This window comes from Lepeophtheirus salmonis, chromosome 4 (genome assembly GCF_016086655.4).
Source record: "Lepeophtheirus salmonis chromosome 4, UVic_Lsal_1.4, whole genome shotgun sequence".
NCBI classification, from domain to species: Eukaryota; Metazoa; Arthropoda; class Copepoda; order Siphonostomatoida; family Caligidae; genus Lepeophtheirus; species Lepeophtheirus salmonis.
Window position 1 is genome coordinate 30,629,101 of NC_052134.2, and position 72,089 is coordinate 30,701,189.

The 72,089-nt window shown below is 30.3% G+C and overlaps 11 protein-coding genes across 11 annotated transcripts; 10 read left to right on the forward strand and 1 right to left on the reverse strand.

The window, feature by feature from the left end:
- Nucleotides 1-7,020: 7,020 nt before the first annotated feature.
- On the forward strand, nucleotides 7,021-7,718 carry LOC121116247 (uncharacterized). Its single transcript, XM_040710493.2, has one exon. The coding sequence runs from the start codon at nucleotides 7,085-7,087 to the stop codon at nucleotides 7,571-7,573; it is 489 nt and encodes a 162-aa protein (XP_040566427.1). The 5' UTR covers nucleotides 7,021-7,084; the 3' UTR covers nucleotides 7,574-7,718.
- A 2,211-nt stretch (nucleotides 7,719-9,929) lies between these two features.
- LOC121116665 (uncharacterized) lies at nucleotides 9,930-10,876 on the forward strand. Its single transcript, XM_040710932.2, has one exon. It carries the CDS (start codon nucleotides 9,993-9,995, stop codon nucleotides 10,779-10,781), a length of 789 nt encoding a protein of 262 aa, XP_040566866.1. The 5' UTR covers nucleotides 9,930-9,992; the 3' UTR covers nucleotides 10,782-10,876.
- A 4,059-nt stretch (nucleotides 10,877-14,935) lies between these two features.
- LOC121116666 (cuticle protein 19.8) lies at nucleotides 14,936-15,544 on the reverse strand. Its single transcript, XM_040710933.2, has one exon. The coding sequence runs from the start codon at nucleotides 15,479-15,481 to the stop codon at nucleotides 15,047-15,049; it is 435 nt and encodes a 144-aa protein (XP_040566867.1). The 5' UTR covers nucleotides 15,482-15,544; the 3' UTR covers nucleotides 14,936-15,046.
- Nucleotides 15,545-19,310: 3,766 nt separating this feature from the next.
- On the forward strand, nucleotides 19,311-19,935 carry LOC121116667 (cuticle protein 19.8-like). The gene has a single exon (XM_040710934.2). It carries the CDS (start codon nucleotides 19,383-19,385, stop codon nucleotides 19,863-19,865), a length of 483 nt encoding a protein of 160 aa, XP_040566868.1. The 5' UTR covers nucleotides 19,311-19,382; the 3' UTR covers nucleotides 19,866-19,935.
- Nucleotides 19,936-22,335: 2,400 nt separating this feature from the next.
- Nucleotides 22,336-22,930, forward strand: LOC121116668 (cuticle protein 19.8-like). The gene has a single exon (XM_040710936.2). It carries the CDS (start codon nucleotides 22,384-22,386, stop codon nucleotides 22,816-22,818), a length of 435 nt encoding a protein of 144 aa, XP_040566870.1. The 5' UTR covers nucleotides 22,336-22,383; the 3' UTR covers nucleotides 22,819-22,930.
- A 2,355-nt stretch (nucleotides 22,931-25,285) lies between these two features.
- Nucleotides 25,286-25,880, forward strand: LOC121116669 (cuticle protein 19.8-like). Its single transcript, XM_040710937.2, has one exon. The coding sequence runs from the start codon at nucleotides 25,334-25,336 to the stop codon at nucleotides 25,766-25,768; it is 435 nt and encodes a 144-aa protein (XP_040566871.1). The 5' UTR covers nucleotides 25,286-25,333; the 3' UTR covers nucleotides 25,769-25,880.
- Nucleotides 25,881-28,235: 2,355 nt separating this feature from the next.
- LOC121116684 (cuticle protein 19.8-like) lies at nucleotides 28,236-28,759 on the forward strand. The gene has a single exon (XM_040710971.2). The coding sequence runs from the start codon at nucleotides 28,284-28,286 to the stop codon at nucleotides 28,716-28,718; it is 435 nt and encodes a 144-aa protein (XP_040566905.1). The 5' UTR covers nucleotides 28,236-28,283; the 3' UTR covers nucleotides 28,719-28,759.
- A 2,427-nt stretch (nucleotides 28,760-31,186) lies between these two features.
- LOC121116670 (cuticle protein 19.8-like) lies at nucleotides 31,187-31,765 on the forward strand. The gene has a single exon (XM_040710938.2). It carries the CDS (start codon nucleotides 31,235-31,237, stop codon nucleotides 31,667-31,669), a length of 435 nt encoding a protein of 144 aa, XP_040566872.1. The 5' UTR covers nucleotides 31,187-31,234; the 3' UTR covers nucleotides 31,670-31,765.
- A 5,120-nt stretch (nucleotides 31,766-36,885) lies between these two features.
- LOC121116240 (cuticle protein 19.8) lies at nucleotides 36,886-37,490 on the forward strand. Its single transcript, XM_040710488.2, has one exon. The coding sequence runs from the start codon at nucleotides 36,945-36,947 to the stop codon at nucleotides 37,377-37,379; it is 435 nt and encodes a 144-aa protein (XP_040566422.1). The 5' UTR covers nucleotides 36,886-36,944; the 3' UTR covers nucleotides 37,380-37,490.
- Nucleotides 37,491-40,898: 3,408 nt separating this feature from the next.
- LOC121116671 (uncharacterized) lies at nucleotides 40,899-41,527 on the forward strand. Its single transcript, XM_040710939.2, has one exon. It carries the CDS (start codon nucleotides 40,998-41,000, stop codon nucleotides 41,442-41,444), a length of 447 nt encoding a protein of 148 aa, XP_040566873.1. The 5' UTR covers nucleotides 40,899-40,997; the 3' UTR covers nucleotides 41,445-41,527.
- Nucleotides 41,528-49,811: 8,284 nt separating this feature from the next.
- LOC121116672 (adult-specific cuticular protein ACP-20-like) lies at nucleotides 49,812-50,492 on the forward strand. Its single transcript, XM_040710940.2, has one exon. The coding sequence runs from the start codon at nucleotides 49,881-49,883 to the stop codon at nucleotides 50,307-50,309; it is 429 nt and encodes a 142-aa protein (XP_040566874.1). The 5' UTR covers nucleotides 49,812-49,880; the 3' UTR covers nucleotides 50,310-50,492.
- Nucleotides 50,493-72,089: the final 21,597 nt, after the last annotated feature.

A 72,089-nucleotide genomic window follows, 5' to 3' on the forward strand; every position in this document is an offset into this window, starting at 1 on the left:
GGATTTTAGTTAATATTTTCCATTAAATTTTACCTTGAAAAATCATGTACATCTAACTAATTTTCTTCTACATTGTTATTTGTTAAAACTTTATGGGTAATTGAGCACAAAATTGTCTAGTTATAATTCACGTCGTTACCTTTATTGTATCGTGCAACCTTTTCCAGCAAAAGTAATCGAAAAAAGCATAAAATGTATAGGTAGTCAGCCAATTCTTTTCAACTATTTAATTACTAATTAATAATTGTCGGGAATAGTTCACAACTTAGTAAGAACTAATTCTAGTTCAATAAATCAATGTTTATATAACTGATTTGTTAAAAACAAGAATAAAAATTTACATTTGACAAAAAAATACTATTGAACTTTTATATTAATTATATGAGCCTATAATTCACAATGTAGGTTATGTAGATACGTGGGACATCAACGCAAAATCAAGCCAAAAAGTTTTAATTAAAAACTGGGTCGGGATTACATTTGTATTATTCGACGATTCATTGTTCATTTCTCTCAACAAAGTACTCTAGTTAATGCTGTAGAGATTGCAAATTAAGTTGGAAAAACTCATTGTCACAATAAGAACAAAAATAATTGTAATTAAAAGTTTCGAAAGAATTGATTAATGAAAAAAATTAGTCAAGTTGTTAATAATTTGATACAGGTTACCATTTTTTACAGTCCAACTGTACAAAATTAAGAAGTTAATTTAAGAAATTAAAATCAAACTTAACCACCTTTTTAAAAGCTTTCATCATTATTTCTGTTACCGGATGGTGCATTGGAATATGAACACTTACTAATTCAATAATTAATGAAGGCTGAGTAATTGCAATTCATAAATACCTCGATATATTATAGCATACACAATTAGTTACAAAAGAAGACAAACTTGAGATTTCTAGCTAATGTACAAGTCGAGAAAATGACACTTGAACGTGATCGATGAATTTCCATTTGCTATCTCCAAGCAGTTGGGCGTCTGTAGGAACACCGTCTACGCTGTCAGCAATTCCCGAACGTTAGAGAGGACAAAGGGCTCTGTCAAAAAAGCCAAACTGGACCAGGAGGTGTTAAAGAAAAAAGCTCAGGCCAATCCCCTAAAGTCCATGTGGGCCCATGCAAGAGATTTCGGCTTTTTACACCAGACTGTCCAGAGAGATATAAAAAAAGTGGGTGTAAAGAGTCTTGTTAGGATAGAGAGACCACTTTTCGCACTAGCAATTAACAACTCTTTTGAAATCTTTTTTTAACACTCCCTCCCCCTACACCCCTGATGCCTAACCCCTTTACTACATTTTTGGTGGTATGTAAAAGAGAAGGACTTCAGTGGCTACCATCGATACACCAAGCCTCTCAAAGCCACTGTGAGTCAGCACTGGGGCATTATGATAGAGGACTACATCTGCAGAATCTTCCCTCCTTGGAAGCCGTCTTTGCCACTAAGGACGGGCACATTAATGATTACGAGATCTCAAACTCATATCTATTTATAATATAAATTCTGTTGAAATTCTATTGTTAATTAATAAATTGTGGAAGTTTAAAATTCAATGTAAATTCATAACAAATGAGATCCTTCAAAATCTACTAAATCAGGCAAAATCCAAATGTATATTTTTTGAAATCTACCATGCAATAATTTTCTATAATATAAGCTACGATATTTTTTATAAGTTATAATGATAAATGGACTTAGGAGCAATTTCTTTGGCCAAAATATGCAAAAAAAAAGGCCTTAAAATTTTGAAAAATGAACACCAATCATATTAAAGTTAAGCGATTTATATTAAAGAAAAATACAGTTCATCAAGATATTTTAAATTAATTAGTTTTATTTTTTATTTTGCTATATTATATCGACAAAACAAGATTTCCTACCCTTAGTTGTTGTATTCAAACATTGTTGGTAGTTTTAAAATTATCTAAAGACCGTTTAACGTCTATATTAGTAGTTGTAGCAAATTTGAAGTTTTTAATATTTTCAGCATCTCATGATCATGACCACTGATTATATGTCCAATATATTGCAAAAAAGGAACATTAGTAAAATAAGTTATTTTTGGCCGAATATTTTTTTTACTGAAATTCTTTTAATCTTTTTTTTCATCTTCAGAAAGTATAATCAGACAATCATAAATGAGTCTTCTTTCCATTTCAAGGTATGTAAATGTTTCCAGTAAAATGGAAAATTAGCTTTGATGAAAGAGAAATGGCTTCCTAAGGCTGCATTTTCAAGCACTTGCTGGCAATTTTCATTCGTAAGGCATTTTTTTATTTAATTCACTTAAAATTTTGTTTGTGTCTTCAAAATAGATTGTGTACAAGATGGTAGCAGTGGCCCCAAGTTAAATTGTACAATATCCAATAAGAATATGGAATTATTCGGTGGAAAAATATTTTTCTTTTGTAACAAGATTCAAATGGGATTATTGAACAGCATTTTTTTGCCAAATTTCTCCTTCCTCTAATTAGTTGTTGTCAGAATCTGGCTCCCTCACCTATCCGATCATATAATGTCAAACCTGACTGCATCATAAACATATTTTACCCTCCAAAATGAGAGTGAATTTTTATTATTGTTTTCTATAATTAAAGATGGTTTTTGCAACTAAATTTTCCATAAATAAATATCATCAAAGCTGTTATGCAAGATCAGTTTCGGATAATACGCTGAAAGATTAATTCCATTAACGTAAGCTTTAATTTGAAGTGTAAAACAGTTTTTGTACAATTGCTAGGTGAACATCTAAAATATATTAGTGTTTATACTGATAAGAAATGAAATATGATTTATTTTGCAATCAAAATGAGTTATGGAAAAAAAGTTCCGGAAACCATAAACAATGCAAAAATTGTCAAAGTGATCATATTTTGATTTAAGCTTTGATGAATTTTTCTATTCTTCATTGCAGCATTTAATGAGTTTCTTTTAAAAAATGTATTGAAACGTAACCACACAAAACAATTATTATCCATTAAGACCAGACCATTATTATAAATGAAAAAAAAGCCAACAAGCCGGCAAACAGCTCTTGGCGATAAAGGTCGTGTCTATGCTGTACTATGCTGGCATGATGGCATCTCGGAGCTTATCCACAATTTTGATAAGAGATGCACAGACTTTCTTCTTTAAAACACCGCAAACTGCAAAGTCTAGGTGGTCCGGAATGAGGCCAAATGGAGGCAGGACAGAATTCCGTAATGTTGCTGGATAAGTTTTAGTTCTTCTTGGCTGTAGGGTAGGGGGTTCTCCTTAATGGAGTTCTTAATGTTGTGAGCAATCCAGATTAAGATGTACACACGTATGGAAATGAGCGTAGAGGAGGTCGCACACATGTGGCCTTTTTTGTCGGTGCTCAGATATTTTTACACTTAGAGACATGGTATACAAACACAACTTGTCTACTTTTATTTTAGCTGTGTTTAGTTGTGTAATTAAATCACGTAATTAAAGAAAGCCGGGATACAATTGTACTTACATGCTATTCCATATTATGGGCCCCCAGGCGCATTCTAAAAATGGATTAAACTTCCGTTGTTTATATGGGGTTTCTACCACCACAAAGACTGAAATATTATTGTAAAATCTTGTTTGTATCTTATTTTTCCTCCATCTTAAACTGGGAGATAGAAAGGGAATAGAAGACACCTTATTTTGTATAAAACCTGTCTTGTTTGATAATCACTTATTAATTTATAAATAATGTATCTTTTACAGGAGGGGTTCTCAACTGTTTTTGGGTATTAATTCAAATGAAATGATGACGTAGGCCAAACTAAAGAAAATTAGATTTAATTTCAAATTGGAAATTCAATCATATAAACATAATAAAAATCATTCAAGTTTGAATATTTGGAATGTTTGTAAGCCATTTTTTTCCCCAAACTGCAGCTGTCCTCATTATCTGATGTAAGTGCTCATGACTGAGTTTAGTATTACATTTGCTTTTTTGTGCGGCCATACTGGTGCTCCATGTATCCATTCATCTCAGAGAAAACAGACTCGGACAACCATGTTCATCCGAACATTCTATAAGACATAAGGTCCCAAATGTTTTAGAAGATCAAATCCTGGTGCCAATCAAATTCAGAAAAACTTTGTAGAACATGATGACTAGAACACGTTCGGATTTTAGGTCAAACAACTCGAGTTTCACAGTCAATCAATCTTTGAATTTAAACAAAAATAACAAACCTGCCATTCATACAATATTGGGCAGGGATGAGAATGGGTACTTAACTAGTTAAAATATACCATCAGAGTTTTCGAAATTTTGTTATCTTTGATTTAATTATCCGATCAAGTCTTTGATAGAATCAATTAGATAAAAAAGAGTTCCTGATTAAAGGTTTTTATTGCTTCGATAGTTCTTTTAAGTTAGAAATGGAAATTGAATTTTAACTTTTTTTTATTAATAGAAGAGAGGAGGGGGATAAACATACATAATTATTTTAAAATGTCCCCTTGGCAAATGATTAACATTTTTAATTCGATCATATTGAAATCAAAAGTTGTTGTTTGTTTCTTTAAAATAACCCCCACACATTTAAATTAAACAAATCCATAAAAGACCATCTCCTATTTTACTTGATTGGATGTATTTAATAGATATGAATTTTTTTTTTGTAGCTTTTATAATATTGAAATGTAGATAGCGTGTGCGACGAAAAATCTTTACATTTCGTTTTTTCTAAATAAATCAAGGTTTCTTTTTAATGCAGTAAAATTATTCGGGTCAAATACTATAAATAAAAAAAAAAATTAGATCTACTTAAGTATCTTAGAAGCCGAGAAAATACCATATGAACGTAACTAACGAATTTCGGTCAGGACACTTTTGGACACTGGCAGAAAATGATGGGCGAGAAGTTGTTACCATGGGTCCAGACCAATTACACGGACATGAACGTGGTGTTCCAGCAGGATTGTGCGCCTGCACACACGTACAAAAAGACCCGGAAATGGTTGGAGAACAACTTGGCTTTCTGGCCAAAGTAAATATGGCCCCTACTCACTAGATGGAAACACATTGGACTTCACACTTTTTGTGTGCATGTTGAGTCCAAGGTCTCCATCGTTTGTCACACAAATATCAACAACCTCAAAGACACTGTCAATCAGCACTGGGATGCCATGTCTAAGGACTACATCGGCAATGGGTGTAAAGCCTTCTGTGCCGCCTGGAAGTCATCATTGCTGCCTAGGGGGCTACATCGATGATTAAGGTAACCAAGACATCATATTAGTTATTTTTATTTTATTATTGGCATACCCTATTCAATTGGTTGCTGAAACAAATCTTAATAAAGTTTTAGATTCAAAGTGTATAGATTTTTTCGCCACTCTTGGTATATATAAGAGCTAAGGGTATGGCTGAGCAGGGGTGCCTTCCCCCATTCATACATTGAGAAATTATTACGTCATAATTCGTGTAATGGAATTTTCCCGCTTTCTTTTCACACCCTTCTTTTCACTCCTCCGACGCCCTGTCGGAACGGGTGTATTACTCTCTCCTAGGATATAAATATTGGAGAGAGATAACGCGGCCCCTTCTATTTGGCAAAAATCATTAAAACGATATTAGCTCCTATATCCTGTAGATGCTACAATAATAACCTACCTCCACCCAGTCGGTATTCTTTGAAAAAATATCGTTTTAATTATATTCATATATGGAAAATTTCTGCAGAATATTTTTCTAAAATCCAATATTCAGAGCTTGTGCATAGATTGGATAGTCCATTGAGTAAGTATCATTGTCAATCCCATAGTCCTTTCTTTGATTTGCAAGAAAAGTATGCATATGAGGATGAATGATGTCTATAAATTTCTGACCTTCATCAAATCTGCTATATCCCACCTCTTTCACTGAGCTGAGGACTTCATCTGATTAAGTTTTATTCACAACATCAAAAAGATTCTTAGACACTACTGAATATTATGGGATGGTGAAGGATGAATATAAACTAATGGTTGGATATTCTAATCAAGCTGTCCTAGACAGACAAACACCACACGGACTACCTTGAAGTAGGAGAGCTTTAACACTTTTCTAAAGTGGTGGTTGTTTATTTGAGAGTTATTTCTCAGAAAATCTGTGAGATGACTATTGTTATACTAAATAATTACGGCGGCACTGGAAAGACAACCAAATTCGGTATCTTTAAGTCAAATAACAAATTGGTTAAGGATAATTATGAATTACTTATATCAGCTTTAGGGTTTAGGTACATACTTAGGATCCACCAATTTGCCATACATTTCAAGAGTATGCCCTGACACAATTGAATTCTTGCTATCCATGCCCATATATACCATAAAAGTCGGCAGTATCTACTAAATTTGTATGTTAACCTCCCGGATCCGCATGACTTTATTGACTGTACTCCTGAAGCTATGTGTAATGGGGCTTCCAAAACAGATATTACCAAACAATGTTTTAAACTGTATATTTATTGCAAGAGCTTTGAAAATCTTTGGAATAACAATATTTTACTTTTTAGATTTTTGTACCAATTATCCCCTCTCATAGTTTTGGTTGAGCTACATAATTGTAACCAACTGCAGATCACAGATTTCCTAAGGAAATGCCAAAATATAATATATTAATACATGTACCTGTATGGATATACTTTGTTATTATACTTGGCCTATTTTCATGATGGATCCATTTTTTATAAAATAAAAATGCTTCTTAAAGGAATGATAAAGTATTATTTTTTGAGTGTGTATTAGATATGAATTTAATTTGATTTTTTTTTTTTTTTTTTTTTTTTGTAGTGTAGATGAACGGATATGTGTGTATGGATGTCCTTGATTTATTCATAAATAACCTTAGACCATGATAAAAGAAAATTCAATCACCCAAACTTCCCCATTGTACAAACTTGTCCCCACCCAATATCTACATACGCTGCAGTCAGAAGTAGAACAACATTATATTCAATAACGCGTACAAGCTTCAGACAATCTCCAGAAGTCAAAACTATTCTAATAATTATTTTGAGTATATATTTGTAAGCATTTGCAGTAAATTACATCAGTTTCATTGTATCCAATCACCCCATAAAACACACAATAATGATCCAACAAATCCTCCTATTTGCTCTCTTGAGTGTGGTATATGGGGATGAACCCACTACCACCTATCAAGCCACATCTGCGCCAACCTACAATTCATCTCCTTCATATACTCAACCAATTTCTTATCAAGAGTCTCCCAGACCATATAATTACGAATATGCTGTGAATGATGAATACTCTGGTGTAAACTACTCTGCTCAAGAGAACTCTGATGGCAAAGTAGTATCTGGATCATACACTGTTGCGCTTCCCGATGGCCGCATTCAAACAGTTACATACACTGTTGATGAATACTCTGGATATGTTGCTGATGTTCAATACCAAGGAACTCCAACTTATCCTGACTATGAGCCGAAGTCAGCTCCAGCCTACAAACTTGCCCCTGATTATAACCCTGCTCCAGTATATGAACAAGAGTCATCGTATAGAGTAGCAGAGCCTTCACCATCCTATCAGTCAACCGCTCCAGTTGCCTATGAGGCTTAGATTTTGAAGGGGCATATAATTCCATTTATAATTATTTATTTTTAGAGTGTATAACATTTTTTGTAAAAATATTACACATATAATATATTACTGATTACTGAACAAATAATAAAGATTCAACGATTTATTGCAAAAGGAAAAATAACTCCCAAAATAATAGGAATTTATTGAATTTATGATTGATGGTTACTATTAGTCCAGAAAATTAACATTAAAAAAATTGTCATCTAAGTGTTTTTAGTTCGATCCCTTAGAGCCGAATAAATATATTAGGTAGTCCTATAATATGAGTTTTGTGACTTGTGGCTAATAACCAATATTCTACGAAATATTATGAAATTTTTGAACCCATAAAAAAGTTCACAAATGATTTTAAACATAATTATTTATTTAGCGCAAACAATTAATGAAGTCGCTCAATGGACGACGTGATAGGGAGAAATTATTCTCTTAAGTTCAATGTTCGTAGGTTCGATACTCGATAGCTCTAAGAAAAGGATTCATACATTTTATATCTGGACATAAAATACAATTCCTAGACAATATGGAGTAATTATGATAATGTAATATTAACTTATACTTAATCAGTGTAACTCAATCTGACTAAGTAAATGAGTATTTGAAAAAATAAAAAAATAATACAGATAAATCCGATTTGTCAAAAAAAAAAAATAATAATTTTCTAATTTGTACGCTAAAAAAATTATAAGATTATAACTAAAATACAAAAAATAACGACAGGTTACTGTACTTAAATAAAAAATTTGTTTGGTTTTTGCTAATTTTTTCAGCTCGTTAAGGCCACTCAATGAAATTTTGCCCTTCAGTGCGAATGGTTTTATGTCTTCCAATTTGACCCGGTCCTCATTTTTTTTATCCAACATACACTTATCTTCTAAAAGCAGCTTCAATTCTACAAAAAAATATTGATGGTTTCAGTAGCAATAACCTGAAGCACTTTTATTTTTGCAATAATGATCCTCATAGCTCAATTACAATTAACTGACAAAAAATACGACATAAATACACTTCTTTTTTTTCAATTTAGGAGTGCCAATAAAATCAATATAGTTAGAATATATATATATAAATTTATTCAACTTAAAATCTGATTTCTTGGTGTTGTTCCTGGACTTTATAATTACATCATAAAGTACTTTACAAAATTTGTATTGGAACCAGTACTTACTGCGTTCGAATATTCGAGTATTTAATTGATTGTGTCCCATGTGAGCAAGGTATGGATTTCTTATTTCTAAATTTTTTTTTCACAGATTTTTAATTTTTTTAATTGTAATCAATTAGTCGATTAAATATTTATACCAACAAGAATAAATAGTAAATATAGGATACAATTTATTTATGTGGGGAAAAGCAGTAGTTTCTAAGATGATAAACTTTTTAGTGACGTAATATAATATATCAAATGGTTCTGTGGAGTCATAATATATGAGGCATTGAGGCTCGCTAATTTGGGTATTATTAACCATAGTCTTGCGGATGTTTCTGATATTTTCTTAAGGCTTCCAAATATTTAATTTGTAGTGTGTGCAACCAAAGCTGCTGCAAATATGAATTTCGTATGAATTTGAAAAAAAAATGCAAAGTAAGAGTTAAAGTTGATAGGAGTGTTTTTCTGAAAATGAACAAAATCGAGTATCGAGCTGAAATTAAATATTTGTGGTCCAAAAGGGCTAATTCAACTTGTCACATCTATCTAGCATCTGTTGATAGTTACTCAACCAAGTTTCAGCCATTTTGGACAGTAAATATTTAATGACAGCTCGATATTCAATTTTGTCAATTTTCATAAAAACACTATCAACTCACTCAAATGTAGTAGATTAAAAAATAAAGGTGATTTTGAATAAACGTCTCATATACCCCAGTTACACGTATTCATGAAAAAATTTAGGTTTCTCACTATCTAAATATAAATTTAGATACAATCATGCATTATCCATTATCTAGGGTGCACCCTGTAAAATAGTTGTAGATGATATTTTACAATGTAATCCATAAAAAAGTTCCTTGATTTGTGATTTCATTAGAACTCTATGACTTTGCTACATCGAAAATTTAATCAAATAAGTTCTAATGATGATTACTATTAAAATATCATAACTTTGCTTTTAATATCCATACAATGATACGATGATCTTCAGGATAAACTTAACTACATGTTATGTACACCTAAAAATATTAAAATATGAATAAAAGAAAACGATCGACAACACCCTTAAACAGGTACGCATACGCGCTCAATTGTGTATACGCAATGCGTAAAAACTGTGTCCCCTGGTCAATATATGTACTATACATAGTACTTCATCGTTTGTGTATAAAACCCAGGAGTCACATAACCAGAGCATCATTCCAGCAACTACTGCTTACTTATCAACACTAAAACAACAATAAAATGTTTAGATCCATCCTTACTTGTGTACTTATTGCCTCCGTTTGCGGAGACAACCCTGCTCCAGCTTACCAACCTTCCCCTGCTCCAGCATACCAACCTTCCCCTGCTCCAGCATATAAATCCGCACCAGCTCCAGCATACCAACCTGCTCCTGCTCCAGCATATAAGGCTGCACCTGCCCCAGCATACCAACCTACTCCTGCTCCAGCTTATAAAGCTGCATCTTCTCCCGCATATCAATCAGCTACCTATGATGAATCCCCAAAACCTTATAACTACCAATACGCTGTAAGTGATGACTATGCGGGAGTTAGCTTTTCTGCTCAAGAAAACTCTGATGCTAAAGTTATCTCTGGATCCTACACTGTTGCTCTTCCCGATGGTCGTATCCAAACTGTCAGCTATACCGTTGATGGATACTCTGGCTATGTAGCTGATGTAAGATACGAAGGAACTGCCTCGTATCCCAAATATGAGCCTAAGTCTACTCAAACTTACAACCCTGCTCCTGCCTACAAGTCTGCCCCTGCTCCCGCCTACAAGTCTGCCCCTGCTCCAGCTTACGAGTCAGCTCCAGCTCCCACCTACAAGTCTGCCCCAGCTCCAGCCTACCAGTCAGCTCCAGCCTACAAGTCAGCTCCAGCTCCTGCCTATAAGCCAGCACCAGCTCCTGCCTATAAGCCAGCTCCTGCTCCAGCTTACAGTCCTGCCCCAACTCCTTCCTACAAGTCTGCTCCTACTCCAGCATACAAACCTGCCCCATCTCCAGCACCAGCCTATCAAGCTTAATCCAATTTAAAAATTATATATTATTTATTTATTTATTTTATAATCAATGTCTTTAGTCATTTTAAAAATGTACTGAATAAACTTACTTAGAAAAATCTCTTTGCATACTTTTTCTATTAATTAAACTATTATATAGACAAATAGTTACAATAGTATCCCTGTTTTTTCTAGACTCATGAACGCATAATCTTGTGACTATGAATCTATGGCCAATTTGTTCATGACCGACAAAGATGTCTACCTCTACATAAGTAATCTTGCAGAAAAAAATATTTTAGAGATATCATTACTAAAAATAACAATTTGTATCAAAAAAGGAAAAAAATCAATAAAACCTTTTCACCGACCTCATAAAACTATTATGATGCAATTTAGGACGTTTTTGGGAATGAATTTTGGGGCTTATAGTTGATATTTATACTAAATAATATTTTCCATATATTTTGATGAAATGCCATTAATTAGCTTTAAGAATAAAAAAGACTTAAATATTTACTTTAATACAACTATATTCCAACTGATGTCGACCAACACGAGATGAGAAGGAAAGCAAACATCAGGAGGAACTCTCATTGCATCTTAAAAAGCTTACAGTGATAAGACAGAAGAGTATAACTACATTTAAACTTCACTCACAGTGATCTCTTGTCATCGGCTCTGCCAATCTCAAATCTATACCTCACAAAATTTTATTTGTCAAGGCTATCCCATCCATCGGATTACATGCAATTCAACAATTTATTCCATCCCCATTTCGGCATATCTTACATGATGTTGGTCTTCTTGAACATCTAGATGCTGTAGTTGACGGTGCACCTGGTGTCATTGAGAAACTTTAAGGGAATAACAACTCCATGTTATGTTTAATGAGATATTAGTGTTAGAAATCAATGTGTAGCTAGAACGCAAGTTGATACTCGCTAAATTTTGTTGAAACCATACCTATATATACTCTTTTGTTCCACTAATATTTATCGATAATCACTATTGCACTTATTTGCACTATCAATGGGGCGATTTGGCACAAAAAAATGTATTTAATAATATTGATATTACAGCTAAAGTACGATGAAATTGGTGCCACAAGTTGTAACGTTTCAAAAATAGTACGTAATTTTATCACTTAGCATATTAATACCTTCAACTCAAAAAACGTATCCCCTGCAAAATGAAGATGTTTAGTAATTGAAAATAGTTCTTGTTTCGGGAGAGAAATGATACGTTAGAAGCTTTTGTTCTTACAAAGATAAATTATGATAGCAATTAAAGTCCTATTAAGAAGACATATTTTATATCACAAACCCTTTAAACTTTGAAAGTAAGAAATATATACATATGCGTAAATGAAAAAAATACTGAAGGATTTCACACCTATGTCAAATTTCTCTGAAAAAAATATTTACCGGGAAATATCGCATATAATTATTTGATAATGCCTTTACTGTAATTTTTCCATGCTACTACCAAAAGAAAACCATATTTTTTTTTCTTTTGAAAATGTAAGTTCTTTTTAATCATTTATTATATAGCAACAAATAGATAAAACATATATTCATTTATGTAATTCATTAAATAAAATTTAAAGACTTATTGATGATTCGCTTAATAGACTCTGCAAAACAAATTTGAAAGTGGTGGGCCAATAACTGTAACAATAAAGGAATATCTTTTTGGTGAAGCTAAATGGTATATTGGAATTCTTAAAAAGTGTTTGGCCATTTTCCCCTTGGGTTCCCCTTTTGCACAGGTTGAATTTTCAAGCAAATGATGTACATCGATAAAATGATGACCATCAAGCAGATCCGTGGTGGCTATGGGGAAGAGTACACAGGGGTGTTACTAAAATCTTGTAGTCAAACATGCAAAAAAAAACCAATTTTATTTTGTCAAAAAGTTAATATATATTCACAAAATAAGTGTTTTTTCATAATTTGAAATAAATAACTTTCATTCTTTTCATACAAAATTCTAAATTTGTCTCTTCTAAAAAAAAAGAGTCATTCCAAAGATAGGAATTACAAAAAATTATTAAAAAAATATCTTTTCAAAGCCTAGTGGCCTCCCAACGAAGCACATGTTATAACTAAACAAGAAATTAAAAAAATAATAATAACTATATTATTATTCATAGGAAACAATGTTACAATGTTAAATTAAGGATATTTCAAAAATACCTTTAAATTTTATTTTTCTGTTTAACTCTCTGTTCCGTGAACATCAAATTTATAACACGGGTAGTGAACTAGGTGAAAATAAAAATATATTTTTTAAATGATAAATAATTAATTGAACAATAATAATAAATATTTGTATCAGTTTTTTAACTATAATATGATTTTGGGATTCAACAAGGTATTATTCATAACTGTATGGTAATGACATTCATGTTTAATTTTTGATAAAAATTTATATGAAATATTCATTACTATTTCAAATTATGTAAATCAATTTAGCACCCATAAGTATTGATGAGGTTCTGTGTACATATAATATAAAAAATTTAAATGTTTAAATTTTGTAGATACTGTTGTACGCCTCAGACCTGATATGGGAAAAAATAGGTTAAGGAATCAAAAGGAAGTACAAAGGAACAATTTTCATGGAAAATAGATAAATAAATCAACAGAACCTCGATTAAAAATTGCCAATTATAAGAATGAATCATAAACAAGGCATTATGAAGAAATATAAAGAAGGCCATGCAATATTATTTAATATTTAATGAGTGCTTGTAAAAAATATTGGCAATAAATTCTAGATTCAAAAGAATAAGAAGTATTTGACAAATCTTGCAGTGTTTAATATAACAGTTCAGTAACAGAAATTAGTTATAAATTACTTAAATTTCACAGTATTCGTTATATGCTATCTCATACCGGAATTTCACAAAATCCCAAAATTTAGAAATTAGTCTGATGAGATTTCGTGGAAGGATTTTTTTTTCTTCTAAAAAACTGCCAGTACAACTCGAACCTCAAGTTCAAGTCCTTGAATATTTTAATTAAGTCCAGTTCAAGTACAAGAAAATAAAATATTATTCAAAGATACCTACTTTATATCCTGTGATTTTTTTAAAGGTTTTTGAGTCCAGCGAGTCTTTGATAGTGTGATCAAGTTCGGTTTGCACGTTTTTAATATTTAGCCTTGATTCAAAGTATTTTGATATGTATTCAGGGAAATATCCGACTATGCATTGATTCTTAGTAAAACTTAATTTAGGAGTTGCCGTTATTAGCCAACTTTCATATGACAAATACGGTCTAGAAAAAATAAATTTGTCTTATACAACCTATTATCTACAGATTTATTCCTCCATCTATTGATTATTTCCCACAAAATTGTTTAATGCGATTCTTTTTTAGGACATGTCTATCAAATAAAATAAATTACAACAATTTTAGCTTTTTTTTAAGGTTGATAATTCCTTCGACGATGGGAAGGGATACATGGCCAATAACTTATTGAACCATTTATGATCCACTATCAGAAATATGGAAGATACATCTATTTTGATCTTATATTCTAAAGTAGGGCATTGCTTCAATCTTAGACTGATAAAAGTATTATAAAAGTTAGAGGGTATAATATATGAGATATGTTCGGAAAAAATATATGGTCCGAATAAAAATATTCCTTTTTAAAACAGAATAAAATAAAATTAGTGAAAGTATATTTTTGCATAATTCAATAGCTATCAAAAGATATATTATATACAATCATTAAAGGAGTTTATAACTAAGAGCTGCATTGAATTATTGATCTGAAATTTCATTTTTGAGTTTCACAATAATAGTTTATTTCGTATACTAAATTTTATTAAAATACGATGAAAAAAGACAAAAAATGTATATTTTTCCATGGAATGTACCATACTTATAGATTGTGAAATTATGAATAATTTAAAAAGTACTAACTAGAGTGTTTAGAATTCCGGGCTCAGTTTAGATTTATAGATATTGGGCCTCTTTTGTATACTGTGATCAAGGCTGGAGGGGGACATATTAAAAGATAATCCAAGAATTAGAATATGTTAAATTTATATACAAATAGGTAATTAATGTTTAAAAAATTAGAGAATCCTTAAAAAATTGTCAATTTGAGTATTAATATTTAGGATCCTGTTTAGGTTAAAAAATAATGATAGTTGCATTCAATAGCTTTAGAATAAATTTATTTTAAAGAATGTATTTTTTGTCGTATAGATAGGAAAAAATTACTTTACATAAACAATAGAATAAATAAATATTTTAAAACAATAAATTCATTTAGGCTTTGTAGGAAGGAGCTGGCTTATAGGCTGGAGTAGGAGCAGACTTGTATGCAGGAGCAGGGGCAGACTTGTAAGCAGGCTTTGGCTCATACTTGGGGTAAGAGGCAGTTCCTTCGTATTTAACATCAGCGACATAACCAGAGTATTCATCTACGGTATAGCTCACAGTTTGGATACGACCATCCGGAAGAGCAACGGTGTAGGAACCAGAGATCACCTTAGCATCAGAGTTTTCTTGAGCAGAGAAGTTGACACCAGAGTAGTCATCATTCACAGCGTATTGGTAGTTGTATGGCTTTGGTGATTCGTCATAGGTGGCAGGTTTGTATGCTGAAGGTTGTTTATAAGCTGGAGCAGGTGCAGCCTGGTAAACTGGGTTGTCTGCGAAAACTGAGGCAATAAGGGCACAAACAAGGATGGATCTGAACATTTTAATGTTTTTATTTGATTTAAAGAACTTAATAGTCGAATCAATGTATGGGAGTAAACTGATTTGTATTTCTTGTATAGGGAGTAGCTTTATATAGTTTTACATGATGGCTATCGGCTATTTTTGTTACCTATGCGTACACTTTGAGTCTCCGCGTACAGTGTTTTTTTTAAATATATGAATATTTATTTATGTAAATATGGTAGTACACATTTTCTAACGCAAACCGTTGCAAGGTGTGAGGTTCTAGGTTGTTAAGGCCGCTGAGGGGGATAATTATGAGTGGACATCTACATTAAATTTAATTTTAAACTGTTATTTCATTTTCATTTTAAGAAAATGGTCACTTTAGCCAAAAAGATTCATAGATAGTTTTAAAATCCTTTTAAAGTTACCTGAAATCAGTGTTATTTTAGTCATTCGTGTTTTAACTATAAATCAAAGACATACTTGTATTAATTGTATGTACAATATATCATTTTATTATATTCAAATCTTTAAACATTAAGCTTTAAAATATATTCAACTCAATTAATTTTATCTTCAACGCCAAACACTAAAAAACATTGAAATAAAAAAATAAAACGAAAATGCACAAAAATTAAGAACTTTTTGTCTGCAGGATCTGAGACTAATAAAAAAAAGACTGATGTCATATTTGGAATCAGTTGAATTATTAATATTAATATACTTTACCATATATGGATGATTTTATAATTTGTACATTTAGGTGGGTCGTTTACTAGAATTTTTTTTTTTTTTTTTTTAATTGTTGGGTGTTGGTAAAAGTTGTGTATTTGTATAAAAATAATTTCTTTAAAATATGAGCTTCAAGGAGTGGGTTTTATAGGTTCCGAAATACATAAAGTAAGTTTATTTTTCATATAATTGATTTCTTTTTTGAGAATGACTAACCTCAATCACTCTTTTGTAAAAATACCTTATCACCTTATTTATTTTAATAAGGATAAACTATTTTTTGATGATGCTCGAAAACATTGAAATATTATGTTTTTGATCTTGATGCATCATAAAAAGGATAATAACACAATATTTAACAGGGAAAAAAATTGGGGAAACAATTTTTAAAAAAATAATTCACCTTTGAAGTAAATTATTTCTATTGTTTAAAAATACCAGTCAATGTTCTCCAGTAATCAAATTTCTGTTTATAATTGGTAATAATATTAAAAAAAGTTTCATTTCAATTGGGAAACCTCTAAAATAAATTAAATCGTCCATAAATTGGGAAATTTGGGATCTTTATTAGTATTTAAAGTTTCCAAATACTTCTGATAATCGATTTTTTAAATTCAGATTTTCAACTCACTCAAGTGTACATCAAGTATATTTTCCTGGGTCTAGAGAAAGAATACAAGTGGACTATCATAGCTTTGAGATGTCGTTGATTTAATTTTTTATAATAAGTCTGAACTTTTACTTCTCAAACCAATTTATATAATTACCGTTTGGAAATTGTTGATGGAAATATGTGCGCATCGAATGGAAAAAAGTTTTGTATCCAACAAAAAAGTCATATTCCATCACGCAATATATTAGCTCACACCTCTGCAGCTTTAGTCACAAATTAATGGCCATAGGGTTCCAACTCGAGATACCCATTGCACTAGCAATATCACGTACCTTCACTGATCTGTCACCCATACCATATCCAGAATTTTATCAATGATTTCTGGATTAATAACCTCTTTCAGCGTCACTTGACCCCATACGGCAACTCTGAAAATTTTGAAACTACAAATAAACTGTTCTAATCGAAGATGCATAGTCCCCACAATGTTTATTACGTTTCTTTTTAGTCTCCTGAGGCGTTTTATTTTCACAAATTAATGTTTAATCAATACACGAAATTATTTTTCATCCATTTTTTGAAAATGACAACACTTCCTCGATTCAAAGGAATGCCAAACAGGAAGAAATAGACCGATCTGGCTGAAAGTTGGTGTTCTCCGAAGGGATGCTACTAACAAAACATAAACTCGATGGTGCCAATAGTGGCATCTGTAGGACTTTGTACGGATTTTTTTAAATGACCATCGTATACTCTTCCTAATCATTATTACAGCACCTCCAAATGAAATAGAGTAGAAATATAACATAATTCTTAACTCTGACCACTGAATGGTTTTGTTGAATATGTGTCTTTTTAAATAATATGCAACGAAAGTGTGTCAAATTTTAACTCTTCTACATTTGAAACAGCCCTGTTTGTAAATGTGAGTAGATATTAGTATTATTTTGCATAAGCAAACACTGTAGGTATGTAATTTTGAATCAGGAGAAAACAAAATCCAGAAATAATTTGTTATATTACATTTATGAATCATTTTGCCCTTAACAAAATTGTTTTCCAGCCCCGAAAAAAATTTAACTTATTAAGGGCTACAACTAATCTTAGATCCATAATTTTAAGCTAATAATTAACAACACACATTTTTTTTTTAATGTGGAAAGAATAAAAATATTGTACACCCCGACATAATAATATTAAACATAAAAATATTTTTTATCAAAATTTGTTTAAATTTTAAACACCACACTTTAAGCTTTTTGTATTCACTCCTATAATAGACCAACCCTTAACACTAAAACAAACAAATAACAGCCAATATAGCCCTCAAACAAATTTTTTAAACCTTTAATTCTTTTGCTAGACATACAAAAAAATAAAAATTTGGTATTTTGTGTATTTCAATCATTTAAAAAAAAATTATAACTGAAGATGATAAACGAAGTTCCTTTTCTATAATTTCCAGTTTATCCAAAAATATAAAACATTGCAGGGTCAATAAGCATATAATCGTGTTACCTACGAACTGGAGGAGATGATGCCTATAGACACTTTATCAATTTCTAAAAGACATATCTTTAATGATCGAGTGGTACATTAAAATCTGAACACTTTGAATTTTAAATTTCTAGAAGATACAATTTTTTATTTAACTATATAATTTCAACCAAATTAATACTATAAATAGATGTGCGTCTGATCTCTCTAAATCATTTATATTGCCGCCCTTAACTGGAATGATGGCTTCCAGGCGGTGGTAGATGTAGTTCTCTGTCATGGCGTTCCAGTGCTGACTGATGGTGGCCTTGAGGACCTTGGAGCTTGGATAAGGGACACTCCAGGCTTCTTCTCGAGATGAAACTAAAAGATGTAGTCGAGGGGGATGGAATCATAGCTGAAGGGGGCCAAATATGTAAAAAAAGAGTTAAAAGGAACTAAAGCGACTCATTCAAAAAAGTCTTGTAAAGAATAACATGGAGTTCTCTCATTGTTAGTGTCAACATTGACCTCTCTGCCCTCCCAAGTCCCTTTTTACCCAATTTTTTATAGGTCTCTGGATAATCTGGTGTGATACTCCAAAATCTCTGGAATTTGATCAAGACTGTTCTTCCACTCCAACGTTTTGGACTTGCTGACGGCGTAGACAGGGGTCAATAATAATTATATTTTATAAATAACATGTATTTTTACTTAAATCGATGTATGTTAGTTCTGTTTTATTTGCCAATATAAATGATTGAAATTTAAATTAATTACATTTCGTAATTACAAATAAGTTTCGCATAAATTACTTTATACTGAAAAGTTTTTTATACTCGTTTATTAGTATTATAAAAATATTGTTAAAAGTCTTATAAATATAATAGAACTATTAAAGAAATACGTATTGTAATATGAACGTAAGTATTCATGTATTTAAAAAAATACTGTCTACGCGCCGACTAACAATGTACGCATAAGTAACAAAAATAGCCAAAAGCGATCATGTAAAACTATATAAAGTTACTCCCTATACAAGAAATACAAATCAGTTTACTCCCATACATTGATTCGACTATTAAGTTCTTTAAATCAAATAAAAGCATTAAAATGTTCAGATCCATCCTTGTTTGTGCCCTTATTGCCTCAGTTTTTGCAGACAACCCAGTTTACCAGGCTGCACCTGATCCAACTTATAAACAACCTTCAGCATACAAACCTGCCACCTATGACGAATCACCAAAGCCATACAACTACCAATACGCTGTGAATGATGACTACTCTGGTGTCAACTTCTCTGCTCAAGAAAACTCTGATGCTAAGGTGATCTCTGGTTCCTACACCGTTGCTCTTCCAGATGGTCGTATCCAAACTGTGAGCTATACCGTAGATGAATACTCTGGTTATGTCGCTGATGTTAAATACGAAGGAACTGCCTCTTACCCCAAGTATGAGCCAAAGCCTGCTTACAAGTCTGCCCCTGCTCCTGCATACAAGTCTGCCCCTGCTCCTGCATACAAGTCTGCCTCTGCTCCTGCATACAAGTCTGCTCCTACTCCAGCCTATAAGCCAGCTCCTTCCTACAAAGCCTAAATGATTTTATTGTTTTAAAATATTTATTTATTCTATTGTTTATGTAAAGTAATTTTTTCCTAACTATACGACAAAATACATACATTCTTTAAAATAAATTTATTCAAAAGCTAATCAATGCAATTATCATTATTTTTTAACCATAACAGGATCCTAAATATTAAATACTCAAATTGACAATTTTCTTAAAATGACAAATGAAATAACAGTATATAATTATACTTAATGTAGATGTTCACTCATAATGATCACCCTCAGTGGGCTTAACAGCCTAGAACCTCACACCTTGGAACAGGTTTCCTCGTCAAATTTGTGCTATGCAGCCGATTTCAGGGCTTAAACAATTAATCGGATGCAGATTTGGAACCTACACAAATAGATTTGAAAACGTTGTCCAATGAGCTCCTTTGATTATATTGGTCTTCTTAATCCTTTAGATGGTGTAGTTGATAGGGTTTATGCTGTTTTTGAGGATCTTTAAGATGTTTACAATATCATGTCGACTTTTTTCAAAGCCCCCTGGAAAATATCAATTCGTTTTTCCATTTTGTAAATTTCAACTCAATAAAAAACAAAAATGAACCAAAATTTATACACTACTCATGTAAGAGCAATAAAAATGCGGGAAATTCAAATAAATTTGCGATACTAAAACATGCAGATGCCTAATAAAATATGTTGGAAATTAATGTGATCCCCATTAAGATAGCACTAGATAAAACTTCTGAAAAGTAGATGCCTTGTCAAATACTTTACAACTGACATGTAGATTTTTTTATGTTACCTTGGGAGAATATTTAAAATAATAATAAAAATTAAAAAGCTTGAATATTCCAGTAAGAAACAAATTCAAATGATCCAATGAATAAGAAATAATTGCTCAGGGTCTTTTTTCTTTTTGTTAGAAGATTGAAGTTTAATAGTTGATTTATTTTGAGTTTTGATAAATATTAATGCTATTTTTTACCTTTGTATAATTTCTGACGTTTATTAACAAATAAAGAATTTGGTAGAGGTACTAGAAATTTTTTCCAGGAATTATAGCATTTCATTATACTGTTACCTGAAGAGTTTCATACTACTGCAAAAGAAAACCATATTTTTTTGCTAAAGCTGTATAAATGATATATTCATAATATATTGTAAAGGTCTGCAAGGACCGTAGCCTGGATTTGATGGTAATTATTTTATAGTTTGTGGAAAAAAATACAAATTTTGACAACATACAAGCAATAGCAAAAAAATATTACTTTTTCGACAAATTTAGAACATTTTAATTGGGGACAGGGGGTATTGTATAGCCCCAGGTGAGGATCTGAGAAGTGCAACATACTGCAAGGTATATCATTAGTTTAAATCACCAAAAATGTCTTATAAATTTTATTTGAGTATTATGAATTCTTTTCTTTTCAGATTATTATATATCATTTTGTTGATTTTTTAATGTTGTAAACACTTCTACTTTGCATTGAAATTATATCCAAATTTCAATATATATATCAAAACTTATTATAATTGTATTTTAAAGTTCCCGGACTTTATGGAAAGAGTGGATTATATGGGGTTAGTCTTGTATCTATATATTTGCTACCTCCATATTGTCCAATAATGTACTATATAGCTTTGATTATTTTCTCTTTCTTCCAACAGAGCAGTCTTATTACTTTTAGCTTCTTTTCTCTTTCTTTCTTCCTGCAAATTAGCCCAATTCTTCCTCTTTAGAAAGGGTTTTGGTTTAAACTACCAAATTTTTAAATATATTTTGCGAATTAATATAAAAATGAACTCAAATTAGCAAAGAATCTTACATTTAGTGAAGTTTTCACCACTATTTCTATATATTTTGTTCAAATATGTCTGGAAAAACCTTATTTTAAAGCTTATTAATCCACATTATGGTCATAGTTAACACTATAATCTATTCTATATTTAGGTTGTTCGGGACTTAGTAAATACTTGTGACTAAAACAGCTTCCATAACTTCTGATCAGGGACTTTATGGAGAAAGTGATTCGATTGGTGGACCCTATATAGTCCACTGTCTACATAAAGTCCAGCTATCGTAAATGATGTTTGTTGTGATTATTTTTATCTTTAACATACCTGTTTTTAAAATTTTGATTGTCAATTATGTATTATAAAAATATGCCAGATGGTTGGAGCAAAAAAAATGTTTAAAATTAAGATTAATTTCATCAGATAATTACAGATTTTTTTTTGTAAAAATCAATATTTACTAAAATATATATGGTGATATCTAAAAAAAATTAAAAGCCTTATAAATATAATAAAGTTATTAAGGAAATACGTACTACCATATATACATTCATAATTATTCATATATTTAAAAAAACACACTGTACGCGGAGACTAAAAGTGTACGCATAGGTAACAAAAATAGCCGATAGCCATCATGTAAAACTATATAAAGCTACTCCCTATACAACAATTACATATCAGTTTATTCTCATACATTCATTTGACTATCCAGTTATTTAAATCAAATAAAAGCATTAAAATGTTCAGATCCATCCTTGTTTGTGCCCTTATTGCCTCAGTTTTCGCAGACAACCCAGTTTACCAGGCTGCACCTGCTCCAGCTTATAAACAACCTTCAGCATACAAACCTGCCACCTATGACGAATCACCAAAGCCATACAACTACCAATACGCTGTGAATGATGACTACTCTGGTGTCAACTTCTCTGCTCAAGAAAACTCTGATGCTAAGGTGATCTCTGGTTCCTACACCGTTGCTCTTCCGGATGGTCGTATCCAAACTGTGAGCTATACCGTAGATGAATACTCTGGTTATGTCGCTGATGTTAAATACGAAGGAACTGCCTCTTACCCCAAGTATGAGCCAAAGCCTGCTTACAAGTCTGCCCCTGCTCCTGCATACAAGTCTGCTCCTACTCCAGCCTATAAGCCAGCTCCTTCCTACAAAGCCTAAATGATTTTATTGTTTTAAAATATTTATTTATTCTATTGTTTATGTAAAGTAATTTTTTCCTATCTATACGACAAAAAATACATTCTTTAAAATAAATTTATTCAAAAGCTAATCAATGCAATTATCATTATTTTTTACCATAACAGGATCCTGAATAGTAAATACTCAAATTGACAATTTTCTTAGAATGACAAATGAAATAACAGTATATAATTATACTTAATGTAGATGTTCACTCATAATGATCACCCTCAGTGGGCTCAACAGCCTAGAACCTCACACCTTGGAACGGATTTCCTCGTCAAATTTGTGCTATGCAGCCGATTTCAGGGCTTAAACAATTAATCGGATGCAGATTTGGAACCTACACAAATAGATTTGAAAACGTTGTCCAATGAGCTCCTTTGATTATATTGGTCTTCTTAATCCTTTAGATGGTGTAGTTGATAGGGTTTATGCTGTTTTTGAGGATCTTAAAGATGTTTACAATATCATGTCGACTTTTTTCAAAGCCCCTGGAAAATATCAATTCGTTTTTCCATTTTGTAAATTTCAACTCAATAAAAAACAAAAATGAACCAAAATTTATACACTACTCATGTAAGAGCAATAAAAATGCGGGAAATTCAAATAAATTTGCGATACTAAAACATGCAGATGCCTAATAAAATATGTTGGAAATTAATGTGATCCCCATTAAGATAGCACTAGATAAAACTTCTGAAAAGTAGATGCCTTGTCAAATACTTTACAACTGACATGTAGATTTTTTTATGTTACCTTGGGAGAATATTTAAAATAATAATAAAAATTAAAAAGCTTGAATTTCCAGTAAGAAACAAATTCAAATGATCCAATGAATAAGAAATAATTGCTCAGGGTCTTTTTTCTTTTTGTTAGAAGATTGAAGTTTAATAGTTGATTTATTTTGAGTTTTGATAAATATTAATGCTATTTTTTACCTTTGTATAATTTCTGACGTTTATTAACAAATAAAGAATTTGGTAGAGGTACTAGAAATTTTTCCAGGAATTATAGCATTTCATTATACTGTTACCTGAAGAGTTTCATACTACTGCAAAAGAAAACCATATTTTTTTGCTAAAGCTGTATAAATGATATATTCATAATATATTGTAAAGGTCTGCAAGGACCGTAGCCTGGATTTGATGGTAATTATTTTATAGTTTGTGGAAAAAATACAAATTTTGACAACATACAAGCAATAGCAAAAAAATATTACTTTTTCGACAAATTTAGAACATTTTAATTGGGGACAGGGGGTATTGTATAGCCCCAGGTGAGGATCTGAGAAGTGCGACATACTGCAAGGTATATCATTAGTTTAAATCACCAAAAATGTCTTATAAAGTTTTATTTGAGTATTATGAATTCTTTTCTTTTCAGATTATTATATATCATTTTGTTGATTTTTTAATGTTGTAAACACTTCTACTTTGCATTGAAATTATATCCAAATTTCAATATATATATCAAAACTTATTATAATTGTATTTTAAAGTTCCCGGACTTTATGGAAAGAGTGGATTATATGGGGTTAGTCTTGTATCTATATATTTGCTACCTCCATATTGTCCAATAATGTACTATATAGCTTTGATTATTTTCTCTTTCTTCCAACAGAGCAGTCTTATTACTTTTAGCTTCTTTTCTCTTTCTTTCTTCCTGCAAATTAGCCCAATTCTTCCTCTTTAGAAAGGGTTTTGGTTTAAACTAACAAATTTTTAAATATATTTTGCGAATTAATATAAAAATGAACTCAAATTAGCAAAGAATCTTACATTTAGTGAAGTTTTCACCACTATTTCTATATATTTTGTTCAAATATGTCTGGAAAAACCTTATTTTAAAGCTTATTAATCCACATTATGGTCATAGTTAACACTATAATCTATTCTATATTTAGGTTGTTCGGGACTTAGTAAATACTTGTGGCTAAAACAGCTTCCATAACTTCTGATCAGGGACTTTATGGAGAAAGTGATTCGATTGGTGGACCCTATATAGTCCACTGTCTACATAAAGTCCAGCTATCGTAAATGATGTTTGTTGTGATTATTTTTATCTTTAACATACCTGTTTTTAAAATTTTGATTGTCAATTATGTATTATAAAAATATGCCAGATGGTTGGAGCAAAAAAAATGTTTAAAATTAAGATTAATTTCATCAGATAATTACAGATTTTTTTTTTTTTGTAAAAATCAATATTTACTAAAATATATATGGTGATATCTAAAAAAATTAAAAGCCTTATAAATATAATAAAGTTATTAAGGAAATACGTACTACCATATATACATTCATAATTATTCATATATTTAAAAAAACACACTGTACGCGGAGACTAAAAGTGTACGCATAGGTAACAAAAATAGCCGATAGCCATCATGTAAAACTATATAAAGCTACTCCCTATACAACAATTACATATCAGTTTATTCTCATACATTCATTTGACTATCCAGTTATTTAAATCAAATAAAAGCATTAAAATGTTCAGATCCATCCTTGTTTGTGCCCTTATTGCCTCAGTTTTCGCAGACAACCCAGTTTACCAGGCTGCACCTGCTCCAGCTTATAAACAACCTTCAGCATACAAACCTGCCACCTATGACGAATCACCAAAGCCATACAACTACCAATACGCTGTGAATGATGACTACTCTGGTGTCAACTTCTCTGCTCAAGAAAACTCTGATGCTAAGGTGATCTCTGGTTCCTACACCGTTGCTCTTCCGGATGGTCGTATCCAAACTGTGAGCTATACCGTAGATGAATACTCTGGTTATGTCGCTGATGTTAAATACGAAGGAACTGCCTCTTACCCCAAGTATGAGCCAAAGCCTGCTTACAAGTCTGCCCCTGCTCCTGCATACAAGTCTGCTCCTACTCCAGCCTATAAGCCAGCTCCTTCCTACAAAGCCTAAATGATTTTATTGTTTTAAAATATTTATTTATTCTATTGTTTATGTAAAGTAATTTTTTCCTATCTATACGACAAAAAATACATTCTTTAAAATAAATTTATTCAAAAGCTAATCAATGCAATTATCATTATTTTTTACCATAACAGGATCCTAAATAGTAAATACTCAAATTGACAATTTTCTTAAAATGACAAATGAAATAACAGTATATAATTATACTTAATGTAGATGTTCACTCATAATGATCACCCTCAGTGGGCTCAACAGCCTAGAACCTCACACCTTGGAACGGATTTCCTCGTCAAATTTGTGCTATGCAGCCGATTTCAGGGCTTAAACAATTAATCGGATGCAGATTTGGAACCTACACAAATAGATTTGAAAACGTTGTCCAATGAGCTCCTTTGATTATATTGGTCTTCTTAATCCTTTAGATGGTGTAGTTGATAGGGTTTATGCTGTTTTTGAGGATCTTAAAGATGTTTACAATATCATGTCGACTTTTTTCAAAGCCCCCTGGAAAATATCAATTCGTTTTTCCATTTTGTAAATTTCCAACTCAATAAAAAACAAAAATGAACCAAAATTTATACACTACTCATGTAAGAGCAATAAAAATGCGGGAAATTCAAATAAATTTGCGATACTAAAACATGCAGATGCCTAATAAAATATGTTGGAAATTAATGTGATCCCCATTAAGATAGCACTAGATAAAACTTCTGAAAAGTAGATGCCTTGTCAAATACTTTACAACTGACATGTAGATTTTTTTATGTTACCTTGGGAGAATATTTAAAATAATAATAAAAATTAAAAAGCTTGAATATTCCAGTAAGAAACAAATTCAAATGATCCAATGAATAAGAAATAATTGCTCAGGGTCTTTTTTCTTTTTGTTAGAAGATTGAAGTTTAATAGTTGATTTATTTTGAGTTTTGATAAATATTAATGCTATTTTTTACCTTTGTATAATTTCTGACGTTTATTAACAAATAAAGAATTTGGTAGAGGTACTAGAAATTTTTTCCAGGAATTATAGCATTTCATTATACTGTTACCTGAAGAGTTTCATACTACTGCAAAAGAAAACCATATTTTTTTGCTAAAGCTGTATAAATGATATATTCATAATATATTGTAAAGGTCTGCAAGGACCGTAGCCTGGATTTGATGGTAATTATTTTATAGTTTGTGGAAAAAATACAAATTTTGACAACATACAAGCAATAGCAAAAAAATATTACTTTTTCGACAAATTTAGAACATTTTAATTGGGGACAGGGGGTATTGTATAGCCCCAGGTGAGGATCTGAGAAGTGCGACATACTGCAAGGTATATCATTAGTTTAAATCACCAAAAATGTCTTATAAATTTTATTTGAGTATTATGAATTCTTTTCTTTTCAGATTATTATATATCATTTTGTTGATTTTTTAATGTTGTAAACACTTCTACTTTGCATTGAAATTATATCCAAATTTCAATATATATATCAAAACTTATTATAATTGTATTTTAAAGTTCCCGGACTTTATGGAAAGAGTGGATTATATGGGGTTAGTCTTGTATCTATATATTTGCTACCTCCATATTGTCCAATAATGTACTATATAGCTTTGATTATTTTCTCTTTCTTCCAACAGAGCAGTCTTATTACTTTTAGCTTCTTTTCTCTTTCTTTCTTCCTGCAAATTAGCCCAATTCTTCCTCTTTAGAAAGGGTTTTGGTTTAAACTACCAAATTTTTAAATATATTTTGCGAATTAATATAAAAATGAACTCAAATTAGCAAAGAATCTTACATTTAGTGAAGTTTTCACCACTATTTCTATATATTTTGTTCAAATATGTCTGGAAAAACCTTATTTTAAAGCTTATTAATCCACATTATGGTCATAGTTAACACTATAATCTATTCTATATTTAGGTTGTTCGGGACTTAGTAAATACTTGTGACTAAAAAAGCTTCCATAACTTCTGATCAGGGACTTTATGGAGAAAGTGATTCGATTGGTGGACCCTATATAGTCCACTGTCTACATAAAGTCCAGCTATCGTAAATGATGTTTGTTGTGATTATTTTTATCTTTAACATACCTGTTTTTAAAATTTTGATTGTCAATTATGTATTATAAAAATATGCCAGATGGTTGGAGCAAAAAAAATGTTTAAAATTAAGATTAATTTCATCAGATAATTACAGATTTTTTTTTTGTAAAAATCAATATTTACTAAAATATATATGGTGATATCTAAAAAAAATTAAAAGCCTTATAAATATAATAAAGTTATTAAGGAAATACGTACTACCATATATACATTCATAATTATTCATATATTTAAAAAACACACTGTACGCGGAGACTAAAAGTGTACGCATAGGTAACAAAAATAGCCGATAGCCATCATGTAAAACTATATAAAGCTACTCCCTATACAACAATTACATATCAGTTTATTCTCATACATTCATTTGACTATCCAGTTATTTAAATCAAATAAAAGCATTAAAATGTTCAGATCCATCCTTGTTTGTGCCCTTATTGCCTCAGTTTTCGCAGACAACCCAGTTTACCAGGCTGCACCTGCTCCAGCTTATAAACAACCTTCAGCATACAAACCTGCCACCTATGACGAATCACCAAAGCCATACAACTACCAATACGCTGTGAATGATGACTACTCTGGTGTCAACTTCTCTGCTCAAGAAAACTCTGATGCTAAGGTGATCTCTGGTTCCTACACCGTTGCTCTTCCGGATGGTCGTATCCAAACTGTGAGCTATACCGTAGATGAATACTCTGGTTATGTCGCTGATGTTAAATACGAAGGAACTGCCTCTTACCCCAAGTATGAGCCAAAGCCTGCTTACAAGTCTGCCCCTGCTCCTGCATACAAGTCTGCTCCTACTCCAGCCTATAAGCCAGCTCCTTCCTACAAAGCCTAAATGATTTTATTGTTTTAAAATATTTATTTATTCTATTGTTTATGTAAAGTAATTTTTTTCCTATCTATACGACAAAAATACATTCGTTAAAATAAATTTATTCAAAAGCTAATCAATGCAATTATCATTATTTTTTACCATAACAGGATCCTGAATAGTAAATACTCAAATTGACAATTTTCTTAAAATGACAAATGAAATAACAGTATATAATTATACTTAATGTAGATGTTCACTCATAATGATCACCCTCAGTGGGCTCAACAGCCTAGAACCTCACACCTTGGAACGGATTTCCTCGTCAAATTTGTGCTATGCAGCCGATTTCAGGGCTTAAACAATTAATCGGATGCAGATTTGGAACCTACACAAATAGATTTGAAAACGTTGTCCAATGAGCTCCTTTGATTATATTGGTCTTCTTAATCCTTTAGATGGTGTAGTTGATAGGGTTTATGCTGTTTTTGAGGATCTTAAAGATGTTTACAATATCATGTCGACTTTTTTTCAAAGCCCCCTGGAAAATATCAATTCGTTTTTCCATTTTGTAAATTTCCAACTCAATAAAAAACAAAAATGAACCAAAATTTATACACTACTCATGTAAGAGCAATAAAAATGCGGGAAATTCAAATAAATTTGCGATACTAAAACATGCAGATGCCTAATAAAATATGTTGGAAATTAATGTGATCCCCATTAAGATAGCACTAGATAAAACTTCTGAAAAGTAGATGCCTTGTCAAATACTTTACAACTGACATGTAGATTTTTTTATGTTACCTTGGGAGAATATTTAAAATAATAATAAAAATTAAAAAGCTTGAATATTCCAGTAAGAAACAAATTCAAATGATCCAATGAATAAGAAATAATTGCTCAGGGTCTTTTTTCTTTTTGTTAGAAGATTGAAGTTTAATAGTTGATTTATTTTGAGTTTTGATAAATATTAATGCTATTTTTTACCTTTGTATAATTTCTGACGTTTATTAACAAATAAAGAATTTGGTAGAGGTACTAGAAATTTTTTCCAGGAATTATAGCATTTCATTATACTGTTACCTGAAGAGTTTCATACTACTGCAAAAGAAAACCATATTTTTTTGCTAAAGCTGTATAAATGATATATTCATAATATATTGTAAAGGTCTGCAAGGACCGTAGCCTGGATTTGATGGTAATTATTTTATAGTTTGTGGAAAAAAATACAAATTTTGACAACATACAAGCAATAGCAAAAAAATATTACTTTTTCGACAAATTTAGAACATTTTAATTGGGGACAGGGGGTATTGTATAGCCCCAGGTGAGGATCTGAGAAGTGCGACATACTGCAAGGTATATCATTAGTTTAAATCACCAAAAATGTCTTATAAGTTTTATTTGAGTATTATGAATTCTTTTCTTTTCAGATTATTATATATCATTTTGTTGATTTTTTAATGTTGTAAACACTTCTACTTTGCATTGAAATTATATCCAAATTTCAATATATATATCAAAACTTATTATAATTGTATTTTAAAGTTCCCGGACTTTATGGAAAGAGTGGATTATATGGGGTTAGTCTTGTATCTATATATTTGCTACCTCCATATTGTCCAATAATGTACTATATAGCTTTGATTATTTTATCTTTCTTCCAACAGAGCAGTCTTATTACTTTTAGCTTCTTTTCTCTTTCTTTCTTCCTGCAAATTAGCCCAATTCTTCCTCTTTAGAAAGGGTTTTGGTTTAAACTACCAAATTTTTAAATATATTTTGCGAATTAATATAAAAATGAACTCAAATTAGCAAAGAATCTTACATTTAGTGAAGTTTTCACCACTATTTCTATATATTTTGTTCAAATATGTCTGGAAAAACCTTATTTTAAAGCTTATTAATCCACATTATGGTAATAGTTAACACTATAATCTATTCTATATTTAGGTTGTTCGGGACTTAGTAAATACTTGTGACTAAAAAAGCTTCCATAACTTCTGATCAGGGACTTTATGGAGAAAGTGATTCGATTGGTGGACCCTATATAGTCCACTGTCTACATAAAGTCCAGCTATCGTAAATGATGTTTGTTGTGATTATTTTTATCTTTAACATACCTGTTTTTAAAGTTTTGATTGTCAATTATGTATTATAAAAATATGCCAGATGGTTGGAGCAAAAAAAATGTTTAAAATTAAGATTAATTTCATCAGATAATTACAGATTTTTTTTTGTAAAAATCAATATTTACTAAAATATATATGGTGATATCTAAAAAAATTAAAAGCCTTATAAATATAATAAAGTTATTAAGGAAATACGTACTACCATATATACATTCATAATTATTCATATATTTAAAAAAACACACTGTACGCGGAGACTAAAAGTGTACGCATAGGTAACAAAAATAGCCGATAGCCATCAAGTAAAACTATATAAAGCTACTCCCTATACAACAATTACATATCAGTTTATTCTCATACATTCATTTGACTATCCAGTTATTTAAATCAAATAAAAGCATTAAAATGTTCAGATCCATCCTTGTTTGTGCCCTTATTGCCTCAGTTTTCGCAGACAACCCAGTTTACCAGGCTGCACCTGCTCCAGCTTATAAACAACCTTCAGCATACAAACCTGCCACCTATGACGAATCACCAAAGCCATACAACTACCAATACGCTGTGAATGATGACTACTCTGGTGTCAACTTCTCTGCTCAAGAAAACTCTGATGCTAAGGTGATCTCTGGTTCCTACACCGTTGCTCTTCCGGATGGTCGTATCCAAACTGTGAGCTATACCGTAGATGAATACTCTGGTTATGTCGCTGATGTTAAATACGAAGGAACTGCCTCTTACCCCAAGTATGAGCCAAAGCCTGCTTACAAGTCTGCCCCTGCTCCTGCATACAAGTCTGCTCCTACTCCAGCCTATAAGCCAGCTCCTTCCTACAAAGCCTAAATGAATTTATTGTTTTAAAATATTTATTTATTCTATTGTTTATGTAAAGTAATTTTTTCCTATCTATACGACAAAAAATACATTCTTTAAAATAAATTTATTCAAAAGCTATTGAATTCAACTATCATTATTTTTCCCCCTCCATCCTTGATCACTTTTCAAAATATGCCCGAATATCCATCAAGTTTTGATGATAAAATTGGGCTAATTTGTCCACGACATAATAATTATACAGATTAATTAAAATGCTAGTACTAGTAGCCAAGACATAGATCTCTATTACGCCCAAGTACCAAAGTCGAAAGGGATGAGGTTCTGAGAAGATGATGGTTAGTTCTGTTTTTCAGTGAAGATAGGTAATTTATTATAATTAAACCATTGAGTGTATTAATAAAACAAAAATATTTATAATTAATCTAAGGTACCATCTATGAAAACGAATATTACACGTCAAATGGTTTTAAATAACAGGATTTGGTAAAATTTATGTACATTACACCTCTTAGAACTATTAAGTGTGAAATTTTATTGATGTGAACTAATTAAAACTCCCATATCACCGAAGCCCATTCACCTGCCACTTTAATTTTCTTTCTGCAGTGATATACTAGTTTTATTTTTTTCTGATCAATTTTTTACCAAAATCACAGGAAATTTTGAGATACTTAAGGTCAAATATCAACCTTATTTTTTATAAAATATCTTAATTTCATTAAAAAATATTTTATTTGCATACCTTAATATCAATCAAATTATTAATTATTTCCATTACAGATCTTAAACTTTGATTTTTGATTTTCCAAATAATAGATGCTTTAAAATATTTGAAAAAAAATAATCTAGTTTAAATTTTTGTATATATACAAATCCTGAAAATAAAATAATAAAATTGCTTAGAGGAGTTGCGTTGTACTAACATTAATCATATTTTAGTTTAAGATCAAACATCTAAGTCAATAAAAAGGATCAAATATTTCAATAAAAACTACCACAAAATTCTAAAAAACAGACACATATCTAAACTTCTTAACATGCTTATGAATTTGTTTGTCTTTATCAACGAAAATATTGAGCAAGACCAGTTCTTTTTTTTTTAAACGAGTGATGCACTTATCTGAATATGACAGTTTGTATTTTATCAAGTCTAGATCATAGTCCGAGGAGTTATTATGCCTTCATTGGTATTTTCAAATATAAAATAGCATATCTTGCTGTAGAGGATAAAAATTTTTTATCTCAAGTTCTCTTTATAGATTTCCTCTCCACATTTCAACTTATTGGTATCAAGTGTTTTTTTTCTTTAAAAAATCAAAATTTGCTAATTGATTTTTAGAGTATTTTTCCTAATGTTTTATAATCAAGATAAACAAATGGTTATCTTCAATAAATTATCAATTTTCCCCCTATACATTAGAAGAAACTATATTTTGAAACATAAGACTTGACTACATCAAACTATCAAAGACTTACTTGGACTTGAAACCACCAATTGAAAATCCTTTCCATATTTCAATGGATATAAAGTAGGAAATTATGAAATATATTTTATTTTCTAAAAACTTGAACTGGACTTGATGAAAATTTATATTACTTGAACTTGTAAAAAAGGCTTGAGACTAGACTAGGACTTGTAGTTTTTGAAAACAAATTGACATTTTGCCATTACTCAGGAAACTAATTTCGAAATCTCGGGTAATAGTAAATAATAAATTTTATGAAATTTTAGTAATATTATATGAGTGAGCATTTTTTAAGGGACCTTTTTTTTTTTGACAAGAATGACCTTTTTTTTTAATGTTCCTGTAATTCGTTAGATGGAGTTGCACTGATTAAGTATAAGTAAACATTATAGTATTAAAATTGCTCCATCTAACCTAGGAATATTTTGGTCAATCCATATACATTTAGTATATTTCTTTCTCTATGAATCACCGGGGCTTGAACGCACACATATCAAATTCCCGAGCGTGCTGCCCATGAGCTATGGCGTGAACATTATACATTTCAAATTCCAAAAAAAAATTTAAAAAAATTATAACAATATACTTTCATTTTTTGACAAAAACGCTGACTTTTCGACAAATTCAAATTAACCATATTTTGTAGAGCAGCTGGGTTTTTCAGTACCACTAATTTATTTGAATTTACCTTGCTTTGGGTATGGTCTCACATGATTGATGCATTTGTTTGTTGTTTGTTTTTCCCAAAAGAAAGTTGCAAATTTTACAAATCTAAAAAGTTTTAAATATTATTTATTACTATGGGAAGTAGAAAAATGTCTACATGGATGGTGTGCCTTAAAGTTCCTCAAATGGACGAGTAGCACATTCAACTACACCTCCAGAGGTTAAAAATCCAACATCATATATTATCAGCAAAAATCTACATCGGATGACTTGTTGAATACCATGCAAACGGCTGCATGGTATGACCTCGACGAAGAAAATCGTCCCAAGGAGTAGGAGAGATAAATTTTAGTAAAGATCTGGATTTAATTGATTTGATGGTGTTCTTTCATTTGTCCATTTAAAAAAATTGTCTTTTCAACACGAGTAATTCGTGGTTGTTCAATAATATTAATGTGAACTCAAAATCTTACTTTCACAACATTAACTTCCCACACTTTTACTCCGTTAACGTGTGCATTTTTAAACATCAAATCTTTGTCGGATATGTTTTTATAATTAATCAAAGACGGACTTATATTAGTAGAATTAATTTGAATTATTAATTTCAAAAATCCAAAAAGTAAGTGTAAAAATCTCAATTTTCGACTGAAATAGGGAATCCCAAAAATACCTTCAATCGTCCGGGAATTTGGCATGGAAGAGTCTTTCAGGGTGTTACAAAATTCTCAATACCTCCCCCTCATCGATTTTTAAATTCCAATTTTGGATCCATTCTAGTATATATATATATGTATATATTTTCTTCCACCTAGAGAAGGGACCACTAAAACTAGGGTACACCGTCCAGACTTGGATCACAAACGGTACTTGAATTTGCTTGATAAACCGTATGAAATACGCAAATATGTGATGCAATCTAAATTTGAATATTATATTTAGAATACTAAAAGATCATGATTTATTTTTACCTTAAATTTATAGTATATTTTATTTGTATTCTCTTGTAAATATGTATAGAGTATCTTTGAACTACTTCATACATTTTAATAAATACATATCCTGTATACATGTAGTATCCTTTTTTCAATCTTAATTTGGGTATCCCATAATTATAGACCTTCCCCGTTCTTTCATTTTCAGATACTATTTCCTTGACCTTTCATTAAGGCTACTAAAAAAGAAAGACAGACATCAAGTGTTGCGTTTTCAATTAAGAGTACGGAGTAAAGTATTTTTTTGTGAAAACTAAGGACAAAAAAGATAGTTGCGAAGTAAGATATTATGAACCTATAAGCTAACTATACATGCTTTTACTCTGAAAAGATTTGTGGTTTGTAAAACAAAGGTTTCCTAAAAAATATATTACATTTCTGTGTGTAGAATTGAAACGAAATTGTTTCAAGGAAAAAACCCCAAAAATTAAATTTCTAATATCACTTTTTTTGGAAAAAAATCTGCTATTAAATTTATAGGAAATAGAAAATTCTATAGCTATTCAATATTACATTTTTAGTAAAAAAAAAAAATTAATCAGGCGGTGGGCTTCTCCAGCCCACCACCTGTGAACACCCTGGAACATTTTATATTTTTACTTAGATATATAATATTTCCTATCATATAACATAATAATTTAAAAAAAGGAAAAACACCTTAAATGAAGTCACGAGGGATCGATTTTACCTTTTTTAAGGATCGACAAGTGGGACAAGACTTGACTGCAGTCCTTAATAAAGACCCACCCAACCTTAATCAGGAACAGACGGCCAGGTTAGTTACAAGGATTTATTAAAGAGGGGGGGGGGGGATCCAGTTCTTTTTGACAATTTTGACACGATTGTTTTGTAATAACATTTTTTTTAGAATCGAAAAATTTAACAGTAAATATGTAACAATTCTTATACAAAAATAATTATATATTTTGACAACTTACTTACATTTTTGTACAAAAAACTTGGTTAGTTTTGTCAACAAATTTGACAACCAGATTTCAATGAGATAGGAGAGGGGGTGGGCATTAATTCATATCCCCCCCATGCCACATTAAGTCTTTAACGCTTATGTTTTTTTAAACAAGTAAAAAATAATTTCAAGATTTTATTTCAATGAGTGTTTATTATTCAACATGTATTTTAAAAAAATTACTTTGTATTCGTCAATTAAGCATGCCCGCATGGATATATAATTAAAGAAGTCAATATGTTCAATTCTGGCATACAACATATAAAAACAAAAGAGGAGTTTATAGTCTGCAATGCCACACAAGCAATAAAAAAATTGTATCTCCTTTATTTCAATCATTTTCTTTATAAATATAAAGTGGAAATTTCTTACGGAAGTTCGTTAAAAATAATTTACAGTTCATCAAAACTTTAAACATTATGCAATCTTTATCTATAACCATGTTGCCTTCAGACTGTAAAAAGATGATACCTACAGACACTTCATCTCTCCATAAATAATATAGAATTGGTAAGGAAAGGTTCTCTTGGCCTATTTATTATTGATTTACATATCATAGACCACTAAATGTTCAAATGTTTTATTTGACCATTAAAGGTCAATATAGTATTTGTGTTTTTTCTTTGTTAGTTTTATAATTTAGTTGATTTTTTGATATTGCATACACTTCTCTTTTAACATTTATTTTTGAATCAAAACTAAATATAATTTGTCTAATCTTATTTTACTTATATATTTAATTTAGCTGATTGTTCTTCTTTTTTTGTTCTGAGTCATAGACTTTTTTGTTTTTTTTTTTATTAAAAAGATATGCCTGAATGCTTTGAGAAAAAAATGTTTAAAATTAAGATAAATTTATTCTGATAATCGCAGAAAAGTTTTCTGGAATTCAATTTATACTAAAATGTTATAGAATGAATTAATAGTTTGAAAATATAGTTCAAAGCCAAATAAATATAATAAAGATTTTAAGGAAATGCGTACTACCATGTGTACATAAACATTCCTATATTTAAAAAAATTACTGTGTACGCGCGGACTAAAAGTGTACGCATAGGTAACAAAAATAGCCGATAGCCATCATGTAAAACTATATAAAGCTACTTCTTTTACAAGAATTGCACATCAGTTTATTCTCATACATTCATTCGACCATCCAGTCATTTAAATCAAATAAAAGCATTAAAATGTTCAGATCCGTCCTCATTTGTGCCCTTATTGCTTCTGTTTTCGCAGACAACACAGTTTACCAGGCTGCACCTGCTCCAGCTTATAAACAGCCTCCAGCATACAAACCTGCCACCTATGATGAATCTCTAAAGCCATACAACTACCAATACGCTGTGAATGATGACTACTCTGGTGTCAACTTCTCTGCTCAAGAAAACTCTGATGCTAAGGTGATCTCTGGTTCCTACACCGTTGCTCTTCCGGATGGTCGTATCCAAACTGTGAGCTATACCGTAGATGAATACTCTGGTTATGTCGCTGATGTTAAATACGAAGGAACTGCCTCTTACCCCAAGTATGAGCCAAAGCCTGCTTACAAGTCTGCCCCTGCTCCTGCATACAAGTCTGCTCCTGCTCCAGCCTATAAGCCAGCTCCTTCCTACAAAGCCTAAATGAATTTATTGTTTTAAAATATTTATTTATTCTATTGTTTATGTAAAGTAATTTTTTCCTATCTATACGACAAAAAATACATTCTTTAAAATAAATTTATTCAAAAACTTTTCAATGTAACCATATTTTTTAAACACTCAAATTGAAAAGTTTTCAAAGATTCCTTTATTTTGAAAAAAATATTAGCTAGTTGTAAATAATTTGTAAAAATGTTCATTTGTTTGTCTTAGATTTCCATATGTCCTGCTCCAACCTCGATCACGATCTATATAAAAGAGCTGAATATAGAGCAAATTTGGGCGATAAAATCATCAGACAAATTCTAATAAAATTTTTAATTATTGGATTAAAAAATATCAAAAATTACGTTTTAAGAAATAAACGTAAACAGTTGCAGTTTGAATATATTTTTACTCGTATGTAGCAAAAATAAAAAATAAATATTTTATCTTATAGAAAATATGATTATGGTATAATCCTATTAATTAAACTATTTTTGTTCTTAGTAATGAGGATATATTTACCTTCTCTACAAATGCTCATTTGCTTAAAAGTTCTATATGCCTAAAAAAGAAATCTGAAATTATGTTTACGCCTATATGTTTTAATTAATCATATATAATCGTAAATATAGTTCACAAAAAAGATAGAGAGAAAAAAACTATTATTGTTTTTCACTAAACAGGGTATATAGAACTTTATACTATGGGTAGGTTTTGGCGAAACAGTTGTATTTTAGTTTTTGGTTTACAAGTCTTAACTTTCAAATCTTATATAATTTTCTCTTAAGCATTTAAATATAGCCCATACTATGGGCTATGAAACTGTATAAGTAAATACAATTTGATTTAGGTGATTGTTTCATTTTTGGGGGAATATATTTGTTGAAAAATTAGCGTATAAAATAACACAAATTAAAGTTCTCGAAAATCATTTAAAAATATTAGGTAGAGCTTTTTAATAAGTAAGATTCAATTTATTTAAGAAATTTAGTTTCAGGATTCATTAGATTTTTTCCTAAGTAATTGTAAAAATAATTTTTTTTCTAATAAATTGTAAAATGGAGCTAATATAAATAGAACGAAATTAATAGATGCAAATTAAAAAAAATTAACAATTATTCTTTTTTTTAATGGATTTCTACACAAAACACTAAACTCAATGTCAGAAATAGAAAAAAAGAATACGATCAAAAACTTGATATTATAGTTTAAGAAATAACTCCATTTCACATTTTAAAATTTAGAATTATTTTTTTGTAATCTTACATAGAGCCTCATTTTCTTTCATACATATTCTTCAAATTTATCTTAAATTATAAACACGCAATAGATGCACTAAATGTCACTACTTTAATTGCTTCACTAACAAATGTGTATCTTCAACAGTCATGTAAATAGATATTGTAATCCATAAAAAGATTGACTTATCAAGGTTCTGGTGTCACTATTTGTGATGTTCTTGTTTATAAACAAGGAATACCTTAGCTTTTTTCAAACTTCCTTTTTTTAAATGCACAATCTTGACATATCTTTTGTTTTGCCTATATAAAACAACTGTAGTATTACTTTTTTTGTCATGTTTTCTTCCCGAGTGCTTTTATTTTACCTTATTATAAAAATTTCATCACCTTTTATGTTTCCGATGATACTTATAGCTATTTTTAAATAAAGAAACCGCAAGTATTTGACATCACACATGGAAAACAATATGGCCTTGTATGCTGATTGTCTACTTGCTCCTTGAACATATTTTAATTTGTATTATTGTTATGGACATGATTTTTGTCCATAAATATAACAATTTTATTCTCCTCGTATACGACAATTATGCCTCATTCCTAGACGTTTTTTGATCGAGGGTGTGTGAATGAGTGAACATATTTTTTAATTCATTACTATTAGGTTAAGTTCTGAATGTTTTTCGCTAGATGCATTTAGTGAGCTTTATCTCACGATTAATACATTGCATAAAAAAATCATCAAGTATAGTTAAAGGTTAAGCGTACACATAAAAAAGTTCATTTAAAGTTTTTTGTTTCGTGAAGTCAGTTGTATGTTACAGCGTTCCAAAATGGAAGTAACAAAAATGAAAATTCAATACATTCTTCAGTATCACTACAACCAAGATGAAAAGGCCGAGCAGGCAGCCAAAAAATTTATGGTGTTTACAAGTCTATTACAGTATCGAATGCAATAGCAAAACGGTGATTACAACGATTTCGTTCTGGTAATATGGACTTCGAAGAAGTCTATAAAATAATGGAAATCTTCGAGTTGGACCAACATGTGAGCACTTATTCCATTTCCCAGGAACTGAAGATTAGTCAAAAACCCGTTTGGAGCCATATAAATCGGATAATCCTACTAGCTATCCTAATTTTATTCTCATAATTCTGCGAAAAAACGCTCATTGCTTTTTACTTCACATATTATTTTAACGAGTATTTCGTCTCTTTAGGTAGGGCTAGCTTAAAATGTATTCTTGCTTCTAAAAATATTTAAAAAAATAATTAAATTAATTAAATCAAATTAAAAAATTGTTTCCCGGAAAATGAGAAACTCTAGTCCAAACTTCATAGGGGTTTACTCTACGAAACGCTATTTTGTTCTCAATTATATTGAAATAGTTTAATGGGTCATTTATAAGCCACGTAGTTCTTTTTTCTCAAATGTTTATGCCCCGCTCCCACTTATGTGGACTTACTTGGTTCTTTTCTTTATTGCCCCCTCTCCCTCCAAGAACCACTTGATTTTTTGTTACACCATCTCACAGAAAATGATTCTTTTTTATTTTTTGTTTAAACTGAGCATTTAAAAAACATTATGTCATCTTAATATACTATTCAGGTTTACGTGGTCCCTTTTTTCTCCCCATTGAGAAAAGACGTGATTTTATGACTCACCACATTCCCCCTAAGTGGTAATGTAGATTGTGAATCTGCCCTAATATAAAGTGAATTGCTCAAGACTAGTATTGGATCAGTCCTAGGACTGATTTAATTAGTCATCCCTCACACTTCAGTTATTTTTTATTTGGTCTGATCTTTTTTACCATTAAATGATCCTATAGACGGATTAGTCTTTTAGCCCTGTGGTCCCAGCTATATTTTTATTTTCTTCACTTTTGGCTGCGATTGAAGAATATAAAAACGAAGAAAATAATGACTGATATATAGATGGTATTAACATAAGTTCTAATCACCCACCTCCTAATTTAAATATCAGGTAACTTGTCTGTTTGAAAGAGAAACTTCAACAACTAAATACATCATTTCAGCTGCTGTAGTTACCATCAAATATCAATAAGGAATAGATTTAAGACTGAAAAAATATATTCTCAAAAGACAAGAGGGACTTTAGTTATTTAAGACCGATCCAACATTACTTCCAACTAAGAAAATTTTGTACAAGGTATAAAATCGTAGTCTTCAATTAATATGTTATAATTTCAATGCTTTAAATGTTGTATGTATAAAATTAAGATACATACTATAACACATGTGTAGAGCATGTGAGCAAAACAAAATAAAGAAAAAAACATGTATCTCATTCAGTGAGACACAAAGAAGACGACTTGGAAGTAATTCAACCCTAAAACATACACAATTAGAAAATATGAAAACTCATCAAATCTCCTTCTTCATTCTCCTCATAAAAGTAGTCGTCTCCTTTGCCACACTCCCAGCTGAACTCAACGAAGAGAATTTGGAGCCAAAGTCTAAGGACCTGACTGTGGTCACACTCAAAAAACCAAAAGTATGTACTCAAAATGCTCAAGAGGGAGATTTTATGAAAGTCCATTACACTGGACGATTCAAGGATGAGGACGGAAAAATATTTGATAGCTCAAAGAATAGGGGTCATACATTTAACTTTGTTCTAGGCAAGGGACAAGCCATCCAAGCCTATGAAATAGGACTTCCAGGTATGTGTGTGGGAGAGACTCGAGTTTTATATGTTCCTTCTGATCTTGCTTATGGAGAAATTGGATATCCTCCAACGATTCCTCCTAATTCCGATCTGTACTTTCTGGTGGATCTCGTACATATAGATCGATCCTAATTATATTAAATTATGTTCATGTATTCTCTGTGATTAAAATAAATAAAAATTCGCAACAAAAAAAAACCTGTTTAAAAACAGAAGCTCGCCAAAAAAAGTGTTTTTACTGACCTTATAAATTGCATCATAACCGAACATGAAGCCAACTTGAGGAGTGGAAATTTATATTTTTACTAAATAAAAAGAACAAATTTCCAATAAATCTTAATGAAACTCCTTCAAGTGGCCTTTCAAACGAAAAAATATTGAAGTTCTGCATTAAACTGCTACTTGATGCCAACTATATATACAGATATACTATAATAATCCAATCAAAGTAATAGAAACTAAAATTACATATAAAATGATTAAATTTGTACAATCATTTTTTTATTTTTTTGTTGATCGATATAGAATAAGAAAAGTTGAATAATTTATTAACTTATTCTTTCCATTATGAGGTAAATTTATTGTCTACATGTATAAAATAAGATTTATAACGATGTAATAATTTGATACAAAGTAGTACATAATAGTTTGATATATAATATAAACACGCCTCAACTATTACGGAAAACATCTCTTGGCAAAACCACTCAGACAAATTTAAGTACGCTGCGAGGAAGACAAAAAGAGTACAGAACTTCATTAAGTGTCTTTATGATAAAATTCTCACACCAAAGCAGATGTAATAGAAATATTATATCTCCTTCGAAGTATTTTTCATAGAGGGGGTTTCCAAGGATGAGCGGGTAATCTGCAAAGTATGCTATAAAATTTTTTGAAAAAACAATTATTGCATAATTTCATGGACTGCAGTTCCAAGAAGTATAGAAATAGAAATTAACCAGGGTGTCGAGTATAAATTGAGTAGGAAGCCATCAAACCACGAACTCCTGTATGGTCTAGGGAGAGCTAGCGATCTCGAGCGAGTTGCTCTTTAACTTGAAACTTATGTGCTATGTATAAAAAAAATTACCCGTTAGAGAGATATTTTTTGATAGACTGTAACTCCTATTCATTTTATTTGTTACTGCGATTTTGACATTCAATAGTTCACTTTAATCCTTTATATTTAAGATTAAAGGGTTCATACTGCTATAAAACTGGGCAATAAAACACCCACAAATTGTCCGACACCAACAATGCTGACGTCACATGAAAATAATGGATACATAAAGATCCTAAAACTTATTCTTAAATTTTAAAACTATCCGTTTTTCAGTACAATCAATATTTTTACGGTGATGTTCTGGGGTACAAATCTAGGACTACAAGTATTACCAGGACCCATCACTACTTCCTCTTTTTTTATAAATTGACATGGAAGGACTCTTTCTTGGTTTTTACATTAATATATTGATTAGAGGAAGATATCTTTCAAAATTATAAAACAGTGGCGTAGGAAACACAGAAGCCAAGGCCATCCACTATGTTAAAAGTGTGGTGGCCCGAATATCTTCACCACCCCAAAAATAATTTGTTATAAATATTTTTTTTTTCCAACTTATATTTTATTTCTATTTATAATGACAAATAATTAACAAACCAATAATTGAGTGTCAATTAATCAAAAGCATAAACAGAATATCTATATTTATGGAATTTCTATGCATAATTCGCAAAAATCAAACATCAAAATTTCAATTTTTTAGTTGATTTTGAAATGGACAAAAACAAAAAATCAATACAATATTTGTAAACAGCTATAAGTAAGGCGAAAAATTACTTTTAAAGGAGCACAATTATTTTTCACATTCTTATATTTTATTCAAAAATTTCAGTGAGTTATAATTTAGAACAGAAATTTCATTCTTGAGGGATCTATCACATGATTTGACGGGATTTGATTTATTTTACAACGTGAAAAGGGGGGAAAATACATGTTCGTCCCCCTAACATGAAACTCGTTCCCACATCCTTGTAAAGTGGTACCTAATATAACTTATAACAATTTCCACTAAAATAGTCTTATATTGAAACCAGCAACAAGATTTTTTATCACAATAATTGTTTAAAAAATATAATTTATTTTGGAATTAGTATAGGGGGCTTATTCAAACAATTTCATAAGAAACAACGTAAATTCAAGATACAACACTAAACTAGGAAGAAGCTGTAAGATCGAGCGTAAAATAGGAACGGTCATATTATTCTTTAATTTTTGAGCGTTGGAATTGACAAAAAATGCGGTTTCAATATTGATTTAGTCGTTCATTTCTTTATTTCATTGATAATGTTCTCCAAATACATATTTTATACCAGAATCAAAGCTTAAACTAAGGGGCGAAACTACTACTTGGCTACAAGAATACTTTATTGTTAACAATACGAACTCAATAAATTTACCCTTTGAATGGAATTCTCAAGATAAATTTCATTCAAAGGAAAGCAAAATTTAACGAATCACAAACAATTTAAAGTGAGATCATCTATGGCAGTGATTCCTAAAGTGGGGGTCGCGACATTATTTGCATGAAATACGAATACAATTTAAATTGTCCCATCGAAACTTAAATAATGATGAATGTTCATATATTTTTTATGGCTCTTCTGGATTATTTTATAATGTATTCCCAAGAAGATCGTGCTACACAAAAATATATTGTATACAGTATACACCCAGGACCGTCGTGGGGGGGTCTATATCCCCCATCAAGGAATTTTTGCTTTGATTATAATTTATTTATGTTAAACATGAAATAGGTGTAAAATAATATATATCCTTTCTAAGGAAAGGTCATTCTACTCAAATTATTCAGGAGAGGAAAAACTTAATTTTTTCGACAAAATTCCACAAACCAAGCAATTCATTTGAATAAAATCCACTCCAAATTTTATATTCATATTTCAATGAGAGGTGTTGGGGTCGCACATTGTCTAGCCGCATATTTTAAGGGTTGAGTTCAAAAAGTTTAGAAACTACTTATCTATGGTACATCAAAAGGGGCATCTCGCGAGGAAAAAAGATTTTTTGTACCCAACTAAATTTGTAAAAACAAATGATCATGTGGTCTTCATTTCGTTTAGCGCCTGAATGGAAAAAGTATGAACAAGTCCAAGGCTGATTCCTACTTGTATAATAAGCTATATCTAGTCTAATCTATGATACACAATCACATTACGATTCCTTTGATATACTTTAAAACTATTTATGTACGTAAAATTGTTCAGCATTCTTGAATATAGTAATATATAATATGTACATACATTGTATAAAAGAGTTGCTTTATGAACCCATTATTAACTAAGATTATAAATATAATAATTAAGATAATGAACTCATTGGTGTATTAACTATCTCTCCAATATTATTCATATAATATCTTTGAAACTTTACTCTCCGAGTAATTATCATAATAATTTTAAATATTCTTTTACATCAAACTTCCAACTTTTCTTCATTCTGTCAAATTAAATTTTATTATAAATTTATGTAGACTGTAAATCTTTCGGAGATAGTAGAAAAATGTACCCCTAAAGTTTTGAATAGGGTTATACATCGAAAAAAAAATTGATAAGTGAAAAAAAAAAGTTGGTCCAACTAGGACATACACTTATACCCTTCAGCATTACTCTCCTTCATTCCGGAGAACACAAACTTTTGGTTACATTTCGTAGTTAGATATTCTCGCCTCAAGATGGAAAAATAATGATAAAACTGGTGATAGGACAATTAATCGGAATCAGAAAGGAATTTATGTTTTTTACTACAAAATTATATATTTGAATTTTCTTTTTAAAAATTTAATTTATTACTACAAAAATTTAATTGTTCATATTTTTTTCCAAATAAAATTAATTTTCTATGAATAACTGTATTTTTTAAATTTTCTCAAAATATTTTATTCTAGAAATGTAACTTTTGATTCTTTTTTCCGTAATTAATTTGAAAATTTAAGTTTTTTGTGAATAGCTGAGGATTTTTTGAAATTTTTTAAGAATAGCCATGGTTTATTTTTTTTAATTTTGTGGGAATAGTGGTGGACTATTGAAAAAAATTTCGAAATCAAATTGAATATTTAAAATTATACAACTTGATATTTAAAATTCCATGAAAATTAATTTTCAATTCTTTTCGAACGAAATTTGGATTTTTAGATTTTTTTTTAAATTCCAAAAACCAACACCCTCCCCCCTTTTCATTTTACTCCTGTGGATGCTACTGATAGTAAAATGGTAAAATGTTCAAACCAAGTGAGGAGAAGTGTTTGTTTGCTTAATTAGATTCCTTGTCGTATTACAGAGTCTGTGTACAGTTTTTGAAAGTGTTGGTGCCAATAACTGTAATTTAAACATTCAGAAAACTAATTTTTTCTCACATGTCCTCTTTTTACATCCTTTCCAGAACGTTCGGTGGACTTTTTATTAATTCCTGAAATGACCTGTTTTTATGGTTTAAATATATTTTGTAGATGTAAAAAGAGGACATTTACATGGATAAGAATACGGCTAATAGTTTTAATAAAATATCCCATAAGTGTTTTCAATAATTATAAAATAAAATTTAATTGAAAAAAAAAAAAGACCAAAGTCAATCCTTACCATTTTCAATGAGGCGATAATTTCACAAAAGCACTCATTCATAAAAACTTATAAGAAATTAAAAAATGGCAACTTGCTTTGTTCGTCAATCACACCCACATATATACACAGCAACGTTGTCTTTATCAGACTCCTTGTCTTATTACCATAATTTTCCAGAGCAAAATTTCGTTTTTTTAAGAAACTACAGATACAAATCTTCATTTTATGTCCTTTTCCCTCATGACATATCATCTTTAATTCACTTTGATAATTCAGTTACAAGAATTATTCATTGAGATTGTGTAATTAGTTATAGAGCAGTATTTGACACCCCTGGACAAAAAAAATGTACATGAGGTTGGAATTAGGACTTAAAATTTGAGCTTTTACATAGACCCGAGCCCATATTTTGAAGATTTGCGACTCGACTTGGATTTGAGTCCAATTTTGGAAACTTTCTCCTGAACTTCTTCTCACAATCAAAACTTGCAACTTGGACTCGCAATTCCGTTAAACTAAAATCAAGAAAAGTCTTTACATATTACGTCCCTATATCATAATTATGAACTACAAACTAAAAACTTACTAAAAGAAGTATGAGGACTCGATGAAAATATCAGAAGACTTTGACCTTCAGTATAAGAACATTTTCCCACCTCTGGCTTGTAATATAAATATCGATAAAGACTCCTTTATTTACCAATCTTAAATTATCATATGTATATGTTGTGTAAAAGTTGAGATTTTGTAAAAGTTCTAAACAAATTGTATATGATGAAACCAAAAAATGAAATGAGCAATTTATAGTATTAGAGATGAGAATCGTGCAATAATTACTAAAATATAAGTATTCTGCAGGACATATTAAAGTTCAAATGCCCACACTTATATTACTACAAAATATAAAGTAACCATGTAATTTTAATAGATCGAATTGAGGTTCAATATATAGCTAGTAATACGAATGCCCAATGTTGTAATTAAATAATACATTTTCAGACAGGAAATTACAACTTGTACTATTTGCGTATACAAGTTGTAACTTGTTTAGTCATCGCAACTTTACACTACATATCTAAAAATGGAGGTACATCTGGATGATTAAGCGATGGAAGAGTTAAATTCCCCAAAAAGGTCTAAGAAGCAATATTTAAAGGATAATATTAACTACGAACACGTATCTGCTGGTAGACGCGAAGAAAATTATAAACAAAAGACGATTTTGGCCAAATTACATATGGAACATAAATCAAAATTCAACATAAATCCTTAAAGAATCCTTCCTCGTTTAAAAATATAATACATGGCCTATATATATAATCAGCTCAGCTTGATTTCTTCCTTATACATGTTAAATAAATGGTCTATTAGAGTGGGTTAAAATAAGAATTTGAGAAATATCTATAATAAATCTATATAAATAATTGTAAAACTGTGACCACGATTTATTTTGTAACTTTTATTTTTTAAGTATTAAATTGTAAATTTGAAATTTATTTCAAAAATTTCAATATTTGAAATTTAATTTCCGAATTTTTTTTCGTAAAAATATAATTTTTCTTATTTATTTTCAAAAAATATTTAATTTTTTGATTTTTTTTTCCAAAAACCAAGCCCACCCACATGTGGACGCCCTTGATAGAAAAATGTTATTTTTAACTATTGTATGGATAACTTTAACAAAAATCGCATCGGAATTGGCATTGGGACTTTTTTTGGAATCGTCTCATCATCAATAATAATTTATCATTATGGTCAGAATCGGATTCTTGGAAAAACTTGATTTGTACTTTTAACAAGTAAAAATCAAATGTTTCAAGTTTTGTTCTTTAAAAAAAATAACATGTTCCACAAATCAAATTTTGTATTTTCAACTCAAGGTATTAAAAACAAAACAATAATATTTCAATTTTTCTACCGTAATAATAATAAATACCTAATAAATAGTAACTCCTTACATATATTTTGTCTTTACAATAGATTAAATGGTGTTATAACAATAATGAAAAAATGCACATTTTAAAAATATATACATTCGGGACCTTATTAAACTTAATTTTTAGAGCTAATATTGTACAAAAGTTATTTTAGATCAATAAACCGATTTTTAAGTTCAAAACAGTTGATCGAACCCTTCAAAACGATCCACCCTAATGTCTATACAATATAAGAACTGTTTCAAATATGTGGCCTGTTGTTCTTTATCTATTATAAAATGCTTTAATTATTTGACTAATCATGATTTCAATTCATTCGCCTTGAAAGAAATGAATTATTCCCTGTTCAAATACTTCTGTAGAAATACATTTCATAAAAATAATAAAGATATTGCAAACTGTAAGTTGTCTCGTTTTTGGGCCATTTTTTTAATCGTATGTAATATGACCTTTTCTTCTGGGGGAAAAAAAATACTTTGTCAATGTTTTGGGCTCCTCAAGCCATTACTGGTATTGTACAGGCAAATGATTTACGCTTTCTCTGTGTCATCTAAAGTAAAAGGAAGTAATGTGGCAAAATTTAACCTGTCATGGTTAGAGTGATAATTATTAAACAAAATAGAGGGAGACTATCAATGATAAAACAGGGAATTATTTCTTTACTAATAAACCAAATACGTATTGATATAAAATGTATATTTCTTGACTCAATAAGTCTTGTATTAGACTATAAAAAAACAGTATTTTCAAAATTTAATTATTCTATATAGCCCTTTGGTCAGCTGATATTCAGATTTTTGTAGTTTCTAAATAAACTAAACTTTTTTAGGTTATAACGCTTTTATACTCGTGATGACATACAAGGTGCACAAGATATCTATGCAACCCCTTTGGGGTGCTTTCTTGGGCGAACGCGGGGACTTAAGCAGCTGGTTATTTGTTAGATAGTTTGTTCAAATTGAATCAATTGACGAATTCATTATCACAAATATTTGGAAAAGACAAGGAGCCCTCCTTAAAATCCACGCCAGGAGCGATAGCATAACAATTGCTTGAACCCTGGGACTCAGTGACACGTTTGTTCGCAAGGTTACGAGGGAATTTGAGGCCTCGTTAGAGGATTTTGAGGTAGCAGCAAAGCAGGCTCTGGTCAAATGGATCCAAGACCATTTTGACGACTTCATTTTCCCAGACTTTTGACCTCCAAAATCGCAGGATCTTAATCCGATGGAGTTTTTTTTTGTGTGGGACACAATCGAACTATAAACCAACCAAACCTGATACAACACCATAGACGAACTTATCAATAAGATCAAGTAGGAATTCCATGATTTGCCAAAATATCAAGTAGCAAAGGCCTGCTCGCGCTTTTGGCCTCGTAAAAAAACTGTAGTTGAGGTTTGGAGTTGATTTTATTGAAGAAAAAAAATCAAAAAGTTTTCAGGATCTGGTTTTATATTTTGAATCTGATAACTTGTTAGAGAGAAAATTGCCTTTGATTAAAACACATTTTCGCGGCACAGATAGCTTGCACAAAAATGTCCGTTGTAGTTGAGAAAACAGTCTCATTATCATTAAACATTTCTTCTTGGCGAATTTCAACCCAAAAGTCAATTTTCCAATTTCCATTAAAATATCCTAAGAAACAGCCAATTTTATCATTTTGCAGAGAAGGGAAGTATTAAGCATAAAACAATTTACATACAAGTTATATTATGATAAATAAAAAGTAATTGATAAGTAAACAATTTGTGATGAAAGGTGAAGATGGATCACAGGCGAGCCTTTTGTTTCTTCAAACTCTGTTACTTTTATGTATGTAAAAAGACGGAAATGATCTTGTTATTTCCTTTTTAATAGGTAATAATACACTATGTTTAGCCTTTGGTCATTGTGAAAAAAGTATATATACTCCACAACATTGTACAAATAAACCATCAGTTAATCAACACTCTTCAAACACACACATAATTCATTCAAATACATACTTAAAATGTTTAGATCTATCGTACTCTGTACCCTTATCGCCTCAACCTTTGGAGATATCCTAGCTCCAGCATACCAACCTGCTCCAGCTTATAAACCAGCTCCATCATACAAACCAACCACCTATGACGAATCACCAAAGCCATACAACTACCAATACGCTGTGAGTGATGACTACTCTGGTGTCAACTTCTCTGCTCAAGAAAACTCTGATGCTAAAGTTATTTCTGGATCCTACACCGTGGCTCTTCCTGATGGGCGTATCCAAACTGTGAGCTATACTGTTGATGGATACTCTGGTTATGTTGCTGATGTGTCATACGAAGGAACTCCTACTTATCCCAAGTATGAACCAAAACCTGCTTACAGCCCTGCTCCTGCATACAAGTCTGCTCCTACCCCAGCTTACCAGCCAACTCCTTCATATCAGGCTTAAACATATTTTTGAATTATATTAATATTGTTGTTTATTATTTATTTTTCATTTCATGATGTTTTATGTAGGCTGTCTTTATGCTTACTTATGACCTTATGCTTACATAAACTGTTATATGTAATTTTTATCTATTATCTATATGTTAAAGTTATATATAAAGAAATTATTCATTTAAAACCTAAATGTACATATTATTGATTATTAGAAGTGTTGTCTCGGCTATATCGACTCAGTTCGGTTAGGTATAAAGTACATTTTATATTTTATTATTGTGTCTATTTGATTATATCACTCAATATCACCAAAAATTGGGGTTCCGGGTGATGGCCTTAAGATATTTCATAATCAATTGGAATTTCTAATGGATTTCCTCTCTTACGTCTGAACAGATATACTAGAAATATACCACAGTGTTGTAAAAAATTGCAGGATCTCAGAGTTACTAACATATATTAGATCATGAATGCTCATAAAACCCTCATCCCTCCCCCCCAAAAAAAATGCCTCAACAGCAATTACCGCAAATTTGCATGTGGTAACATGAAAAGCATGTAAGTAAAACACAAAGTATACAGAGTCAATATTTCAGCGAGTATATATTAATGAATGGGCTAACAGTGGAATTTATTTTTTAAATGTTAGGCATTAAAGGTCCCAAGATTATCCTATTTGCCCAAAAATAACATTTACAAGTTTTGAGCCATTTTGAAAAATATTCCATTTGAAAAGAGGTAACTGAAAGACTCTGACTAAATTAGTCAAAAAATAATGGTCGCAATTATATGAAGTCTTCACAACTATGTAATTTTATATCGATGTCAGTCAAGTCGAACAGACTTGTTTAGGTTCGACTCAAGTCTATAAATTAGAAAAATAAAAATTAAGTAAAAAGGGTGTTGCTTATTCCTAAAGGTCTCAAAAGTTAATTTTTGGTTCAAAAATAACATTTGCAAATTAAAGACTTTAAAAAAAATTAGAGACAAAGTAGTTTAAGATATCATTTAGTTTTAAAAACTTAAACTATTTTAGAAAAAGTTGGTTTGTTTTTGAATATCATCTATTTATTTACTATACATTAGGGCTGGTACGTTACGGAGCTATACCGAGGTTCGATTTGGCCCGATTGTTATGGTTCGGCACGTTTTCACCCTCTGTGCAGTACGTATATATAATCACATATTAAAATATTTTGATATTTTAATATTGATATGATACCTAAAAATCGGAGTCAAAACCAATAAAAAAAGAAATAATGACTTAAAAATGAAATAATTTATTCAAGTTGGCCAAACACACGTAATATGTGGGAGGGATAGTTTATATAGATTTCTTAATCTTTCCAAGTTAGCTTCACAATACTACGTAACAACTACAAGTACATTTGTATCAAGTGAAATAAATTTTCGACACCTGGCAATATCGTAACTGTTAATCGGGCTTGCTTATTACCGGAAAATAAAAAAAATCTCATCTTTTTTCAAAATAATTTTAAATCAAAAATTTACAGTTTGATATAACCCTTGTATATTTTATTTCAATCTTTGTTTTTTAGAGAAGTGATGCGTTATACAAAAAACAAAAATACAACTATACCGTACTGTTCCACGTACCGTGAAGGGTGCACCTCTGTTTGCATCGAACCTTGGGTTTAGCGTTCCGTCCCATCTCTACAATACATGATATCTATTTTGATTAGAATCACAAATTGAGTTACACCAAATTTCGGTAAAATATATTTCATGAAAAGAAATTCTCATAGAAATATATCAATTATACTTAATACAGCTATTATATATCTAAATTTGTAATTATTATAGGAAAACCTGTAATTTGTTATAAATAGATTACTTTAAACAAAACTTTTTTTTAAATAATTTAAATTTTCAAAGCTTAGGGCGCTTCAGCTACCTCAAGTAATACAATTACTTAGAAGTGAAGATTGAACAATTGTAACACATATTTTTGGACTAATTTATTCGTAGTTAGTTTGATGTGATGGACACACCAAAACTTAACTTAACATACCAATATATGTCTACTATTGTTTGATTTTTTTAGAGGTTCAATCAATCAGTTTTTTTTTAAAATATATAAATTGAATTTGAATATGACTTTAGAAACTGAAAAAAAAAAAAAATCAAGAATTAATAACTACTGCTGGACCTTTAAAAGTGTTGTTACTATTGAATTACATTCAATAGTTTAAAAATATCATGTCACATAGTCTCCTCCGGCAAAAATAACGTTATGGCAAAGGTTATCAAACTCCCACAACTGCCTTAATAGCTCCTCCTCGTTCACTAACTTCATCATCCGTTGAGCTCCACGTGTGAGGTCATCATGGCTACCAGAATCGTAATTCCAGAGCAGTCACTTTAAGGAAGAGAAATTAGTCACAGAGATTGATGGAACTCCAAAAATTGCTTCCTGTGGTCCTGAAAGAGCTTAATCAGGGCCTACAGCACTTCACTCGCTCATCTTTGTTGGTTTGAGAGGGGAAAAAATCCACAATTTGGGGGAGGAGGTACAGCCTCTCCTGCCCACCACCTGCGGACACAGTACTATATGTTCTTCCAAAGATTTGTGGGGTTTCTTCCTCTCATAGCTAATTACAGCAAATTTAATAAAATGGCAACCCAACTAAACCCCTTTCCTTCCAAACATTATTCAAATTATCAGGGTTACCAAGTTAATTTACGGTTTCATTTATTTGAACGTACAGACAAATAAACTCTAATCATTGGTAATCTAATATTTCTACTTAAATATAATGTTAGTACAAAGAAAAGGAATCAGCTATGTATCTTTTTAGTGTACACGTTTTTTCCCCTTATATTTATATAAAATCAAATAAAAGTAATTACTTACATATAAAATCTGATAAAAAATACCTCGAGCCAATGCAAATAATCTCACATCTTTCCTCGAAGGACACATTTAAGGGCGGAGTTGTTTTCCTACATATCAACGTAAGAAGGTCAATGAGTCTACTCTCCAATGAATATAGCTTTTTATAAGAGGGACTTGTAATCTATAAATACAGTCCTCACACTTTTACAATAAGAAAAAGATAATTAAAACCATTGGGGAGATCTCATTTGTTGAAGGTAATGAAGATTATTATATTATAAATAGATGAAGGATTTTGAACATAAATAATTAAAATTATCCAATTGAATATATTCATTTTATGAGTATTAAGATTCAATGGTATTGCACTTAGTTAGTGTTCCCTCTTGGTATCCCGTTTTACCGAATTTTTTGGGGGTTTTAAATGTACAAAAAATCCATGGGAAATCTTGCATTAAATTATTTCATTTTATTATACATAATTAATTTATTGACACTAGAACAACGATGGTAAGATTTTGGCTATCATATTTCAAATGGAAATGTATAGCAACGCATATAATAATATATTACTAAGCAATATTATAATACAGTATCGAATAAAATAATAAATTAGATAAAAATATTTTGAATCTATATCCTCATTTTTGGAATTTGTTAGAAAAAATATACAAAAATTAAATTTACAGATATTCACAAAACATAAAATTAAATTTAAAATTTTTATGAAAATCCAAAGCTGTTCTCAAAAATTCCAGAATTGAAAATTTTTGTTTGAAAAAAGTTTAAAAAAATTATATTTCTAGAAATATTTTTTTTATTAAATTCAAATATTTAGTTTTTGGAGATAAACTTCAAAATCTATAGTTACTATTATAAAATTAATTTTTTGGGAAAAAGAAATAGAAAAATTAAACTAAATTTTTTGGAAAAAAAATTAAATTTTAAATTTACTAGTAAACAGCAAAAATTCCTTATTGTATGTGGGCTGCAACCCTTCCATCCCACTCCCTGCCGACGCCCTTGAAATATCATAAACATATATCTCTGGAATGGAAGAACACACGAAATATTTATCTTGTTTTAAAACTACCTACTTATTACCTTGACAGTAGGCATTTGTTATTAATTTTTCTAATTTATCCACTCCGATCAATCTTTAACAACTCAACTCAATAGAATCACAATCCTAATTCATTTGATTAAACAATTATTCAATTGTATTTCAATTTTGATAGTTGAATGGGATAATTTGGCTAATCTATCACTTTGACAACAATACCTCCATAAGTCTGATTCATTCCTTATTGTTTAATGAAGTAGCCTTGAGACAATACTTAAAAAATAATGTAAATTAATTATCTCATTACATAAATACAATTAATATGACATGGCATGTCTTCATTAAATCTGTAAAGAACATACAACTAACCAATTTCCGTGTGTTTTTGTTTTCATTTCAAAACTGCTATAATTTCTGGAGAGTAAGCAGGTTTGTAAATCCTGTAATCCGGACAATTTGAAAAGAGATATCCAAAAAATTTATATTTGATATGTTTTCCAAAAAATTTATATAAATATTTTCCAAAAAATTTATATAAATATTTTCCATAAAATTTATATTTAAAATGTTTTCCAAAAAATTTAATTTTCTCTGAGTTGCTATTGATTTTAAACTTCCTTTCAGAATATGTAATATTTGAATTTTATTTTTTTTAAATTTTATATATGATTCTTGAAATTTTTGTACAAAAAGTTTAATTTACTCGGAGAAACTTTTGGCTTTTGATATTTTTACGAAAAAAATTTAATATTTAATTTTATAAATTTTTCAAAAAAAAATTATATTTGAAATGTTTGCCAAAAAATAAAATTTTCTCTGAGTTGCTGTTGATTTTTAAACTTCTTAATGACAAATGTAATACTTCAATTTGGTTTTTTTTCAATTTAATATATAATTTTTGAAATTTTCCTCAAAATATTTGATATTTGCAATTTTCTTCTAAGAGAGTTAATTTTCTATGAGTAAATATGGTTTTATAATTTTTTTTTTCCAAAAAAATTAATTTACTCTGAGTAGCTTTGAATTTTTGTTATTTTATTTAAAAAAAAAAAAATTACTCTAAGTAGCTATGGATTTTTCATAACCCCCCCCTAAAAAAATAGATAATACCCGTGGAACCCCCTGTACAGATATACCAAACAGCACTGATTAGTACATACTACATTATAATTTATATATCTTGTCTAACTGCTCGAAAACCTAAACAAACTTTTATGGAAGTGCTTAAACATACCCATTCATTAATTGTCTATTTCCTACAAAATAATATTTTTGAATTTCTATACAAGGCGTTGATGTGTAGGATGAAAAATAAGGAAATTTGTGTCCAATCCGTCATGGTTAAATACTCGTATTATTTAAAAAGTATACAATTATGAGTTGAGTATCTAAAAAGAGTTGAAATAGGGTATTTAAACAACCAAAAAATCAAATATATTCTTAAATTAATTATAATATTTATTTACTTTTTTCGAAAATGAATAATAATTATTTACTTATAGGGCATGAGGAAAGAGTTAAAAGCACCAACAATTCATATTATTGAAAATGAATATTCTTAATTTAAAATAGTCTTAGTCACTCATGATGTTGCAAAATAATATATAATAATAATTGGCTTATAGGAAGCTCATACACTGATTAATCAATATGTGTACGGGTGTTCCTATAATAATAACTATTTATTTCAAACATAATTATAGACTTTATTTAATTCAAGTGAATGGGACATATATAAATCAAATACGGAGCCACAATTTGTAAAAAAACTAGATAATTGAAAGATTGATGACATCTGCAATTTAGTTATATAGTCCAAAAATATTTCAATAAAACAATGATTAAACTTAACTAACGGGAGTAGTTGGTATTTCTTGGAATTATTAGGCGTCGACAAACAAACAAACTTTACTATAATAATATATCGACAAATATACTCCCCTTTTCTTTTCTTTTTTAATATAACACGCTGAGCTTTAACTACACACCCTCGTTGATAAAGCTCATCTAAAGTCGCATTAACTATTTTTTTCATTTTTAGTACGATGCGCTGAGCTATAGCTTTACTTGCTCGTTGTTGAAAATGAGTCATCCATATCGAATCAAACAAACTTTGCTTAATCAATATAGATATCTCTTATGATACCCACATAATATAGTATGTAATTCTCTGAGACCATCAGAATCCATTATACTTTTCTAAATAAAAAATAGGAGTCATCTGAAATGTCACATCGTTTAATGCTTCAAAAGCCCATAATATATAAAAAACTTTTGTGCAGATATGGAACAGTTTTATGTTGTACTAGCAAAGGTACCCGAACGTGTTTCCATTTTTAACGTGTAAAATTAAGTTAATTAGGTTTGGCCATTTTAAGAGTATAAAAGGTACCAAATCAAATATTAACAGAACCAAAAGATATTCAAAATCTTCTTAGGTTTTTATATAAATAAATGTATTACTTATTTATGGATAAAATACTTTACCCTTCTCTCTCCGTGCAAAATTCCTGGGTGAGGTTCATTTGTCTCATTGTGGTGTGGTGAAAATGAAGACTATTGGACGTATCAAGATCTGATGGCTTGGCATTGATGCCGACATCAGTATCTTTGTTGCCCCTTGCAGCACGTGTCCAAACACTGCTTCATTTCCTCCTTCCAAATTCATGTTTAAACCTCTCCGTTCAAAAAACTCCATTTGGGTCAGTCCTAATTGATGGTCAAAAGAGGTCAAGACACATTTATCAACTCTGGCCTTGCCGAGGAGTTGATGCGGGGGGGGGTGATGTTGTGTATTCAACGTGTTCCTACCCCCTTTGCTTATAAATCTTTAGTACTTTATGAGTTTTACGATGTTATTCTCCTTTAGTCTTTTAGTGTCGATCTTACCTCCTGTTTGGGAGCATCAAATAAATAATTTTAAACTATTGCTGTTGAGTCATTTGGGGGATCGTCAACGAGAATGGGATTCTAACATCATATTACTTTTCTACACTAGGTATACACATAACAGCCTCTAATGTCCTTCCTAAGGTTATTCGGATATAAAAAGGGTGATCATTAGGGCATTCATAAATTAACTAATATTTTGGTCATTTGTAAAAAATAAGGTCCAAAAACATATTGATATGTAATGGTTTACTTTATATAATTGGCAAATTTTATTGGGCTAGATTGCCAAAAACGTAGCCAAGTATTTACTGCAAAAGTTTCAAACTAATCAGTTCCTCTGTTTGCGAATTTATCCACAAAGAACTAAACTGTGATACATAATTGGTGTAGTATTAAAAATCTGTTATTTTTTCAATCGATGCCTGTATTAATGTTTGTTGCACGTGGTAAAACTGCAGTCAGTACGCATTAGATTGTGTTAGAAAGATAAAGCTTCGTAACATAAAAACTTTTCTGACAGTATTGTTTGAGTGGGTGTCAAAAACAGACACCAATAAAGAGACATTAGGCCATATTTCACAGTTTTTCTTGATAAAGCCGAAATCTCAAACCAAGAGGCTAAAATGTGAATTGTGTTTATTGTACTGATATTATAACAGCGAGTCACGAAATGGAGACCCTATTACTTGTAATCCTCCCTTGTACAAACTTATATATTCTTGCATCTGTTTTTAATCCATTACTTGCATTAAGCCGCAAATTTCAAGGAGATTGGTAATTTTCAATCGGCTTGATTGAATCATCAGTTATCATACTTTTTAAAAAAAGAAACTATAATTATCTTTGTTAATAATTTTTTGTTACAAAATCAAAGTATTCTACTCCATGCTATTACCTCAAGGGATAGGAAATCATTAAAGATATTTCCTGTTTCTCATGTGTAGAAACAATTGAATAAAATGAATTATTTTTGTTCCATAGAACATTGAATTTGACGTCAGCATTGTTGATGTCGGCCATTTTAAAAGCATCAAAACCAAGTTTTATAACAATACTGTTTTAATTTATTTGAAGGAAAATTGTGAACTACTAGACATAAAAATGAGACCTTCAAATAAAACGACTTAAACCTTACAGTATCTCTCTGTCTCTCCAGTCTTACTTACTATTATATATAAATCCTTAATATGTTTTAAAAAGATGTTAGTATATCATATAATAAAATCTTATTTGCATAGTGCAGATCAGTAGTTCTCAAACTTTGTACAGTCTGAGCGCACTTACAATACTACAGATACTTGATGGTGCACTGTATACAAAATTAAATTAAATATATATAAAAATAAATTACGCATTACATAACATTTTAATGGACATTTGCCTTTGAATTTTACATAGACCTGTTTTTGCAGATAATATGCGGGTATTGTGTCATTGATTGTACGGGTACGAGTCAATGGGTACGGATATTACTCGGAGTCATTTATTAACTAAGGATCAGTCCCAAAATTTTGAGGTACCTTCCAGTCTCGTATCAAATTTGAAGGACACGTTTGAATCTGACGCAAAAGCTGTCCTTTCAACAACCTTTGATAATTGACTTCATTATACATATTATTATATATTTATAAAATTAATAGTTCTTATTGAGACTTTAATTAGGCTTAAATTAAGAAAAATAGCAAAGTATTCATAGGTTTCAAAGATGTACTGAACTAACACAAAATGGTAATCTGAGATAGTTTACCATAATAGGATTGAATTTGATACCTTGATGAGGAGTTCTTAGAACTTAGACGTTGTTCAAGGACCAACGACAGGGACAAGACGGGACTTTACTCGGCATGACCGCTTTCAAGTGGCATATTAAGGACTGATACAACTTATAGAAGCAAATTGTACAAGTTACTATTTCTTCCTCTTAAAATGCCTTATTTAATTACCCCATTGGTCATTTTAAATACCAAGTCAACTACAGATTGATACTTTCATTTCATTTTAACAAATTAAAATTAAGTGATTATTATAAATTTATGTGTAATATAAATGTGGCCATATTAACTTTAATGTGTGCCACAGAATACTAATATTTTAGTAATTTTTATTAAAATAGTCAAAAATTAGCCTGCTAATATATCAATCATTCATGGAATATTCAACTGTTACATTATTCTCACTCCAAGAACTATAAATCCTGTATTTAAAATTAATTATTTCATTTGTGGGTTGTAACTTGTAGAATTTGATAGTACAAGTTGCAACTTGTACACTTTCAAATCTATCAAAATACATGGCTATTATGTATTTATGAGAAACATAACTGTGGGCATTTCAACTGAATAATGTCCCATACATTATTTTAGTAATTTTTTTTTTAAATAGGCTAAAATCACACGATTAATATATGAATTGTCAATATTCAAATTATTACATTATCTTCATGTCAAGTACTGTAAATCCTTCCTTTAAAATTAGTCATTTCAATTTTGGGTTGCAACTTGTACAATTTCCTTATACAAGTTGTAACTTGTACAAAATCGCAACTAATACAAAATATATTTATGTACATACATATACTCGCATGCACTGCCATTTTCTTTTTCACATGACGCACGGAGCCTTGTCATTTAACCTCTTTTCTGTTTTTGATATTTTTTCTTTTTTAAGTATATATTTTTCGATATTAATTTTTCGAATATAAATATTTTTTCCAAATATGAAATGCTGAATATTACCCACAAATCCTAGTTACTACATTGTTACTACTTTGATCTAAAATGGCTTAACGGGAAATATACAGTCATCTAAATAAACTTTGGTTTATTAATATAGAGCAAACACATGAAACTCGACTTTATCCTACCTTGCCTTCAAGCCATATATAGAAATCAATCATAAATATGTTACAAACATACAAGTAATGTGACTCTCAATATTATATTCACCACAACTGCCCTTGAAATCATAAATAAATTTGCATAATGATCGTTTCAAAATGTATTTCTTTTCCAAAAGGGTTTTCAAATAATTATTCAGATATCACAATATATACATACATATTCTTTGTATCTTACAGATAATGGAATAGATTTTGACAATGTGAATTGAAATTTTGGAATATAATTCCATCATTATTTCAACAGAATTCAACGGTTTAATGTTTTATATAGTAGTGAATGTTAAAATCAAATTCAGGTTTAGTCTTAATTTTAGGATACAAGAACATATTCTAAGCACTCTTTAATTAGTTTCTTTTAATTTGCAGGCAAGAACCAACTTACTCTCAAAAATAACTTACTATTATAAATTTTAAAAAAAACACTGATTCTTAGCTATTCGAGGATCTGAAAGTGCTAATTTAAGTGTGAATAAATTTGTACCATTTTAACTTCCATTTTTGAAATTGAAGTACAAATATGATTGAGGTATTGTTTTCAGGTTAAATACACTTGTTCTGTTTTTATTCAAAGCTACAACTTCATAAAATACTTTTGAACCCTTCCAAAATACTATTAAATATGTTTTGGAAATACTCTTTTTAAACACCCCGTATATAATATATGATTGCAAAGTTGTAACGAATTTTTTGCTCACTTTTTTAAGATGATTATTATTAGAAGATAAGAAAAATAAATAATACAAAAAATATATATTATATATTGCAGTGCGTGCATTCATTTGAACTAGGTTATTTTCAGTGAAAATCATTTGAGAGATGGTTTATTTGAGCAAACTTGTAATGTAATGTTATTTTATCGACATTTTTATAAACTTTATATTAAAAGGAGAATACGTCTTTTTTAGACAAATTTTCAACAAAAATCAAAGGTTTAAGTTTATGACATTCACAACAAGAATAATTAAAGAATTTACACTCTTTGTTCTAGTTCCTACTCCACGGAGATTCATCAATCGAATTCTTTGAATGTCAATCAACCTCAATGATAAAATAAAACTTCATAGAAGCTTACAGAGTTGATAAGGAATCTGATATGAGTGAGCCTCAGTTGCTCCTATTAGAATTCTCCAATTTGATTTTAAACCCCAATCTGCTGATCAATGACGTCATCTATCTTGTAACGTTTATTATATAAAATACCGCTGAAACTAACCCCTTTAAAAAGAAGCTTACAAAAATAAATCCTCACTCAAATGAGCGACACGATACTACAAATAAGTACCTTTGTGTGTTGTGTTTTCTAAGGGTGTTGGCTCGTATGGTTGTTAGCTTGTTGTTATTATTCTTTAAAAATTCATTTCTCATCGTTGACCTCCAAATAGATAGTTAAAAGTACACAGCTAACGACGCTTCCATATTTGGATTACAGTATTGTTACTATTTTATTTAGAAATAAAATATGTTAAAAAGTTCAATTTTGAAAATTATTTCAAGTATCTCATTTAAAAGTATTATAATGAATTTACACAGTACACGATGTGTCCTGCATACCTACATGCTGCTCAAAACGGGGAGGAGGGAGAGATAATATAATGCATAGGTTAGGCTACTATACAAGGCCTTCAGTGTTACTTATTGCTCACTTATTTTAATTATTTTTCAATTTCTAAAAAAATAGAAGTAACATAATCTAAAGAAACCCCTCTAGTTTGATCAAAATTTATTTAAACTACACCAGTTCATCTGAAAATTTGTATGTGTTACATAAACTATTTATGACCAAATGCATATTTGGTACTTAAGTAATTTTTGATTAATAAACATTTTTCTGGGGCTCAAAATAAATCATGATAAACAATTTTCTCACTTACATGTCCGCCTTTGAAGATTTTGCTACAAACTCATTTTCAGACTTTATAGTTTTTTATATTATAGGTTCGAACTCTACCTTTAGTCTTTACTGGTGAATCTCAGCTATAGGTCGGACGAAAAAAAAATCTGGGATCATGAGTTTATTTTGACGGACTCATTTACTAATGGTACCTTAATGAATCAGCGCTAGGCACTTACTTTAAACTCATTTGCCTGAGGACATTTTGCCTTCGAACATTTTGCATTAGGAAATTTCACTTTCTAGCAATTTTGTGCCAAAAATAGTTGTGCTGAATATATAAATAAATCAGATTCATACGACATTTTGGTTAATTTTTCTTTTAAATGAATGTTCTTTTTCAATTATTAATCAAAATAAGTAATGATTATTATCATAAAAAGAATTAAATGGCTGTTTGGTGTTAAAACAATGATGAAATTTTCTCCCAAAAGTTCAATACATTCTATCAAAATCTCAATATGTAATGAGCTCGAACCAGAAACAAAATAAATAATGCAATAAAGAAAGAAAATTATGCAAACATGACAAAGATTGAAGAAGGGTTAATCAATTTTGCGTTATCGATTATCATTAAACATGATGGACTGTTCATGTAAAAAAAATACTTATGGATTGTCAAACATTAATAAGATCAGGCAATAGTAGTGAATTCAACTTTATTGGGATCCAAGATGTGTACGAAGAAGAGGTGGTTGACTGTGGTGAGATAAATCACAGAGGGGATTCACGTAGGAACTCAGAGGTCGGGTCGTAGATGAATACGAGGAAATTAGAGACGTAAGTGGAAAAAAATGTAAAGGTAAGTACAATCAATATGGAATCAAAATGGAAAGATGAAAACTATGGTATATATGTATTCATGAACTTTCTATTCTTCAATGATTACATAACAGGCTGAATTATGTAGTAACTTAAGGAATTTATCAAAGCAGACCGTCTATTCTTCTGACAAACACGGGTCATAATAAGTGTAAATGACTGATCTAAAGTACCTCCAATCCTACTCACCTGTTATTAAAATTTCTAAGAGGCACAAATTGTGTTAGCAAAATTATGTAGAACCATTTATCATAATGCATATTTGGCTATTAATAATTTTTCATCAATGAACATTTTTGCCCAAGATTTTTTTTTAAGCATGAATAATATTTACATCAAAGAATATTTAAATAAAGAATTTAAAGTTCTACTTGGGATGAGGATAACGAAATAATTTAATTTTCTAAGTATTAATTTTTAACTATTTTGATGAAAAATACTATTTAATTAAGATCACAAAATTCAAATTCCCACAGTTAAATACTTCAAAAGTGATATTAACCCTCGACCGCCTGGATGTACTTCAAAGTCTCTTTTACAGAAATTGCAACTTGCAAAGTTCACAACATAATTTATATAAAAAGAACTCTTTAATTAGGAATGTTAAATTTTAACATGTTAAAATAAAATTAGACTCGTACTTCTCAAATGAATGTTTTGCTTCAATATATTAAAATAATAGCTGATATACCCGGGATTGCTTGGATTATTATACAAAGTTTTACAATGCCTCTGTTACCCACATTCATTGTATACTCAATTTGAAAAATTATAATTTTTTTATATCTATGAATAATTATGTCCAAGTTTATGTTTAAAAATTTATTTTTAAGAAAATTAAAAAAGATAATAAATATTATATTTTAAAAAAATATTCAAAATTTCAAGAACAAATACTAAAGGACTTCTTTCAAAAATATATTTTCAGTACTTCATTTTGCGTTAAGATATAGACACCGTTTTTACTATTAACAAAGCAGTCAAGGTATAACTGATCCTGTTTTTTGGTATTAACTTTTTATTTATTAAATTTATCTTTTTTGATTTTTATTCAAAAAATATGACGCACTCAGCGTTACACACGCTAGTTGCTACATTGTTATTTTTTTTAGATGAAGTAGTCATGTAGTTCTAAGATATTACTCAAAAATTAGTCATCTACAGACGGACAGACAAACATTCTTTTATTAATTTTATAACCCATACATAGTTTTCGATTATATCAAGTAGTTATTAAATAATCTATTGATGAGATACGATCTATTAGAAGTTATTTCACAGTATAACCATGTGTCGTCCTAGTCGAGTCTGAAATTGTTGGACTATGTTTCTCAGCCAGCGAATAAAAAAGTACGATCTAAGTCGCAACTAATCACTAAAGTTGGAGTAATTAGTTCGAGGTTAGATTTCTGATGCAAAGAACGAGTTTAATCTTTTGTGTCGGGTCCAGTCATAGGACAAGTTTTATCAGGCTTTCTGACTTTTATTACTATAATTGATTCTTTAAAAAAAATGGAGTGACGTCATCAAGGACCGGACTTTATAAGTTTTTACGACTAAATTGGACCTAACACAGAGTGAGCTGGACGAGACTGCAGCTTTCAGTCCTAAATAAGGACTGACACAACACTACGTACTCCATGATACATTAAAAAAAAACATTGAAACAATGTATACAGGATTACCCAGAATTAGTGCTCCATCAAAAAAATAATTTACTCACAGAGTAATTATGGTTTGTATTTGAATATGTATTAAAACTTTTTTTACTTGTTCATTAATTAACCATAACTTTATTCAATTTTTTTGAAAATTTAAGCAGAAACGTCTCGTCTATGACTTGCAGCTAATATATATGTACAGTGTCTACCAGAATTTTTGTCTACATAGCCTCTAAAGAGTTCGGAAACTAAAATAGACTTCTCTCCGCCATAACCTACATGAAAAAGTCAAGGGGATAAGATCAGGTGAAGAGGGAGACCAACAGGTAATAGGACTTTTATTCTGAACCACAATGTATAAAATAAAAATATCTCAAGAAGATAAGAGTTCAAAGTAGTTTTAAGTAGTTTATTGAACCCAAATTCCTCATTAACAAGAGGAAAATAATTTTAAGTTTTAACTGCTTTGGTCATAGTATCCTTTATTCCATTATACAACCGTTTGATGTACATACTATAAAGATAAGAAGATTATCTCATGAATTCTTGTTGATGGTTTATTATGACATGAACGCAAGGCGTTATTTTTTTAACAAAAAAATATATAGTAACAGACATTTTTTCGTTCCTATTTGTTTTGTTTTTTTTGGTTTTGTTGAAAAAATATTTATTATGATGGTTGATAACGTTTAGATAACTTTGATTATACATATTTTAATATTATTTTGAAAGGAAAACATGGAACTCGACTTTATCACACAATCAAAAACTCAAAATTTGACACACGAATATGCCAGACGTTGTGAAAATATCCTTATACTGCAAGTCCAAGCTGAGTTTATGGGGCACGGAACAGGTGGTAGGCATGGCTTCTCCACTTTTGATAATTTACAATTATTATATAGCAGCAAAAAAAAATGATTTTTCGTCATTATAGTAAAAAAAAATATTATTTCCATTATAGATATAACTTAATTAATTGTCTACAATATGGAAATAAGATTAAAAAATGATTAAGTAACATATTTTTAAAGGATAATCGGTGAAGTAAAAAGTTTTGAACGTTTTTTCTAAAAATCTACCCCAATCCCCCTCCCAAAAAACAACAACTATGAAATTGGATTTCTGTAAATATCTAATTTATAATGAATCCGAGAATATACGGAATACATGAATATATGAACTCGAATTAAAACGTAAGATTCAAAATAGACTCGATTAAAATATTCAAGGACACAAACTGGACTTCTTCTAAATATTCAAGGACACGTACTGAACTTGATGTACATAAATATTCAAGGACTGGGACTTAGCTTGAATTTATATGCAAATGCTAGAGACTCGACTTAGACTTGCAGAATAAGGATATTTTTTCACCTCTGAATATCCTTGCATTGTCCCAATTACTTTTTGATAATTATCTTATTTAAAATGTCAATGATAAAGATAATAAATGGATATAAGTCAGAGTCTATAATGGGAATTTTTTTTAAGTAGACCACCTTGAGCCAGTCTTACCTTGGAATAAAAAAAATGTATGTACATGTCCGTCTATTAGACAACCACGAGAAATAAATAAAAAATCATATTTTAACGGAAGTTGCTGTTTTGAATTATTAACCTAGAAAATGTTTTGCTTCGCAGGCTTGAACTAAGTAATGATGCCTCATTTTTTGTTTAATGATCCTCATTACATCTTTTGTAAAGTTACTTATTATGTACATTATTTCCTGATTTTAAATTATAATTGGGACGAAAGAGGGCGTTGTCTCTATTTCTTTTTGTTTTTTACAATAGCAAAATATAGGAGTGAGTTGTTAAAATTTCTTTATTTATTCGGTTATTGTGCTGTTTTCAAATAAACTTGTAACAAATTATCTAAATTGAGATTCAATAGCTTGACTTTTTTTTTTGTTGTTTTGTTTAAAAATTAACAAGAGGCATGAAACGAAGTACTTGTATTTTATAGAGGAAGAAAGTGTACAGAATATTATGATTCGTAATGATATATTCTTAATTAGGAAATGAATGTTTTTTTTTCTATTGCCACAAATAGTGGTGGCGTCTAGAGGCTAACAGTTTTAAGCAAAATACATAACTTAGTAGTTTTTGTTGACTGGTAGCTGGTTGATCTTCGGGGGCGTTCCAAGGAGTATACATTTTTTTTTTTTTTTTTTTGGGAAGGGGGTGCTGTTTTATATATATATTTTTTAATTAAATATATTTCAAAAATTAAATTTTCAAAAATTAAAGTTCAAATATAAAATTTTTCAAAAATTAAATTTCAAATATAATTATTTTCAAAAATCCAAAAAATTTTTGGATTTTTTTTTTCCAAATCCACAACTACGCACAAAAAATTTAATTTGATGAAAAAAAATTCAAAAATTCACATCTGTTTACAAAAAAATTTAATATTTTGAAATTTTTTTTGATAAAATAGGTTTCAAATATGAAATTTAAAAAAAAAATTCAAATACTAAATTTTAGGAGAAAAATTTCAAAAATCCATAATTAATCACAGAAATTTCAAAAATTAAATGAAATTTCAAATATTAAATTTTCTAGTAAAAAACAAAAATTCCTTAATATGGGGGAAGCTACATCCCCTAAAGCCCACCCCCTGCCGACGCCCCTAATCTACTTGTGTATTGCTATGGCGCTTTAAAAAAAAAACATAAAGGTGACAAAATGCATGAATGCAAGATGAAAAAAGCTTTATAATAGGACATACCATATGTTTGCTTCTTTTGCATTAATATCCTGGAATTCTAACGAGAGAAATTTAATAGAACTCTGTTGATGTAATAAATTGTAGTGTACTTTATTTTCTCTAGCTGATGTTGAAAGAAATACACCTTTATACCTAAACATGAAAAAATGCACCGTTTTACCATGACATACAAGTTTAATTCGTTCCTTGACGGAGCTCGTATGTAAAAGCAAGCTCTCTCATAACAAGTAACTAAAAAAATTTACATAGATGCGGCTTTTGCATTCTGTTGCCAACATTAAAACAGCTTGTATCTCCAAAAAACATCATATGTATATTGAAACACTCATATCTCAAGATATAGGACTGTTTAATGTCCGACAATTTTTGTATTTTAATGCAGGGCTGTAGTTAAGATTTTAAATGATAATTATGACTTTAAAAATTTTGAAATGTAAAAAATCCAACCTCAAAATGAAATACTGAATTGGAGTGGCTTGAATTATTTGGCAGAAATTCCGACTGTATATCAGTCATTAAAGTGTGAGGTTCTGTGAGGCTTTGATTGGATAAAAGGCCTCCTAGTGGTCATTCTTGTAGATCAAATGGTCACTATTACTTTATTTTTGTTTATACCCTGTGTCATAGCTGATGTTCATTGCTGCAAACTAAAGATTTTAAACTACTTCAGCCTTTCTAACCCGAAATCTAAATCGAAATCCTTCATTTTTCCATAAGTATTTAATTCTTTATAATATAATTAATTACATTGGTGCCACGTAGAGTGTAAAATTTGCAAAAACTCAATAAAAAAGAACCCTTACATATGTACATCGGACAAACTTTGAAAGTAGATTTATCTATATAAATGTAGAAAATTGCATTGCAAAATTATTTCTTGATGAAAACATTGGCTGTGAGATTAGGGAGAGTATTAACCCTTTTTACCTTTGTCTTCATTACTGGTTGATGATTTGACTGATTTACGGCAAAATTTAATACAATATTCCAACATATATTCGGTATTGTTTAAATCTATTTTTTTACAAATTGCATTTGAATAGAACCCGTTAAATATTGCAACTATCTCAGTAGCCGAAGATGATTGCAAACAATTAAGAAAATCAAATTTAAGTAATTAGTTCAGTAAATTTGACATAAAACTTTTTTTTTTTTTGAGAAATAATTAGCTATCAATATTATGAATAATTAATTTTTGTTGTTATTTTAGCAACTAAACATAAATATAAACGAGTAATTTTGACTTCACTGAGTTTAAGCTTGATTAAAGTTTTAATCAAGTTCGTGCAACGTTAATGTATATTATAGCAGATCAATGAATAATTAACTTTTTACTAAAGATCAATCATCAGTTTTAAAGATTGTGTAATAATATAAAATAATAAACAACAATAAATAATAGGAAAAAATTGCAAGACTTGTTGCAACTCTCTTATTTATTCTCAATAAGTGAGATCTAATTTTTTGAAAAAAAATTATATCATGTGATAAAAAAACCAAGGATCCATTTTGCAAATGAAACAACAAAAATAATACAAAACTGACTGGGGGGTATGGGGGGTTATCAGAATAATAATGCCCTACAAATCCATTGATTTTACTCCAAAAAATAAGTTTTAATTAGAGACATAGTGGTGTTATAAATTTAACGACTCATCTGTTTACGTCTTGAATCTTGAGGATGCATCCTCATCAGACGCCAAAGCCATCGTATAGAACAATCTCTACTTAATAACGTCATCATAGAAATGAGAACGTGATTCTATGAATTTTTAGGACTGATATGCATTATTAAACTGAACCAAAAAGAGACTAAACTGGGTCAGCAGTCTAAAGTACTATATAAGTACCAACACAACATTAAGAATAATATACTTCTATTAGTCTATAACTATGCATAACGATAAATGCTGTTCTGGTGCACAAAATATGCTTAAAATTTTACTTAAATAATTATATTGGTAATTATGTATATATAGGCTTTGGCAACTAAACTTGGACCGTTAAATAATGTTAATTTTCTCATTAATATAGGAAGTTTAAGTAATCATTTTTTTACATTCTGATTCATCCATTCTTTGTGGATAAACAAACTATATTAAGCATTTCGTCATATAGTCATCATGAATTAGCAAAATGCCAAAAGGGAGGGCATCTAAGATCTACAAGATGCTGAAGTTGCGGTTGCAAGGATTATGGACTTTGAGAAGTGCTCCAGGAACCTGGTATTCAAGGTGATCAAGATATAAAAGGACGTAGAAGACCTCTCTTGGAAAATAGGAGTGGGACACAGTTTGAAGTGGGATATGGAGTTCCTCTCCTGCTTGGAGAAGAAGATCAAGAAGGACACCCCCATATGGTTGAATAGCCTCGCCAACGACATATCTGTCTCCATTAGGATGATAAAGAGGCCCTTGAAGGACGACTTGGGATTTTTTTCATTCACGTGGGTCTATCACCATATTTCTGTTAGACGTCATGAAGGCCAAGGTTCTCTCAAGTCAGCATTTAGGTTCACACCCTGTATGTATTTCTACAATATAAGTGAAAATGATGCCTTACAGATGGAGGGTGGGTTAAAATTTTGGAAGTTATCTAGGCATTGATAAAAAAGAAGGGACTATACGGTGGGTCGGAACCAATTTTAAGTCCTTCATTAAGGACCGATTTAACTTTTTTTAGTCAATATCTCCATCAAAAATTGTTAAAACTATTTGAATAATGGCATAATTTTACATATACAAATGTTTGGTCTTCTTTTTTGTGAAATCAAAATTTAGATATATTATGAATACTTACCTATATCTAACATAAGTATGTAAGTTTTTGTTCATACAACCGCAATTATAACGATGTACATACATGGCAGAGAAAAAACCTTGGTGGTCTATCGGAAAAATTCAATTAATGATAACTAATTCCATATGTTATTTTGTCAAATTTGATTTATGGAGTATCCCTAACTTAGAAAAAAATCAGTTCCTAGTTAAAAAGAAACTTAGCAATCTACTTACATCAGGACTTCTGTCCTTGGAAAGGGAACGTCGGAGTATCCACAAAAAATGTATATGTATGCATATGTATATCATGTTTAATACCTGGAGTATCTCCAAGTCCATATACTTAATTGAATTGAATAATTTTATATACTTATAATGGATTACATCTATTTACCTATGTATAAAAAATGTTAACCCTTAACACTTGAACTAGGAGGGAATAATTTGTGATACCCCCTTTGACTTTGTCATAAACTATTATCTAATATTGAAAACCTAAAAACCCTTCATAAAAAAAAAATTGTATTTTGTGAAATGAATGAACACGACTTCTAGAATACGGGTCGACAGTCTTTTACACTCATTTGTACCCAGTTACTATGAAAAAAAAAACACAAGGAGCCGCAAATATTTTTTGACATTTAAAATGAAGCATACACTGCATGTACTAGGTATGCACCTATGAAATGATACATTTGGCTAATGGTCCTTAGGTGTCGCCAGTTAGACATTATAAACCAGTTCAAAAATCTAAATGCTTATTTTGACATGTGTCAACAATATTTAATTCATTGTTTGTATAGTTTCATTCAATAATGCACTTTTTTCGCTCGTAAAAATGTCTAATTTTGTGCAAACAAACGACGATGTGCGGACATTATTGATTTTCTGTTGCCAATTGAAGAAAAACGCTTCTCAAGCCCATCAAATGCTCATGAAAGCTTACGGGTGACATGATCTATTTCGAGCACAGTGTTTCAGGTGGTTTGAAAAATTCCAAAATGGTGATTTTGATGTGAGAAATGAATAGCGCAGCCGGCCAACGAAAAAGCTTAAAGACACCTAATTGCAAGCATTGCTTGATGAAGATGATGGCCAAACCCAAGAACAGCTCGTTAAACAATTGGGTATTGACTGTCAAACCGTTGGAAAACACTTAAAAATAATAGGAAAAATTTCAAATATTGGAAAGTGGTTGCCACATGAACCGAATGAAAGGCAACAAGAAAAGCGAAAAACGACTTGTTAAATGCTGCTTGCCCAGTTCAAAATAAAGTCGTTTTTGCATTGAGCCGTAACTGGCCATGAAAAGTGGGTCTATGTACCGAATCCAAAACGAAAAAGATCACATGTTGACCGTGGCGGCAAGGCCAAACCGACTGCAAGGCCAGATCGCTTTGGAAAGAAGGCAATACTGTATGTGTTCTGGGACCAGTGTGGTTACATATGGTATGATCTTCTACAATCCGGTCAAACCGTTAATGGTGATCACTACCAACAACAATTGGCCGATTTGAACCATGCAATACGAAAATCCTAAAATATGAAGCCAGACGACACAAAGTAATTTTCCTCGATGACAATGCCATAGATGTTGGATGTCCTTCTAGTAATTCTTTGGCGTTTTGATACTTGTATCGGAGCCTTGACCTAAATTTAAAAAAAAGCAATAAGCAATTACTCGCTGCACTGAAATATTAATGTTTACTGAACCCAGAGCCAGGATAAAAGAGCCAAATGGAGGCTCTAGAGCAGCGGGTTGCCGATCCCTTGATTAACAAAGTTTTGGGGCCATGATTTCTTTAATCATCCTAAAATAGTTTATACTACCTTAGTAGACAGTAGAATTATTTTTTACCCCAATTTGTACCTATTTAAACATTTTCTAACCCAAGTCTGAATTCATCTTTTGATGCTCTGCAGGAAGTTAATATTTGCATTGTAATAATATTAAACAGAACAGACTCAAACATCTTTAACTTGTGCTGCGTGGTGAAGGAAGACATAATTCTTAATGACTACAAGATAACTCCTTGTGAGGGTTTGAAGTCCTTGGATTGAGTAAAGCCTGTGATCCGTTGTAAAATCCTCCTCGAGAAGCTTGAAAAGTAAGATTCTTGGCATCCCCACAGACCCAAATGTTTACCCACCCTGGACTGGAGTATTTTTGAACGTCTCAAGGGGAAGC

Excerpts from the sequence above, each read along its gene's own strand:
- LOC121116247 (XM_040710493.2), top strand. The coding sequence starts at position 7,085 with ATGATCCAACAAATCCTCCTATTTGCTCTCTTGAGTGTGGTATATGGG.
- LOC121116665 (XM_040710932.2), top strand. The coding sequence starts at position 9,993 with ATGTTTAGATCCATCCTTACTTGTGTACTTATTGCCTCCGTTTGCGGA.
- LOC121116666 (XM_040710933.2), bottom strand. The coding sequence starts at position 15,481 with ATGTTCAGATCCATCCTTGTTTGTGCCCTTATTGCCTCAGTTTTCGCA.
- LOC121116667 (XM_040710934.2), top strand. The coding sequence starts at position 19,383 with ATGTTCAGATCCATCCTTGTTTGTGCCCTTATTGCCTCAGTTTTTGCA.
- LOC121116668 (XM_040710936.2), top strand. The coding sequence starts at position 22,384 with ATGTTCAGATCCATCCTTGTTTGTGCCCTTATTGCCTCAGTTTTCGCA.
- LOC121116669 (XM_040710937.2), top strand. The coding sequence starts at position 25,334 with ATGTTCAGATCCATCCTTGTTTGTGCCCTTATTGCCTCAGTTTTCGCA.
- LOC121116684 (XM_040710971.2), top strand. The coding sequence starts at position 28,284 with ATGTTCAGATCCATCCTTGTTTGTGCCCTTATTGCCTCAGTTTTCGCA.
- LOC121116670 (XM_040710938.2), top strand. The coding sequence starts at position 31,235 with ATGTTCAGATCCATCCTTGTTTGTGCCCTTATTGCCTCAGTTTTCGCA.
- LOC121116240 (XM_040710488.2), top strand. The coding sequence starts at position 36,945 with ATGTTCAGATCCGTCCTCATTTGTGCCCTTATTGCTTCTGTTTTCGCA.
- LOC121116671 (XM_040710939.2), top strand. The coding sequence starts at position 40,998 with ATGAAAACTCATCAAATCTCCTTCTTCATTCTCCTCATAAAAGTAGTC.
- LOC121116672 (XM_040710940.2), top strand. The coding sequence starts at position 49,881 with ATGTTTAGATCTATCGTACTCTGTACCCTTATCGCCTCAACCTTTGGA.